We start from the raw sequence: 72089 nt of genomic DNA, 5'->3' as shown, positions 1-72089 counted from the left end.
TATCTTCAGGAAACACGACATCTACAGCTAAAGCAATCACAGTCTTGGTGCATGTGTTAACTATAGTGCTTCTGCTACATCGAAGGTCTATTTCTTTGGCATGGAGCAGAAGCAGAGTTGAAAGATGGCAAATGAGGAAACACGGCTCCATAATGCCCCTTGCCAAACTTTTTCTAAAGGTCTCACCCATTCTCTGCACACGCATGACAAAGGAGCACACACTTACTGACGGGTCAGCCTGTTGAAGGAGGTCCTGCTTGCATTACTGGATTGCTAGCACTGCCATGGAAAACATTTTAATGACCTAAATATAAACATTTTGGAATGCATTTCATGTTGATATAAGTGCAGAAACTTTAGATTATGTCTGACTTTTCCAATTTGAATCTTCAGAGTAAGAAACACCACCCACAGTCGCTGAACCAATTCAGACTCCAAATGGTTAACCTCTTCCAAAAAAAAAAAAAGCCCTTCTGGGCTTCCTCACTATAGCTGAAACTGAAAACAGAAGTGCCAGAGTACCACAATAAAGGCTGTTCTTACCGTATTTTTGAACTGACTAAAAGAGACAGGAAGATCAAGAAACCCTGTGAGAGATAATAAAAGACAAGCACTTGAAAACTGAATTGTGATGTGGCCACCAGAAATACCACTCTCAGAAGCAAAAATACTTGAAAGTTCATCCCCAGAGAATGGACTGCCAAGCCCTGGCTCAGCAGCTCTGCTCTTTTTTCAAACTAGATTATGCAAGAATTGTCTGCGAGCGTGTGGAAGGAAAGGAGAAAAGCAGCAGTGGCTTTTGTCAAGCATCAAACTATCATGAAAATCTAGGAATTACCATATTAGATTAGGCTGTGCCCCCTATCAAGTTCCTCTTAGCAGTCATTAGCACCAGATGCTCCAGAGGAAGCCAAGACAGCTCTAGTATATCATATCCCCCAGGAGACGTTTCCCCCTCCTTCTCATGGTCAGCATTTGGATAAAGCACTGCAGCACCAGAGGACTGCCTCCCTCTGCGCTCAGAAGAGTTTGGAGGAAATGCACAGAACTTGGCCCCTGACTGGTAGGTCTCTGGATCCTCTCAGAGCAATTCAGGGTTAGCTCTAGTCCAAAGAACATTTCAGTTGTGAATGTTTTCAATAAAGCAATGGAAACCACCCACACTCTGCTGGGACAGTACAGGTTTGTGTTTCTGAGCTTTTGAACCCTACATGTGAGGTGCTTCCCTTGCAAAAAGCTGCCACGCGCTGGCACCCTTTTACACGCCCTATCAGGCAGTAAGGGACATTTGCATGGGGAGCTAATAACTTTTGAATAAAAAACATGCATTAGCTTTTATTAAACTTTTTTTTTTTTTTTTTTTTTGCTACAAACACACACAACAGCAGCCCCAGCTCAAATGTTTCTGCAGGATGAGTACACAGCCCACTTTCTTCCCTATTACCTTTTGAGAGGCAGCCTCAGGCAGGCCTCTGTCTCCTTGGGAACGTCACTGGGGAGCTGTACCACTTCAGACTCCTTCAAAATAGGAAAACATTTCAAAACCAACCACACACTTTAATTACTGGCAATTAGAAATTCCTGGTTTTGTGCGTTTACAGCTCAAAAATGTTAATGTGTGCCAATTGTGTCAGAAAGTTTGATTAAGCTCTTTAAACTGATCTTGAAAAACTTAAAACGCAACCACTCCATGATCAGAGCATCTTGAGGGCCTTTCCAGAGCGGCTGGTGGAAGTCAGAGCCTCTTTAACGGTCTCCTCGCTGCTCCCAGGGGACCGCAGCATGCCTGGCAAAGACACACACCCAGCGTATTTGGCAGAAGACATTTCTATCTGTCAGTTTTACAAAGGCTGGGCAACAGCTTAATCACGCTAGAGTCGCTATCTGAATGGTAAACTGGAGTTACTGCCCAGGTTCGAATGAGTATACCTGGTGTGGAGGGAGGGATAAGCAGCTGTTAAATGACCTAAAGGTAGGCTGTACGGGTTAGTTTCTGGTTTTATTAATCTTAGAAAATTAACACTTGAAAGAAACGGCATCATTAAGAACTTGATGTTAGACTAAGTCCATAAGCGAAACACCAAGAGAACAAAAGGTGCATTTGCTGGCCTAACAGAGGTGGTGTTTCCATAGGTACGTAAGGCTGATGATGAATGCTTGCTAAAGAGCTCTCCAAGTGTCATAAAATATGAACAATAAAATACAGTCAAAGACTTGAAAAGACAAATGACAAGCCTCTGTGCATCATTAATGAATGATGAGGGTAGAAAGGCAGAAGATAACCTTCCATGCATATAATAGCGATGTCTTTGACTGGTGGTGCTTCTCCATGCTCGCACGTTTAATAAGATGTGTTAGAATTAAAAATTTAAAAATCAGGTTCATGTGCTCCATAAAATATGAGGGAAGAAGCAACGCCAGCCTCAGTTAAGATCTCAGCATTCCATATCTTGGTGAAGAGTGAGATGTGCTGATGTATGCAAGTGCTCCTAAGTGGAGCATGGCAGTATTCTCTGCTGGTAACACAAGTCACATCGGCAGTAACCTCACGTCTCGTTAAAGAAGAGTTTTGATACATAGCAAAGGGTTGGTAGTGCACAGGAAACTATCCATTACTTTACCTACTGACATTTTGCCAGTTGCTTTATACCTGAAGCCGCTACAGACACCAGGCTAACTAGCAGGGTACTCATTTTGTCCTGTCCATGCATTAGAGAGTTCCTGTTTTGCTTGTAACACTGACTGATCCTCAGACAGAAACCTCTCCAGTTGTAAAATGTTTGGGGACTCCTGAAAAGCAAGCCTTCAAATGGAGACACCAAAGAACTGGAGAAGCGACGGGCGGATCCCTCAGCTCTACCTCGAAAGGCAAGGAGACATCAGCCACAGGAGATGTACTTTGCTAGGAGGCAGAAGTACCTGCAGCTCTCTGCTGCTGGTGGCAGGGGACCCAGAAGACAGTCAGATTGGGCTGAGATTGTAGATCACAGCGTGGCTAAACAGGATGAAGCCCTGCCCGTTTGTCTGCATTTTGCCCAGCTCACCGAGGGAACAGCAGCATGAGGCTCAGAACCTATAAAGCTGTGGTCTTAAGGGGACAATTGCACCTCTGCAGTGTCCAGTGACAGTGATTACCAACCTCATGAGACCAGTCCCCATCCCACACCGCAGCACCAGAGCTGTTAGCTCCACCATTTACTGAGGGAGAGAAATGGCCTCTTACACCTCCAATAAGCTGCACAAGTACAGCAGGTATTTTATCAGCCTATTGGCTATGTATTTAGTTCTATCCCGAATATTGCCAGTTAGACCACACCGAACAGTACCTGGTGTTATCCTAATCACCCCCTGACCACGCCATGTTGTTTCTGATAATCCAGCACCACTGCATGTCATTTTTTTTCTGTTCTCATTATGGGTCAGTTCAAAAATGTTGGGTTTCACATTCTTGTCTGTCTGTCTTGTTCATCTCCACACAGCTGGAGACTTCTCCTAACCTTCCCATTGTGGCCTGTCATATTACTATCGTCCCTGCATCTTGTTCATTCAACTATTCAAAGTTCAGGAAGGAAGAGGCAGAAATCTCCAGTAAAAACTAATATTTCCTGTACTGTAGATATCGGGACAAATAAGGGTGTTGATATTGCTCTCTGGGACAGATTCCACCAGCCTTGGCTGCTCAGTCACCATAACCTCAGCTGAACTGGCTGACTAAATGGCACTGACAATTGTTTTGCATTACCAGGCAGGAGAACAAAAAAAAACAACAACTTGCCAGATCTAGCCCTGTGTATTTAAAGAGAAAAGACACAGCAGATACTTCCTGTCATGTGTACAGTGTGGGAATGGCTCAGCTCCCCTCAAAGTTCATTTGATGCTGTTTTCAGACTTCGGACAGGTATTCTGCAAAGCATGCAGCACGGCTGGGACCTCCCAGTAACACATACATTGGAGAAAGAAGATGGGGAGTTTTGGAAACGTCATATCTGAACAAAACAGTAAGTACAGGTTGTTTAGAAAACTGGGATGTAGCTGCGTTATGGAGTGGAAGGCCCCTGGCTCACCTTGACAACCCTTCAGCAAGTGCCTTTGACTCGACTCATCACCAACACCCCAGTGGCTGGGCCACAGCACCTCAGATGCATTACAGCTGGTGCAACCCATTCAGACCAAACTCTCAGAAACAACTGCTCTGAATTCTTCTGTACTGTGACCTTTGCAACAACAACAAAAACAACACATCATAAAACAGCTAACAGAGTAAGGGCATGATGGACTGTCCATCATGGTTTCTCTCATACCTTGACCTTTTTTTCCCCACAATCACCATTAGCAACTCTTTTTTTCTCCCCTCCAAACTCTGTTTGAACTTAAAAATGGAAATGTGCTTTAATGAACCATTAGTGTCTCTCGATGTCTTCCAGGCTAAGCCTACTCAATTTACAAAGCAAGCCATTTTCTTTTCTCATTTTTTTTCCTTCTTCATGCTGCCAGCTCCTCAAACGTAACCTGGAATCTGAAGTCCGATCCTAAGAGCTCAAGTATCATCACCAATAATAAAAATCTGGTAACTGAAATCTACCTGAGAGTGATGCTGTTGATGTGCCAGACAGAGCAGAAAACCAGCTCACTTTCCCACAACTCTATTGCCCCTTAATTGTTAGCAACAATAAAAGCTCATCCCCGTTAAGTAAGCAGATATGTCGGACATCTGGGGAGCAGGTCTGTGGGGGTGAGTGCTGCTGCTTTACAGCCAGTTCCCTCATGTTATAGCATTTCAGAAGAAGTTACTTGTGGCATGTGAATGAGAAGTGGGATATGCATGTGGACAGTGTGTCAGAGACAGCTGGACTAAGACAAGCATCTGGCTTCTATATAATGGAAATCTTAAACCTTAACACAATCGAAGTCTCTAAAGGAAGGGACCCTGTCCAGCTCCCCAGAGAAATGGATGGCCAACCTTCCGAGGCCTCCGAAAAGAAGAGTCCACCAACAGGGCTGCAAGGACCATAATTCTGTTCCACCACACTTGGAAAGTTCTTGGTCAAAACGTGAAGATCTGTGTTGTGAAGAACTCATAATGTTGGGGTTCTTAGTTATGCGTTTTTCCTTAGGAAATAAAAATTGCAGAGTTTACTACATAAGGAGAACAGAATTATTTTTAGTAGTATTTTCTACACAAAAAAAACTGTCAAAAATCCACCCCCAGACTTACAGAGGGGAGAGAGGAGCACCTTTAGCACCTTTAGACTTGGCAGCCAATATTATACAGCCATAAGAGGGGAATGGCTTTCCAAAGTCTTGCCTACTCGCACATTTCTTTTAGGAGGGTACTACCACTGGACAAGTTGACTTGAACAGTCCAAACTTAGTGCTCAGCCAAAGCAAAAACCAGAATGAACGCAATAAAAATTTAAATCCACTGCTTGGTGCTATGGGAGCGGAAAAGGCAAACTTCTTATTAAAACAAAACGAAACACTTGGAGAATGGTAAGAGCTGTACTGAAATCGTATTTTTAAAATATTTTTATCCACTGAATGACAGAGCTTGTCACTTCTATACAGTATAAATGACTGAAGAGATGGGATGAGCAGTAACACCATGGCAGATTGAGTCAAACCAAGATTTGATTCTTAGCTCTGCTACCAATTGATGCAGATAAATCATTCAAAGTCTTTGTACTTTGACTCTCCCATCCGAGAAAGGAGGTATTCAGCTTAGTTCATGGAAGTGTTGAAATGTTGATCATTTTTATGCATACAGCAATGTGAATTCATTGGGTGAAAGGTGCTTTGGAAGTATTAAATATTATTCTTGCCATTCCGCCTGCTTTGCTCTTCACACTGTTTATGAGCAGTGCTATTCTTTTGACTGAACTTCAGCCCATTAGAAGTTGACAGTAGAGAATTTGCATCCTTTGCGATGATAAATGCATTTAATTTTCTCCCAGCAAATACAATACAATCCAGCATTTAAATATATGACTGATCTCTTGTTTCACATGACTATTGAGTACAAACAAGCACCCAAGTGCTTTGTCAAATTGAGGCTGTAAGAATAAAGTGCCTTTGGTAGTCAGACCCTGTGATTTGCAAAGTTCCAAATCTTGAATAAACTGTTAATAATTTGGTTACCATCCCACAAGGATGGACATGGCATAGCAACTGGCAAATACAGGTTTAAAAAAAAAAAAAAAAAAGAAGATAAGAAAATAAATAACCAAATTTCCAATCCATCAAAGTCTTTATTCTTCCCCTAGAGTTGCAATATTCCCTGTTACAGCTTGCTAAAAAAGTTTGAGGGAAGAGACAGATTATTCCCTTCACCACCCTTACCAGAGCTGGGTTTTCTTTCACAGTTATATCTGTTGTGCTGCATTTCCTAGAACTAGGAGAATTAAATACACCAATGTATTTGGCCTTTTCTGCTGCCTGCGTGTAAGAAAAACAAGTATTACTGTTGTGTAAAACAATCAAAAAATGAACGAGGGTATAAGGAGGTTTGTGCAACCTACGAGGTGTAAACTCATCAATTCCTCTAGAGACATGCACTGAAATAAGCCATATCCATGCATATTTTGTTGATTCAGATCTGTATATTTGCATTAATAACAAAAGATTGCCATGAATCAGTTCTCATGATAACTGCAATAAAACTGAAAGCAGTGTAAACAAAGCTAAGACTTGTTTTCCTGAAACACTGTATTAAGTCAGAGATTCACTGTGATGAGGGCAGCATCTTGTAATCTGCAACATTACAGTTTATTAGAATTTCATCTGACTTCAATATAAATAGGTTTCCTTGATTAGAATTAAATCCAGAAGGCTGAGGATGATCTTCCATTTTTTTCCCCCATATCAGAACTCCGAAATCCTGAGACATGACAAGCCCCAGCTCCATACACAGTGCTGGGAAGCCTTAAAGAGCATCTTGCAACTATTTCATCAGCTTTACTGGAAACGCAAACTTGAGGAGCTTAAGTAAATCAAACAAAAATGGAAGTTTCTGTACTTACAAGCTATTGTATCTATGAAATAGCTTAGCACAAAGCACTATAGAAGTAAATCATAGTAAGTAACATAAATGCAACTGTTCCTTAAAAGAGTGAATTCTGGAAGGAAATCTGGGTCTGTTCTCTCTGGAGCAAAAAACTGGAAGAGCTCATGTGCAAAAATCTCCAATGGACACAGTGCAAAACCTAATAAGGCATTTGAGAAGCTGGGACAACTGAAGAGCCCTCCTTCCCCCAAACTCAGGTATCGTTAAGTTGAGCAAAAAATAAATTCTGTCTTCACAAAAGGCATTGGATCAGTTCTCTAAGAAATATATTCCAGATTACCTTATGCACGACCCCCAGCAGCAAATATGAGTGTCACCGTGCTCCAAAAGGGTTTGGGGAAAAGGGAGGACTGGGTCTCAGACCAATGGTGTAAACAAGCTTCTTGTCTTAATAGATGAGATATCTGTAGACCAAAATAAATAGTCTTATTTCATTCCCGAAAGAAGCCTAAATGTCCAACCTTCCCCCCTGAGAACACGAAGTTGTTTTTTTAAAGGTTACAGACTTCTGATCCGCAAATTACTTGACAGAGCTTTGCAGAGGGCAGGCACAAGCACCAGAGGAGCGGACAAAAGCTCAGTAAAGCAGCACCCAGAATGAAACCAGTATTGGCAGTAAAACATTGTGTCTCAGCCCAGGTGACCCGGGGACTGCCCTACCCAAAGCTCTTGAGGAGATAAGGAGTAGAAGAGAATTAACTCGGACTGCTGAGGCTGCAGAGCCTCCCACTGTGAAGAGCTGAAAGCGAGAGGACTTGCTAGATTTTGAAGCATATCCCTTCCTGGAACAGGAAGATGACTCCATCAATGATAGTAATACTAATTAAAAAATAATAAAAAATAAAGAAAACTTAGTAACACTGCCACACCAGCATAGAGGACAGCCTGCTTTCAGTAATACCTTTTAATCCATCATAGCACACAGAAGTTCCTACTGCTTATTTTACTTTCCTCGGAAAACACATATTGATTTACTTATGATCATAACTGCTGATACAAAGCCTTGTATATGACATCATGGCGGGGGGGGGGGGGGACCCAGAAGAAATAAAAACAAAGTAAATTTTCCATTTAGATCGCAGAGTAAAACCTTAAGCACTTTGCTCTTTCTAAACACAGAAAAATGTGATCCAGATTTTGTGTGGAGCAGTAGCAGCATTATTTAATATTACCTTAAAATAAGGAATAAAACACAGCATCAAACCTGTGCAATTGGCCCTAGGATCAGTCTCCCTGACAGGAAAATGTAGACATCCTCTATGGCCCATCAAGTTGCCTCTGGAAGTAGTTTAGCCATTTATTTGCCCTGTATTAATAATGGTCAAGCATGAAAGAAATTAACAGCCCATAAAAAGCATAGGAAGAGTAATAAAAACGTTAAAAGACAAAAAGTTGGAATTCAATCCCTTTGCAGCAACATTCCCGCTGCCCATTAAAATGCTGCCTTTATTCACTTCCCGCATTAAGGGGTATGCAGAAGGCTGAGGGACAGGCAGGTGGTGCCGCTGGTGCAGGCTGTCGCCTGATGGAGGTTTCCTTTGAACTCAATACCCTCCTTGTAAGCAGACAGGGCTGTTAGACTTCCCTCACTTCTCCCTTTTGGGATTTCCACTGGTCCCTTGTTTTTTCTCCTTTTTGGCGTCTCTGAGGTTGTGGTGCTGCTCCTGAGCGCTCTGTGATGGACCAATGACCTAGCAGTCTTGTTAAAGGAAAATAAGCTGACCTTGATGCCTAATAATACCAGAAAGTAAGTCACCAAATAAAATCCATGAGCCTTGGTTGGCTAAATAAAATCCGTGGTTTACTTACCAGCCTTTTCAGCCAGCCCCTGCAACATGTGCAGTGCCTGCAGCTGCCCAAACAGCCCTGGTATAGACACTGAGCACACTCCTGCATATCTCATCTGAAAGCAACCCAAAGCTTTTCTAACATGATGCCACGAAATGCTGCTCAATCAGTAAATAAGCTGCAGTTGGATTACATGTACTTTAACACAGCAAGCTGCCGATACAACCCAAAGAAAAACTCCAGATAAGTCTTTTCCCCCCAGTTGTGCCCAGGATTTAACAGTACACAACCTGCAGTTATAGCAGCAGGTTGAATTACTGTGTGAGAAGTCAGTAATATAAAACTGACCACATTTTTGCAACATTACCAGGAACAACCACTGAGGAAATCAGGTAACTTTGCCTTTCCAGGGAAGTTAGCTTGTAAGATTTATTTCTATTTTGGTATTTATAGCAGAAATTACTGCCGCTGTAAAGATGTCAACTGGAGATGTTTGAATTACGTTCAAAATATATTAAACGCAATTTTTTTTTATCAACTGTTGAAAAATTATTTGTGAATTGTAGTTTCCTACTGTTAAACCATTTCCATAGCCAGTAATTTCTGCATTTTCACCAGCTTGCAGTGACTAACTTATTCAAATGCTACCTTTTCCATTATTCATCTCTCAAGGCAATTTCTTCTGTGAAAGATCCTGATATGACTTATTGATCAATTTCCCTTAAATCTACTCAGCTGTGAATTCTGTTCAGCCTATTAGCTTTCGTATATATAACAGGTAGTTTAGGTTTCTTGTTTCTGAAGGTAAGATCATGGATTGGCCTCCATACACAGGATGGGGAAACTCAGCAACCCCAAAGGAAGGTCCACCCCTCAGTAGACCAGACAATAATCCTTAAAACACAATCCTACAACTATAAAATCAAAGCCACAAATGTCCTCTGAATTTTTACCCTAAGAAGGCGGAGAAAACAACAAGACAATCAAGTCCATTCAAAAAACTTCACTGCAGTAACGGGACAGCAGCGTATGTCCCCTAGATAAAACATACTTGATACGAAATTCAGGTGAATCACAGTACACAGTAAGACCAAACTGAAACAAATTAAATTGCCATAAGAAAACCACATTCCGCGGCACTACTTATGATCTAGTGGAATGTCTTCTGTTACATATTTGCCTAAGTTCAGCTAACATAACATAGGCCAGAAAAAAATATAATCAATCACTGCACTATGCTGAATTTTTCAAAAATACATTAATTTCCCCTTCACTCTGGCTGAAAATGGTGGTTCAGTTTCCCTTTATGTGCAATAAGAATTTGCTCGTTGCCTTCACAAGAGTCCTAGAGTGAGTACCTGATCCATACACAGCATTTTTACACGCCATCTGTATAAACAAGGAGAATGTAAGCATTATACAAATTTCTGTCCCTTTTTTTTTTTTCGACTAATACAGACATGTAAAATATATGAGGATTTTAGAAAGAGAAAAGGGGGGCAAGGAGGGGGAAATCAAATGACTACAGGCCCCTTGGCCTTACCATTTTCCAGAGTCTATAACAACAGGGACCTCTCTGTTTCAAAAAAAGCTCATTCTGTTCTCTGAGTGCTGTAATGAAATGGAATTTGCATTCAGCATACAGCGCTAGTGGTCAGAGGGAATCACTTTCTCCATCAAAGATTGTGCACTTTAAATCCTTTGCTAGTTCAACTGCTATATATTTGATTTTAATTAAAGTTCTGTCATGAATTATAAAAGACCAGATCTTCAAAGTCATTAATTAAGGCCCCTCGGTGTCTGAATCCTAGTGTTATAATGACAAGTGAGATGTACAGTGCCTATCAACAAGCGGCTGCTCGGCAGCAGCAGCAAAGCTAGCAGAACCGTTATTCTGACCTGCTCGGGGTTGTTCCAACAAAGATCTTGGCCATGAACACATGTACAGTGGGGAACAGCCCAGCTTTGGTGTGGCGCTGTTTGTAGGTAACGTGCACCTTCCTGGAACTTGGTAATTGGGTCACTCGGCGAGGTGCTCCTTGGGGGCTCTCTCTGAAATTCAAGCAGCAGGAATTATGTAGCTCTCTACCAACAACAAGCCAGCGTCAATATGGATGCCAGGACCCATCCCCAGTGCTACTTATGATCACACCAACTTAACCAAACTTAAGCAAATACTGCAGCATCAGGACTTCAGTCTTGATTCAAAGCTCACTAGATGTCCTTTCATCCCACCAGGTACTTGAAATAGAAGTAATTAAAACATGCCAGAAGTACATCAGGAAAACGTGCAGGGACAAGAGTGGAATTTACCCAAGGAGCTGGCATTTTAACCCTTCTCAAGGATAGCTGGCAGTGCTAAGTAGGCACATAGAAGTTTGTATGGGTGACACACATAGACTTGGGTTTTGACCAAAGTAGTTCAGCATGTTTCCACTGAACTAATCAACCCGACAGAAGCTTTGCAATGCCAGTTAACACCAGCTGAGGTCCCAAGCAGGAATTTCTGGTTCAGGCAGAAGCATAACGAACAAATGCAGTGAAAAATGCCTTGTCCTGAGGTAACGGATTTACTAAAAATTCATTTCTAATTTAGCAGCAAGCTAACAAACTAAATCCATGTGTCAAAGGAACTTCACGTCCTTAGGACCTAACTAGGAACGGAAGGGATGAGAGAAACAAAAGCAAAAATGTAATTGCTACCTTAAATGCTGAAAATCACATCTGGTACCAACTGCTGACCCTTTGTACGTTCTTCCGTGCTCCCCTGTCCGTGCACGCACACACACGCAGGCACCGATTTCCCAAGTTTAAAGACTCCCTCATGTGGTGGTCAGATACGGTGAATTGGATCACGGGTTGAGCCAGCCACTGAGCAGGCAGAAAGCACATCCAGATAATAAATGATGTGGATGTTTAAGGCTTATGCTCTGTTAGGATCAACTCTTCACCGTATGTGTCTTAGAGGAGCTCACTTGGCTGCAGTATAAATGAGTTCTTGCTGAAGTTACTAATCCCTTTAAACTCAAATGGACGCTGCTGTGACTAACCACTGCTTTCTGGAGACAACTTGACTAAAACAGACAAACTGCTAATATTATGTCTTTCTCTGTTCCTACACGGCCACTTGTCGCCATCAGCCAACTGCAGCTGGCACCCCCCCCACTTCTTTTCCAGGTGCAGAATGGCAGATGCTTGGAGCTCAGTGCCTTCCCTGTGCAAAACACCAGAAGAATGTATTCCCTTTGTATATTAACACCACCACCTGCATAGATGGTACGTCTTCAGCAGAGGTAGTGGTAGGAAATAGCAGCGAAAATGAAAAATGAAAATGAGCTGTGTGTGCCCCGGGTTCAGGCTGGGGGGCTTCACGCTGGCACCACCACGGGAACTTTGCAACTTTCTACTGCAGCACCCTACAAGTCAGACATGTGGCAAGAAGCAATTTAAAACATAAAAACCCACTATAAATAATGAAAAAGCCACTAAGAATAAATCCATCATCCTCCCATGGACTGTGCTCACTGACACTCTGCCTAATGTCTGCTCTGAAACCACCAGGAAATCATCAGCTTTTGATATAATTTTGGAATTAGTGACAGGAGGAATTGCTACAGTGTATTTCTGGAGGGTTGACTACTCTGTCAGCAAATTACCCAGGACACCATCTGAAGTCTAATCCTGAAACTGCTGAGTGCTCCTGAAACATTTAAAAAAATAATTTTCTGGAAACAGAAAAATCCTTTGATAAAAGCAGCATGTTAATGCATACTCATGTGTCTCTTATCACAGCCAGATCTACTAAGATATGTAGCTTATGGCTCAATAACACAAGACATCATGATTCCCTTTTTACTATTATTACTGAAGTATGTCCTCAAAAGAGGCATTTGACATCTCAGAATGTGTGGTTTCTGCCATACAGTTCCTATTAATGCATGAAAGTAGGTACTTAGAAAGCAAATCTGGCATCTTACTTATAAAGTAGATGGTTTTAAAACCTCGATATGGAGTGGTTCTGACCTGAAACAAACACAATAACTGGAGAGTGGCTCTCTATGACTCAGGAGAGATAAATTAATGTGTATATTGCATAAATGTCTTACCTAATGTGGAAGTTATATGCAACATTGAAATGATTTTTTCCAGAAACACATAAAGGTCGTAGATGTGCTTATAACTGTGTTCACTCTCTGTAGCTAATCCAGAGGTAACAACTCTGTGCATAGACAAAAGTATCTTGCAGATTGAGTATTAAGGCAAGAGATGACCCAGCTCTTCCATGAAGCAGGTAGAGGGCCTAATGTTACCTTCACAGGGGGTCTTATTATTCTGCCTCTTCATTGGCTTTTTATTGTTTTCCCCTTCGTTTTAACTTCCAGGAATCAGTTCACTAACTGCCAGCCAGCATAAGAGGAAATCTCTTCAGAGCTTGGAATGACAAGGAGCATTTATGAAGTAAACATTAACAGCAGTCAAACTGTACATCTGTAAATATCAGAATACATCAACTCAGGTGTTCCAGGGCCTCCCTCCCTGGTTTTGACCTTATCTGAGAACAGAAAACACACCATAGCATGCCATTTCAAATTCAGCAGACTGGTAGGACCATGGAGTAATTCAGGCTGTAAAGACCCTGGAAGTCATCCGGCCCGACTGCGGGCTCAAAACAAAGGCAGCCCTGAGGCCCGAGAGCAGCAGGAGCTCCCTGCTCCCAGGATTTAGCACCGCTGCAGTCCTCGCCTGAAAAAAACATCACCTCCATAGCCCTCTGAGAACAGGATGGTACTATGGAACTCAAAGAGAAGTGTAAGGAAACAAGAAACATTTTATCCTGAACTTAGTCATATAATGCTAGGACTTCTACTCTTGGCTAGGATCTCATAAATTGCTACTGATCTCATGTGATAATGGATGACACCACCTTTCAGGGAACAGTCAATATCTGGGTTCACCCCAGCGTCCATAAATCCAGTATTCCATCATGCATTATGCTTCCTAATTGCACATAACTCGCTTAACTGCTCGCCAGCTGAAGCCGTCCCAGGAAAGCAGGTTGCCAGCAAACCCCAATTGAAGGTGAGAAACAATGTTCCACAGCAGATCCATATCTGTTGCTGATTTTTTGAGAAAATGTGTTTAAAAGGTGCCCTACACCTACTGCCGGCAAAGATAAGAAACTAAATAAAGCGAGATTCTCAAGCTGCAGGGATCTCACAGCCCATTCACAAGTTTTCTCATCCATTTCTGATTCTTCACTCATCAGGACACGTGGAGAATGTCTGAGCATTCATGAGACTTCAGTGAGGCCTAGAAGCACAAGGGGAAAGTGCCAGGACACATTTGGCTTTAAATGGCTTTGCTGCAGTACCCTTCAAAGCGAAAGCTACTAAGCCATCTTAAAAGACGTGAAAATTCCTACAAAAATGACGAGGTTTGTATGCTTTAAGATTTACAGCAGCCCTCGACCTACTCCGCAGCAGAGATAACTGCAGAGCCTTGCAGCATAGCACGCAATATTTTTACTTGCTTCATTAAGGATAAGATAAGAGTAACTTGGCACATCTAGTGAGTCTTTCCTAGTTTTTGCTCTCTTGCAGTTTTGTGTAGCCAGACCCAAATAGGAGCTGTCATCACAAACAAGGCAGGAGAACTGTTCCCCACAACAAAAAGCAGGGCTGTGGAAAAACGTGATCACATTTTCAGAACTGCCATTTATTAAGGCAATGCTTAGAAAAGAAGAAGATGTAATTTCAAAGCTGAACCATTAGGGGAAAGTTGTTCACTGTAACTCAAGTACTTTTAGGATCATATGTGAAGGGTGGGAGAGCTACCTGCTTACAAAGAGAGCCCCAGTCATGTTCAAAGTTCCTGAAGCTCCTTCTTCTCCCTCGAGCGTTACGTGCTGCTTCCCACAGCTGGTTCAGCCAGTGGCTGTACGTACAACTGCAGTGCCTGCTTTTTACCAGAACTGCATGGGCAGCAAAAGCTCCTGGGAATGCTTCTCCCTGAACTGCCTGGCCCCCAGTTTGAAAATGATCATTTGGTTTGCAGGTGATGGGCTGCAGCTGGCAGAACAGCTTGGTATTAGTTAAGTCGAAGAACTGTCAATATCAAATCTCAAAGTATTACTAATACATAACCAAACACCAGCAAAATACTTCCTTTTCATTAAGAGCCCTACTTGGTAGAGATCGTCGTATCCAGATACATTTCGTTTAGCAACATTCAGGGGAAAGGTGCTGCAGCCTTGCTGACATAGGGCTCAGAGGAACCCTGGTGGCTTGACTTCCGTTTAATAGGAACTGTTCTGTGCCAGTTGGCTGGCCAGAACACAGTTTGCATTCATGCAGAATTGCCAGCCTCCCATCTTAAAAAGTCACGAGGAAAGCCCCTAGGATTGAGGATATTCAGCTAAAATAACATTTAGCTTGTAATAACACCTCCATTCTGGTGATATCGTGAAGGATGGAGTAAGAAGCTTAGCCATGACAATGGCAATACTTGCACCAACATTTCAGATGAAGGCAGCTGCACCAATGGGCCAAACTCACAGCACAAGCCCTGAATTTTGCACAATTCTCCCAACACCGACTGTTGAGCACAATTTCTAATTGCAGAAATTGCCTGATTCTCTCTTACCCCACAGAGAGTCAAAGGTTACCTGCCATGCACATGGTGGCAAAGCCTCGAGCTGTCTACAAACACTGCACCAATCCAGCCCCAAGAGTCTCACCCAGAGCTCAGCACCCACGTTCTGCACCGAGCAGGGAGGGAGTGATGCCAGTGCCCTGTGCCAGTGAGCCCCACGCACACAGACCTGGGGTTTATGCAGCAGGAGGGGAACGAGAAGCCTCGCACTGCTCCATGCAGGGGCTGCCTCGAAGTACATGATCCAAGTGGTTACTGAAGGGTAGGAGCGTAACCACATATATGGCTAAGGCAGGTTGTGATGTCTGTGGCAAGAAAATAGGCTAAAAATAATGCAAATACTTAGGCAGGAAAATAATGTTTAGTGTTGTTTTTTTTTTAAATTTAAGGTTTACATTGGACACTTCAACATGAAGTATGGTCTTGCCTTTTGCTGCTCTCTGGCATTACTAACTGCTCTCATACATGCAAATGAGGAAAAAATGTGCCTCTTTCAGGAGTAATAAGTATCTGCCTGTTGCTACCTTAAAATCACAGCAATCACATCTGGTAACTGCCTTTTCTCATGTTTCCACTAGTTTTCAGACTTCCTCTTGTGGTAGCTTGAGACTGCGCATCTGGATGTTTTAAACATACAAAGGAATTGCTAGAGCAAGCAAAAGAGAAAACGGTGCAGAGAGTTAAGATGTGCAGATAAGCAACTGGTGTACTGTGCAGCTAAAGTAACTGACAGCCAGTCGGGAAAAAAGCTTTTTCCAAAGAGGATAGCACAAGTTTAGGCAGAATGAAGACTCACATTGTCTTTGGCTTCGTTTTTAAAGTCCTATTAATCCAAGTGTATTTTTTTAACAAAACTTTAGCTGCACCGTCACCAATCATTAAGTTTCCGGGAGACAGCACTCCAAAAACAGACAAAGAACTAGCAGTGGTAAGTGTTGGTTTCATCTTTGCTTCAGATTTATATTGTTGTTTCATAAGCAGATGTTTCTTTCTTCTTTCAGCTGGGGCTAGGAAATGACTGCAGCATTCTCTCTCTAGAGTCTCTGGAAGCGCTTGCTAGCAAGCAAAGATATCAGCTTTCAGAAGGGAAAACTAGAGCCAAGTAATGTTTCCTCTCTTAAAAATTTTAAAGACAGCAAAGAAAGTCTTTTTTTTTTCCTTAAGTCTGAACGTAGAATGTACAAAATAACGTCATTAAATCATCACGGCTGTAATCAACAGATTCCAAGGGTAAGAGGGGAAAATAGAAAAGCAAATAGAAATGTCTGATTTTTGACTTAAATCAAACAGAACGGAGGGCTGTTGCGACTCACTTATGTAAACCTGGGCTTAATGCATGCATCACCCAGCTCTCAGGACTCTGCTTTCAGATTGTTTGCTGTGCATTGCATAAACAGCTTTAAGGGACAATTACAATTGAAAGCTGGCTCGAGTTTCAGAAGCCATCATGACTACTTCTGACTTCAAAAAACAAAAAAACTCAGACATTTAAAGAAATAGTCTTTTCCAAATTCAATCTGGAACAAAAAAAAAAAAAAAAAAAGGAGTTTGGATTTTTGAAGGTGACATTAGCAAATTATAGGTATAACTCTACAGCATTTTATTCTAACCTGATTTTAGCCCTGTGGACCTTCATAAAAGTGACATTATGGGAAAGTCCATTTAAGGGGAGATTGAGATGGATTAACCTTATTTTAGCATGTAAATTATAGATATCTCTCTTCTTCAGCAACAATTCAATATTAAGGAAGACTGAGATAAATTCTCCTTATTTTAGTATACAGAGGCTTGAACGTTGGTCACTTTTCTTGAGGAGCTGGTGTACATCCTGGGAAAGCTTGCCAGGTTAAAGAAGGTCTGGGGGAGGGTACAGAGACTTTCCAGATGGGGGCTGCCATGGAAAGTTTAGGAAAAACAGACAAAACAGCCCCAAAAAGGGCACTCCTGAGCCTTTAACTAAACACATTCACCCAGGCTTTTGTCTTGGCAGCATGGCAGCCGAGGATGGGGGGCAGCATGTGTGGTAGAGGAGAGTGCGGTCAGACATGTCTAATGGTAATTTAACCACCCTGAAATAATCTATTTTCTTAGACACAGTCAGGCTTTTATTCAATAACAGCAATCCACATCTCCCCTCATCTCTGTTTCTTTCAAACAACCTATTTATTATGTGTACTCAGAGGAAAATTACAAGCTGCTTTAACACTGCAGTTCTTCTTTGTCTTTCTGGTAGTGTCCCTGGGTAAAGCTCACTGGCTGCCTTTCTCTCACCCCCTCCACCCGCACAGCCCCAGCACTCAGCATCGGGACACAAATTGCTATGTTGCAGCTGGACCCCGTTTCATTAATGGGCTGGATCAAAATTCCTGATCACCACAGCTCCCTGCTGACTCTGGGGAAACTGAATTTTGCAGCCTAGGCCAAGATGTGGTTTACACAGACACTACATTTCCTTCAGGATTCTCTCCTCATAGAACAGCTGGTTATGTTCATTTCTCATCTTCACTAAAATCTCCATTTTAGGAAAAACTGAGAGGGGGTTAGCTTGTTATTTAGAATCCTACCAAATACAATTCTTTATCATGCCTCATTTTCTATTTTTTTCATTCTATACCATGCTTGCAAACCTAAAATGGCAAGAGCAGCATCCTGTTTCTTCAGTAAACTTCAGTTCTGATGTACAGTCTGTGCTATGTCATGGTACGTCATAGGCAGACAGCATAGTCTTAAGTATAAGACAAAAAACTATCAAAACTACGTTACAATCAGGATAGGAGCAGATGGTCTAAATGGGTCTGTTTGATCATGTTCTTGGTGCATTGCACATAAGGCCGCTAGGCCCCACTACCTCTGAGCAGACAGAGACTTACTGGCAGCAATGGTGAAACCATTACTTGCCAGTGCTGCAGCCCCCACTGGAGAAATACCACATCAGAAGACGTTGTTATAAAAATCATAAAGACTAAGCATAGTCTGTGCTTAGTCAGGAGGTGGCTAGAGGATGTCCTGAAGGAAATGGTGTAACATCTTGATTAAATCCTTTTTCTGAGTAAACTCTGAGCCATTTCCTAGGCAGGATAGAATGAGGTACTCCAGGACTTAACAAAAAGGTTGGTAAAATCCATGTCCTGGCCAACTGCAGTCATCAAATATCCTTTCCTATGTTTTGCTGATGTAGAGGTCTTACCCCCCCATCTTCTGGGTGAAATTCAGTCAATTAATTAACGACGTAAAGTAAGGATTCCCTTGGAAATAATTCACATCACAAGGATTCACATGTGCCATCATTCTGTCAAGCTTCTTGGATTTCTTGGTTAAAAATAATTCCCTATGATATTTCAGATAAATTTTTGGAAAATACACCTTTACCTTATCTATTTGGGTTTCTTTCCTGCCTTGGATTTGTAGTTAATATGTTGGGTATAGTACTTGAAGGATGCTTCTTCCTCTCCTATGAACAGTTTTACTGGCAACCTTTCTGTCTAGCAGCATCACCGGCCACAGCATCCCTGAGCTCTGTGCCTTGCTCAGCACCAGTGTGGGAGGCCCTCACACCAGTTTGGGAACACCTGCCATTGGACATGGCTGTAGCACTCCCTTTAGAGCTAGGCACAGAGTATAGCAACCCCAAACTGCAGCCTGCAATTCCTGAAATCTCTGTGCACATAGAAGAGAATGGGAAAGTTTACTCTGTTGGATAAAGCCTACAACGCCAGATTGTTAGTCAAGCTGTTTGGACTCTATGAATGAAAATTATTAGATGGTAGTAGGCAATTATCATTCGGGATGCTCCCAAACTAGCATCTTCACCTGAATCCATTTATCTACTCTTCAGTGAGGATGTGCATTCAACTATCTAAAGCTGTACCTATTCTGAACAATGTGACTGAGCTGGCCTTTCTAACAGTCCGAGCTAAGGCAGCAGCTTAAACTAGAGGTTTTCGCAAATTCAGTTTGGATCCCAACGCTGAATCCAACACCTCTAAGCAGCCAGCAGTCTGTTGTTCGGCCATATCTGTTATTCTCCAGTTAGGAATAGAGTTGATTAAGGATTTTACACAGTTGCTGGAGATATAAGTGGAAATTTTCTTGTTTGCTTCGTGTGAGGGGTCACGCTGTTACTTGGAATGGCAATGTTTTCATGGCAGCTTTCACCACGTGCTAGAGGCTGCCAGACATTCCTGCAGGGTTGGTCCCTGCCTGAAGAAGTTCAGTTATTCTGGCAGTCAACGCTGAATTTAAGGAGAAAAAACTACTAAACCCTAAATTGTTTGTGTGAGCTCACTTGTGTACTGCATGGAAGATGGGGAACACGTATGGATACTCAGGGCCACAGCTGCCTATCTCCAGTTTAGTTTAATGTAAATACATGGTTTATCAGCACATATTTGAAAAATAAGGCTGCTTAACTGTAACTGCTACCAGGGAACAGCCTGACCCCCCGCCCCTCTGGGATGGGGCAGCAGATCACAGGAGGCAGATTTAACACATATAAGTGGAACCACAGTGGTGTGTCTGCAAAGTGCATCCAGACGTTCAAAGGCATGAACTGATGCCTCACCTGCTCTTTGCGTCATTTCTTTTTTTCTTTTTTTTTTTTTTAACTGAGCTATATCTCCTAATTAGGTGACTAAATCAGGTGATTGCCAATCAAAATGGGAACTAGGGAAGACTTGGGTGGATGTTATTTTGGAGAAGAGATCAAAATAATGGACTTGTGCTGCCTTTTTGATGCTTTATGACTACCGTTTTCTAAGGAGAGAAAATGTTGTCATCTGTCATCACAGATGCACCAGATGCACAGAAGGCCCAGCCTAGCCATGATCTGCTGGAGCACTCGATGGTCTTTAAAGCACGCAGATATTGTTTGGCCACTGTGTCCAGGCAACTGAGATGTTACAAAAGCCTTTCTTCCTCAGGTCTTTGCAATGGCTGACTCAAAACCAAACATACACAACATTCAAATAGCTCTACATGGTTTGAATAAACAATGTTGTTTTTTTCCTTTTCAATTAATGTGCTCTCATTTGTGTGATTGCATTGATACCTTAATTTGACAAGTTTCTCAATAATCCACAGTCTTCCAGAAAAAAAAATACACCAAATCTAAAACTGTAAGCAGATTTATACATCATAAAGAAACCAAAAAAGATAAACTCATTTTTACTTTGTAGTTTTACATTAAAGCTCTATGCTGTACTTATTAATAAAGCAATTCATTAAGTAAAGGTGATAGCTAAAAGTGAAAATGATTGCTTAATTAGCAATGTTGTGTGATCAAGGATGGTTTGTGTCAAATAAGGTGATTCTGCTGGTCTCTCAGTTACTAATAGTAATTTTGAAAAGAAAACTTGCACATTACAGATGGAAAGCTAACATGGAATCACAGTATTTATTTGTAATGATTGCCTATCACTTTTATGAATCTTAAAGTCTTTGTTCTGTGCCAATTTTTTTCCCCTTCAAGCAATACCTGAATAAGTACTACGGATGCCCAAAAGACAACTGCAATTTATTTGTACTGAAAGATACCTTGAAGAAAATGCAGAAATTTTTTGGGCTGCCCGAAACAGGAGACTTGGATCAAAATACAATTGAGACAATGAAGAAACCCCGCTGTGGTAACCCAGATGTGGCCAATTACAACTTCTTTCCAAGAAAGCCAAAATGGGAAAAGAACCACATAACATACAGGTACTGCCTGACGATGCAGGGTGTTGCTCATACGTAACCAGAGCACTTTCAAGAAGCGATCGAACAAGGCACTTCAAACCGGGGAGTTGTTTAGCAGCCTACAGAGGATTCCTTGAATTATGATCTCCTTGTGTTTGGATAACTCCTAGATGCTTGAGCAAACACTGAAATTTCTAATTGTAAAGGTTCAGGAATAATCATCTAAAGCTCAGTTTTATGGTTCTGGTTGGGACTAAAGAGATTTTGGTTTTCTCTGCTCTGCTGCAAGCATCCTACGGGATCTAGAGCAGCAGTACCTTACCTGCCCATCTGCTCGGTGGGACCACAGGACTTACGGACTGCAGAGGATGTGGAGGAGGACAAAGTCCTCCGCATTCAGCAGCCATAAAAATTGAGATCATCAAATAAACTTTAAAATAAAACAGGCATTGTTTGTTGATCAGCTTACAGTAATAAACAATCACGAACCCAATGAAGTAAAATTCACCTTCAGTAGCCAGCCAATGAGAAAAAAGTAGGAGACAACAAAGAGAGAAAACATTGCTACCTAAATTTAAAATTAAGATCTTTTGTTATTAAACAGATGATCTAACAACATGAGGAACAGGAAAACTTAGGCAATATAGCACTAAAACTTATGCAACATAGTATTAAAATAGTGTGTCCACTATGTGCATTATTTCTAAGAGTTTAAAAATGCCCATTTATGAACACAGAAATTTCTAATTGCTAAGATGCAGGCAACTGCCACAGCCTGGCAAAGCACCACGCTTAATTAATCCGCTGTTTCCATACCTTGTACTATGGCAAATGCAAGGGATTTCAGCCCCAATGAAAGAAGGCTGTGCCATCACACAGTTGTTTGGGGACCTAAGCAGCCTCAAAATTGCCTCACGGACCAAGCACATAGATGTGAGCAGCAGTTAGAGGTCAGGTGAAATGATTTAAAGCAAACCTATTGCAATAGGTTCGGCATATTTTCATTTTTAACTCTTGTCGTAGAGGGTTATGGCCCAATATAGCTCTTACTGAAGTCCATAATAAAAAAATCCCATTGGCTCAAGTGGTCCAGGACAGAACCTTTGGCAGGAGAGAACGAACAGCAAATTTGTCTTAGGTGCGTGACCTGGTGTGCTGCTGCCTCACGAGTTACGACTCAACATATCCTGCATTCTGCGACCATCTAATGAATGCTTAAAAAAACCTGTGGCAGCTCTCACAGCTCTGTATGGCTGCTATGCTTCTTCTGATAATGTTATCCCTATGCATAAAGTAGTTTCATCCCTCACACGCAACAGCAGCAAAGGGTTAGAAACTTTTCTTTACACAGGTGTTAGCTGGCTGTAATACAAGGCACTAATAAGTCCAATCAGCACATATATATTAAAAAAAAAAAACATATTTATGAGTTTTCCCTTTTTTTAAGTCAGGTGTAGGGCTTTATCCCACATGCTTTAACCTCGTGCTTCCCCATATATCCTACCACCAGTGTAACCAACGCACTGGTGGAAACTTAATATTCACTTGGCATAAAACAATACATAGCTAGCTACAAAGGTGACGGAGAAGGGCTGCTTTTTTCTTGTTATTAGAGAAAAAACAATCCAGTCTTGAGACTTTCAGAATTATATTGAGGTTTTTTTCTGGCAGCTAAATCTTATGAATCAGCGATGCGCTGCTATGTTCAGGTCTAAAGTGAGAGCATGACCCGCGAGCTCATTAAGTAGGTCACAAAAATGTAAGTCTCACATCTAACCAAATGAAAGAACACGAGGTGTTGTCTTGCCAGCAACCCAGCACTGATGCAAAACCCTGAATATTTTGTGCACAGCCAATGCCACGCAACTTTCACAGCCTCTGGCTAAATAATTCATGGTGCTGTGTCGATTCCAAAGGAAAATAAATAGTAAGTGCCACATCTAAACACGCCTCTGAAGCAGCATGAAGTCCAGACCTCACATGGAGCAGTGTTACCTCTTAACCCGTTTCTAAGTCTGTTCAGCATTAAGATCAGTAAGCAACAAATACTGGGAGGAGGCTTATGTGTTTCTTAACTCTTCCTTTTACCTCAAAGGATTATAGGCTATACTCCGGATTTGGATCCTGAGACAGTAGATGATGCCTTTGCCCGAGCCTTTCAAGTCTGGAGTGATGTCACACCGCTGAGATTTAACCGAATACACGATGGAGAAGCAGACATTATGATTAATTTTGGCCGATGGGGTATATTTTTCTGTTTTTCCATATGTTTTTGGTTTTGTTCCTTTCATTAATCCTTAGTATTGGAATGACTTACCCTCAATAAGTAGTACCCATGAGCCTTTCTGGCAAACCTTGTCCTAGTTTGCACTTGGCTTACACAGGCTAGGATCTAATTTCACTTTTTTTCTTTCATATATGAGAGTCAGAGAAAAATATTTATACAATATCCTTATTCTATATTTATCTTTCCAAAAGAGAATTGCTAGGGGCAACATTTTATTTTTAAGTTTACAAATCAAAAATAGAAACGGGAAATATTGGTACAGATCTTCAGATGATGCGAGCTGGCATCCCGCCACAGAAGAGAATGAAATGCCATCGTAGCCTTCATTTGTAGCTCCACGCTCAGTTTTCCAGTAGTAGTGGCAGAGGTCCTAACGTATGGGACCTTAAAAATGGATTTGAGCCTTTCAATTTTAACTCCATAGCTGGTCTCTGTTCTTTAGCATAGCAAACTGAAGACTTTCAACAAATTCTTTGGTCTTGGAAAATATCAAAAGATGGATCTTAAGCTAAATTCTGGTTTTTGCTCAGCTGATGAGCAACTTGATTCATTTTAGTTGTACATGCCTTCTCAATTATTTTTGGTTTCCTCTGAAAGAGCATACATAACTGTTCAGTGTATACCTGAGGCATTTTAGCTTCTTACAGACAGTCATAGAATTTTTAATACTAATGAAGATACTTGTACAGCCGGTCACTTGGGAGGTAGACTTGGGAAGTGAAGTGAACAGTTCAAAGAATAAGTGAGCTCTTTGTAAAAGCCTCCATTTCAAGTTGGTTTTCTTTACTTTAGCTACTGATGAGTTGACCTCAAAAGCTTCAGAGATTCTGTACAGAACCCAAAACTTCAGATCCTCATCCAGGCTGGCTTGGTTCACAAGAAAGAAGTCTTACAAAAGCAGAAGTGTTCCTGCTGATTTCAGTACTTGCTGATTATACTCGGCTCAGAAATAGTGGGAGAATTTCTCCCACATTCATTCATTCTTATCACCTTACTGCCTACAGATTCACAGGAGTTGGGACATCCCCAGTGTTGTTCATTTTCAAGCAAAGCATGGGAGTGAAGTATCTAAATTCATGTCAAAATCTCACTCCCTGGACAACTGACACACTAGCCTACTGAAATGAATGAACTGAACTAGTATTAAGAGGCTGACAGCAGCATGAAATCAGTGTAACAGAGCAGAGAATCAGGCCTGTGTATTGAGGGCTTCTGCTAAATGGCAAGCCATCAGACCAAAAGGCCTGAAATGATGCAACTGGAGATGCTGGCAGCCAGCTTTGAAGCACAGGTCACTGCGGTGGGAAAGCTATGAATACCAGGGTTATGCCCTTGCCAGCCTGCCTTACCCACATGTGGTGTACTTCCAAGAAAAGCCTACAGTGCAATTACAGGAGAGCTACTTAAAATGCTGTTGCCCTGTGAGCAGCCCGAGTCTCGGAGTGGTTGATGTGGAAGAGGGATAGGCTCATTCAGAGGACGCAGGGCGCTGAATAAGAGCTAGCTTTCTAGACGCTCACTGCTGAGAAACATGCAGATGATTTGCTTTCCCACTTAAATAGTTGGTATCTTGTGCAAAGAAAAGAACACAGCAGTCTGAGGCGTAAGAGACAAAAGCAACCTGCAATAAGAGGTCTGCCTTTACTTTTAAGTCTGTGCTGGGGACCAAAACAAATCCTCCGAAAAATCTCTCTCTTTCACAACATTTATTTTACAGCTCCTACTAGTCTCCGTTGAGAAATAACAGTGTGCATGCAGTCATACATTCAATGTACTACATTTCACTGCTCTTCTCGGTCTTTGAGTCCCTTCCACAATACTTGTGATATATAAAACAACATGCTCTGACAATCACAGGATTGTCACTTAATGTTCTCTGTAAGAACTGGCTTCCTCTCTTCCGGTTCAGTCTTGCCAGCTCAGCCCATACCACTCACTAGAATATTCTATTGCTATCTTGGATGGGAAAGTTCATATGATAATCATCATTCGTGTATACACACTGACAGAGTTGAGGTCATTAGAAATTGCTTTTTTTTGTCTGCTTTCTCCTGCAGAACATGGCGATGGCTATCCGTTTGATGGCAAAGACGGTCTCCTGGCTCACGCCTTCGCACCAGGGCCAGGAATTGGAGGAGACTCCCATTTTGATGATGATGAACTGTGGACTCTTGGAGAAGGGCAAGGTACCAAACTTAAATGCTTCAGAATGTATGGTCTGCTGACTGCTCTGCTTTAGCGCTGCTTCAGGCACTGCACTAAAATGTTTTCACTGACGTGTCAATAAATGTTAGGGGAAAGTATTCCTACAAATGAAAATTAATTCATGCAATTTAAATTGTTCTGTACAAAATGCTTATGTAATTCCTGACTGTTTTGTAGGATTTCCCTTTCTGTTCCTTTCTGTTCCTCTACCATTACCCCTTGAAAAAACTGAATTAACAACAGGCCTGATGCTGCCTAACCTTAACGAAGGGTGGGAAAATTACAAAGCCAGGACTGTGATTTTGAGTGCTTCAGTGCACAAGCGGCAATACCTTGTTCACTTGTAAGAGGCAGACTATCCAGCACTTTTCTGCTGACCTCCCCTTTATGATGACTTAAACTGTGGCTCCATTCTTTAAAAACGGAACCATCTACCTGAATAAGAATGTATATACTCATGGTATTTGTCATAAACAAATGAAATATAAATCCCTCATGCAGAGTGGATTAAGAACAACTCTTAGAGTCCTTAGCAGGCAGCTGCCCATAGCCTCTTACAATGAAGCAACTGAAGTCCAGAGACCATCACCTGACCTAGACAAACAAGACCAAGCATTAGTAGTTTGGAACCTGTTTTATTCTGCCTAGACTTTACCACAATCATATATTAATAATTATAATTCTCTTAGTGTAAAATAAATTGGAAATCTTAGAATAAGAATGAAAATTCATGTTTACCTTTCATTTCAAAATCTAGTTTTCTCAGCTGTCCTCCCACTGAAAAAATAATTGAACTTTAATACCAAAATAGTCAAACTCCTCCTGTTTGGCTTTCTTTTAACTTTAGCAGAACCTCAACTGGTGTCTGTAGTAACTGGACTGGATTCCTGCCTCAGAACAACAACGAACAGGAGGAAACTGTTTTCTGTATCAGTGGATATACTGCTTAAGTAGTTACTGCTACTAGAAGTGCAACGGATAAGCAAGTTATTTGTACAGTAACGTATGCTAGAGCACCAGTACTGCAGTCTTAAGAAAAGTGCTTATGTGTGACAAATGAAAATAAAACCCGGGACCTGGGTGTGCCTGCATTACCACCATATCCCCCAGCGCAGCAGATCTCGTTCAAGTCAAATTGCAAATACCAAAGTGGTTTATGAGGCACAAGGCATAGTCAAGCTCATGCTCAACTGGAACCTTTCAAACTATACTGAACACTTTAGACCACATTACCAAAGAGACTAAATTACTAAATGTATTAACAGCATGTTTATAAGTTTGCATTGCCATAGTAACAACATATATATTTTTCTGGGCTGATTTTAAGGCCTGTTCATTCTAACACTTCACCATGAGTAATATCTATGTAATTCTCTCAAAATTACCAGTTATTTATTTCAGCTATGATCATGTTGCCAATAAAGAGACTGACAGCATATAGAATTTCAAAGCGGAAATCCACACTACATTTCTGTATCAGTGTTCTCCAGAAAAAAAAAATAATAAGGGAAAGAAAAACGGGTCCAGAGACTAATTTTGATATTGGTCGGTGACTAATTTCCCCATTGCATCTGTTCTCTTTGCAGTGGTTAGAGTGAAGTACGGAAACGCAGATGGTGAATACTGCAAGTTTCCCTTCTGGTTCAATGGTAAGGAATACAACAGCTGCACAGACGCAGGACGTAGCGACGGGTTCCTCTGGTGTTCCACAACAAAAGACTTTGATGCAGATGGCAAATATGGCTTTTGTCCCCATGAGTGTAAGTAGAAGTTTTTTTTTTTCAAATGTTTTGCTCCTTGATAGGTCAGTCCCTACTTTTTTTGTCTATCCGTTCTCTCTGTACTTTTCCCAGTTCCTTTCTGGTAGATTTAGATTTATTGGTCTTTAATATCTCCACTTTAACACTCCCTAAAGAATTCCTCAGCGTAAAAGAATTTGTAACTGACAATGACCCAAGGCCCACTCCTCTCCTTAAAAACAAGGACACACTGAAGACATGCCTGAAGCACACAGGCCCCCCTTATACATCAGGGATACAAAGGTTCAGTTTCACAACCCAGGAACAACCAACCACATTTTAGAATAAGGATAGGGCCAAATTCAGAGAGAAAGCACAGTAAAGGACTGAAATCTCTCCCCAGATCACAAGCCATTCCACTAACAATTGCAATGGCATCTCCTTCAAGAGCAGCAACTGATAAAGCCTGACAGTTCAGGAGGAACCCCATTAAGCCAAGTCTCTGTAACCTCATGTACCAAGTGACCAGTTTTAGCAACTGCTAGCCCAGGCCACCTGAGTCTGGGAGCCCTCTTTGTGCAACGTGACACCGTTAGTGTCACAACAACCCTTTAAACGTCCTTTGACTGCTTTTCAAAATGAAAATGATTGAATTGCAAGTGGATGTCAATGCTGGTAAGAAGTCATTAATAAATTGGTGCACTGCAAATTGCTAGCTAGGAGAGCACTCACGTTTTGAGTTTAGGGTTTTGTTTCAATGCCTGCCTTAGGACTCTTACCCATGAAGCAGCTCCAGTCGCTCACTTTAGGTACAGGAACACTGTATTTCAGAAATCCTACCTCTGTATCAGCATCTGTACAAAAGCGGTTCTAAGACTGCTAAAATCATACTGAATTTCTAGCTTTTTGAAATCTGAACAGAATCCTTGGCTTTACAAGCAATTTATTTTGTAATTGGACTTTTAGGAAACACTCATTTGCAGATTATACAATTTGTATAGTGCTGTCACGCAGACATAACTTTATATAAAATACACATAATATCATTATCTTTAAAATGAAATTATATGATAACGTGTTTCCTGCTAAGCATCAGGAGTGTATTCATACACTTGAAACTCTTGATGAACCTACTGGATGTAAGATTTCAGCTAATTCATTACTGTGCAAGCATTAATTTGATCTTCTGTATAGCACACGGCAGGGAAACTTTAGAGAAGCAATGAAGTATAACTGGCTGTAGCTGCAGTGCTGACTTATCAGAAGAGAGAAGAGCAGAGAAGTGAAGGGGCTTTTAACCATTTGTGCCATCTCCTGATTGCCAGCTCAAGTGCTGGCACCTGCATTGCTGTACACTCCCCATACTGCAGTTTCCCACATCCATTTTTGCCCTTTGTACACAACCAGTTGCTACCAGCTTTTGGCAGCAGACAGTGTTTCATCACTCCTGTTACCTGACGTCCTTAGCAATGGTCCCACAGCATCACTAGAACTCCTGCCTGCTACTGCTAGGGCATAGCAAGTAATAGCAGAGCTATGAAAGACATCAAAACAGAGAACAGTGGAACTTCTGTTAGACTCGTGATAATCCTGGTTGGAATAACAGCGCTAAACTTATTTATAATGTTATGGCTACATGAAGTAGGAGGAAAGAGAATGCAGATTGCTTAAAGACAGTTAGTGATGCTTAAAATGCAAAGATATCAAAATGAGACATGGTCAGGGTTTTGCCAGGGCAAGAATGCACAAGCACAGCCTGACACATCCCAGGAAGCCTCAGCAAATACTGTAGAAATACGTGTGTGTGTTAATATGCATGTGTCAGTTAAGTACACATTTTTTTTACAGATCACAAATATGCACGTGTAGAAAAAGTTCGCATACCCTGTCTTCAAAAGTTCTTTGCTATCTCTGGTTTAGTGTCGTAGCCAAACACTAAACAGATGGGGAATTTCTCAAGTTCAGTTTCAGGATTGTACGCTTTCCGATGTAAGTTTTTCTGTATTAGCATGGCAGCAGTTTGCAAAGAAAATCTGTTGTGGAATATAATCAGTCTTCTAGCCCTACTATGATTTTAAAAAAAAGTATTTTTTTTTAATTTCCAAAAACCTAATTGCTCATTATGTGTCACACCGTGGTAGATCCCAGCTCTAGATAACAGCTATTTATGACTATAGCAGGTAAACAAGCAGGGGTATGAACTTTTAACAGATTTCAGTTAATCAAAATATATATATATAATTAGCTACATCCCTTTCAGAACCAGCCTCCTTAGCCTAACATTTACTTGAGTAAACTGCATGCACGCACACAACCACAGAATCGTTCTTTCCTCAAACTTTGTCATCTCCTTTGTTCCCCACATTTCCTCAACTCTTCCCTCTCATAGTTAATCCTTCCAGCTGGAAAAGCGCAAAAGTGGGTTTATTCTTTTAAAACACATGAAATTGTATCTTCATTCCTCAGATATTGTAGGAATGAAGCCCAGATTATAGGTAGCTGGACAAACAGACATTCACATGCCATGACTGATACCTTTGTAAAATCCTAGAACCGTATGAGACAGAAAATGTGAGCAGTGAAGCACTCTCAGTAAGAGTTGGTTCAAGAAATTGGTGTTCCTGGAAATGCTTGTGTCAAGGTTTCTGAAACGGAACAGAAGGGTTTCAGCCTTTTGTTTCTGATGTAATTGTTTTGCAAGATCCTTGAGCAGTTAGTTATGCACAGATGTTTCTTATTAAATTCAGAGCAGCATTGTTCACTCATTATTCCAAGACTCCATTTGCTAACCCCTGCTAATAAATTCAGATAGGGAAGGATTTACATCATATAGCCTAAGTTGGGGGCAACATTCCTAGTTGTCGGTGTTTGTTCCTCCGCCTGTTAATTCACCAAAGTCAGTTTCAGTTCTTCCCAATACGCCACACTGCGCATTCGGAAACATTTTCCTTAGGGCTGTGGTACTGCACCAGGCAGTCCTCCGACACCTACCATCGCTGCTAACTGCCTAACTCCACGACATCCACCATCAAGGAAAGACGCCCACCCTAACCAGCTGGTCACACATCACAGAGAGGTGGCTGGGGTTTAACCCAGCTTGGTTTTCCCTGTTCTGCCATCTTTCACACCAAGATCTTGATTCAAGGCAGTAGGCTGTGTCAGACCAACTCAGAAACCCAGGCAGTGTCCTGAATAGGAGCAACAGAAAAAGATGTTTCCTCTGCAAGCCCTGTAGCCCAAATACCTCCCTTGCACTGGACACCGATCTCGCAGGCTGGCACTGCTGCTTGCCTGCTCTCCCAGGCAGAGCCCTCACCTCACAGAGCTGCAGCTACCTCCACCTTGGGTCTGTGCCACGGGGTTTTGAGCAGCCTTCCAGCCTGAGGTTTCCTTGCATCACAGGAGGCTGATTTTTCTGGGAAGAACCACCAGTGCAGCTCATGGATTAGCAGTGTCCAGTCTGAATCTGCTGTCACGGCTGTAGAACTTTACTAATTCTTAAATAGTTGAACTTGGCATGATGCAGAACAAGAGTCAGGCCCTTTTAAGATCTTACACGTCACTAAACCTTTTGTAATGTTTTGGGGGAAACTGATCTCATCTCCTTAATTTTCGTTTACATTAAAGCAAAGCCTCTTCCAGTTAATCGGGGAGCAGGGGGGTGTCTTTGCAATCTTAAACCACTGAGGTTACCATCACATGACGTTACCTCAAGCATAATTAAAAGTTGTCTTCTGACTGTGACTCAGAAGGACTCCTTGCAAAGCAGTACAAGACTGACTTTCTATATGGTCTCTGCAACTGAGCCATGTTTAAACCAGTTCTAAAAAAAAATAAGCCATTAAAATACAGAGCATGCCAGGTCTCGAGCTGGAAGCAGCTCATGTGGTAAATGAGTCATCTAAACAACTCAGCTTAATTTTGCTTTCCAAATCTATCATTTAAAAAAAAATGCATTTTTCCAATCAGTATAAACACAATCCTAGTTAGTATGTTCCCTAACTTGTAACAGAATATAAGAAAAATACAAACATTTGCAGCTTGTTCTTTGGGAAAGACACAGTGTGTGTTGCAGTTACATCGATAGCACCTTTTGCCTAGAGACAGGACCTCTGTGGCTGCTTCCACGTGAAGGATGCAGGATACAGAGCTTGGCAGGATCAGAATTGCAAACTCACCCGTATGAGCCAGGCCTGCAGGGTCCAAGTCCTCTCCGTACTGGGACTGGAACTTATTTCAGTAACCTACTGGTTCATGCCCCTGATGCAGTGGCCAATTACTGATTTAAGTGGAAAAGGCAAAATGAATCAATCACTCATGTCACAATATCCCATCATCAGAACCATTCTCAGTTGCCCTTCAGCCAGGAAAGGTCTTGACTTTTTATTTATCCCTACTCTAAAAAGTGAAGCATGTTCATAAACAATGTCTCTTCCAAGCAGTGCATCAGACTAAGCAAAGACAAAAACGCTCAAAACCTACACAAAGGCACTGGGGCTACAAGAGCTTTTTGGTCATCAGAAATGATAACAGCAAAGTTATAAATAAATTAGCAAGCCTTCCTGCATATGTGTTTGGGTTTTAGCTTTGGATTTAAACTGGGGGAATGAGAGAGGTGACCCCCTGGGCATCTTAAAAAGGACACGTTATGTGCTCTTTATACTGGGAATTCACACAGAGTTGTTTCTTTTCAGGGTGCTGTTCTTAAATCTCAAGGAGAATTAGCATATGGCTGTATGGAGGATTTTTTTTGGTCTCAGTTCAGTGCAGGGCCTGACCCATTTTGTTGCCCTGAGGGCTTCCTCCCACCAGCATGTGGCACTCACAGACACTGAGGATTCCTGCAGAAGTGGCCAGGAGAAGAGACAGGCAGATTCCAAAGACGTCAGATGCTCTGGGACATCTGCATTTTCACATAATTCCATTTGGACTTCCTTTTCTTTTTTATAAAAAAAAAAATACAAGATTATATCTGTCTTCCACTGGATATTCCAGAGAATTTACTAAAATCCCAAAACAGGTCCCAGAACTCTTAGCTCAGTCTAACCTATCCTTCTTCACCCGCATGAGAGAATTGTGATTCTCAAGGGTGAGCCCTCTGGACCTGTCTGGGTATGCGCACAAACAATAAACAGCCCCTAGAAGACCTATGGCTGCTTCAGCTACACTGGGGACCCCTGACAAAGCAAAAGGCAGGAGGAGCCCCCAGCGTTCAGCTTGGTCACAGGACTCCTGTTCTTCCTGTCTTGCTTATCTAGGGAGCGCCTGAGCCCAGCTGCACAGACTCTGGAAGTGAGAAGGAAAGCCTACGGGAAATGCCTCCAGGATATATCATCTGGCTAACTCTGCCATAAGCCAGCATCTTAAAGAAGCAGAAAACTTAAGCACATGACAATTAGGAAAACCAGTCTAGCCTGTCCACGGTTCTGTACGATGTTTACTATCCTAGCTAACATGCCAGCAGCTTAGATTTTCTTCATTCCCAGTTCACTTATAGCGAGGCGTTCCTTTGTGCTCTTCATTCCCCTACTTGAGAGACTGCACAGCCCTTGTCTTCTTGTCAAAGCATTTCCTTTTTGGTGTAAAATACAGGTTTTAAGTGAAAAGCACTGCACACAACGCATAACTAATCACTGTCAAGACCTTCACACGTCACCACTAGCGCATTATGATTCCCTGTGGATATCAAGCATTGGGCATTGACGTTTTCCCCTTTTGGTTTCCCAACAGCACTTTTTACGATGGGTGGCAACGGCGATGGACAACCGTGCAAATTTCCCTTTAAATTTCAAGGCCAGTCCTATGACCAGTGTACAACAGAAGGCAGGACAGATGGATACCGATGGTGTGGAACCACTGAAGACTATGATAGAGATAAGAAATATGGGTTCTGTCCAGAGACTGGTAAGGGGAACGTTGTTTGTGTAACAGTCTCATTTGTCATTGGTTTAAGTAATGAAAATTGAAGTGTTTTTTTTGTTTTGTGTTTTTTTTTTTTTTTTTTTTTACACATACACCACAGCATGTAAAGGTCAATGAGTAAAGCACAGTTTCCCCATTGGTGGCCAAGGAAGTAACTAAGACAAGCAATCTATTTAAAGGATACTGCATGTAGCATACAGTACTACACCAGACTTACAAGGGATACACGGAAGTCCTTGAACCATAGGGATAAATGTTAATTGAGTAGTCTACAATTTGTTAGTGGCCCTGGAAGAGAAGTCTCACGTGACAGAAGAAAGCATGACTGATATTTTAGCTTATACCTGTCAATAACTAACACTTCACATTTACACTGGAAAAAAAGGTAATCCTGTTTAGTATGGTAAGCTCCAGCTAATAGATCTTCTTAGCAGCTCAGTAAAACTAAGGGAAATGGTTTACCCAGGAAAATAAATATCTGCTTTCTTCACAATTTTTGATATTTTGAAACTTGAATTTTATTACATAGAAGAACAAAAATAATTTATAGCTTGGCAGGTGTTCGATTTAGGATATAGGCTATAGTCATAGCTATTTAGCTGCTGCAGTTCTAAAATCTCAGCCTTTTACCAGAGGCAAGGCACAGCTACGTTCATGCATGACAGACCATAAACTTCAGCCCACCGCTGGCACAAAGGCCAGCTGAGAGCACACAGATGCACCCTGTATTTCAAGTCTTTTGAAAATAGCCTAGCCATTTCAAATGTGGATTTGTATCAGTGTTTGGTTTTCTGTTAGTCCTGACATCCAGGTTTAACCCTTTAATTTTACCTTACAGATGATTTAAAAAATAGAAATATAAAGGATCAAATTCAATATAACTTGCTACGTAGTTAGGAAGGTAGAAATCTAAAGAATGGTCCAACAAGCAGAAGAACCAATATATCTGGAATCAATACAGCAGAACTCCTAGATAATAGAGTCTCTATTACTGGAACAATAAAATGGTTTAAGTTTTTTTTCCCCCAGTATCAAAGATTATTGCTTAAGGCAGCTGTGCTCATTATTTTCTGATTTATTAATTAATAATTATCAATAAGTAATAATAAATAATCGGGGAGACAACCAGCTTTATCTTTGTGCTGCTCTTCTGTACCTTCTAAGAAGACAGACCATAATTTGAAAGGAATTGTAATTCCTAAGTAATTCCTATGTAATTGTAATTTCTAGGTAGTATTCCTATTTAATTAATTAATTGAATTTGATATTCTTTTCATATTTTTTGTGATACCTACCTGAACATGTAATTTTTGGTTTAGTTTTAAGCTCTTCCCTCTAGAAAATATTTGTATGTGCACATACACAAGTGTTTTTTCCTATATATTACTGCCATATACTATACAGCTGAGAAAGCAGTTGCGGGAAAGTCTTGCAACTTTTTGCATTAGTATTGTCAAAAGAAAAGAAAAAAAGCCACCCCCATTTTATAACTATTCCATGAGAGAACGTTTGAAATCATATGCTTTCAAACTGCACCCTGCTGTCAACATAAAGCAGTTCCTCAGTTTATTAGGAATTTATGACATTTTGACTACTCTTCAGAACACTTTTTTCCCTGAAAGCTTGTACTTCAAGTGGGACAGAATCACAGAATCATCTAGGTTGGAAGAGACCTCCAAGATCACCCAGTCCAACCTCTGACCTAACACTAACAAGACCTCCACTAAACCATATCACTAAGCTCTACATCTAAACGTCTCTTAAAGACCTCCAGGGATGGTGACTCAACCACTTCCCTGGGCAGCCCATTCCAATGCCTAACAACCCTTTCAGTAAAGAAGTTCTTCCTAATATCCAACCTAAACCTCCCCTGGTGCAACTTTAGCTCATTCCCCCTTGTCCTGTCACCAGACACGTGGGAGAATAGACCAACCCTCACCTCACTACAGCCTCCTTTAAGGCACCTGTAGAGAGCGATAAAGTCGCCCCTGAGCCTTCTCTTCTCCAGGCTGAACAACCCCAGCTCCCTCAGCCACTCCTTGTAAGACTTGTTCTCCAGACCCCTCACCAGCTTCGTTGCCCTTCTCTGGACTCACTCGAGCACCTCAATGTCCTTCTTGTAGCGAGGGGCCCAAAACTGAACACAATACTCGAGGTGCGGCCTCACCAGAGCCGAGTACAGGGGGACAATCACTTCCCTAGCCCTGCTGGCCACACTATTTCTTATACAAGCCAGGATGCCGTTGGCCTTCTTGGCCACCTGAGCACACTGCTGGCTCATATTCAGCCAACTACCAACCAATACTCCCAGGTCCCTTGACAACTACCAACCAGTTGATACTCAGTAGCCCTTTAACCTTCGTGACACTAAACCTACCACAGACCTTCCTGAAACACTTTAAAGCATCATGAGGAAAGGCATTACCAAAGTGACCCCACAGAAGTACTCACTGTGCAATTCTCTTCCACAAAACACCACTAACTGCTTCTTTCTCTAAGCTATGCACCCGGGTCCAGGGCTTGTTCTCTTTGCCACCAAAACTAAAGGCAAGTTCATTGCAATAGCCATAGCTAGCTCTCTTTTCTGTGTCAAAGGATTTTGTTCTTCAATATTAGTTTTAATCATACTCGTTAGTTAACAAGATTGCAAATTTTCTCTCTTTTTCACGTGTAGCTTAGGAGAAGGTGCATCAGCTTAATCCTACAAAAGGGATTCCCTTCTCAATGTGTTTTACTATCATTTTCCACAGCCATGTCAACAGTTGGTGGAAATTCAGAGGGAGCCCCTTGTGTATTCCCCTTCATCTTCCTTGGGAACAAGTACGACTCCTGTACCAGCGCAGGTCGCAACGATGGCAAGCTGTGGTGTGCTTCTACCAGCAGCTACGACGACGACCGCAAGTGGGGCTTCTGTCCCGATCAAGGTAACTCCACTTGTCAGAGCCATGCAATGGAAACAGCCCACTGATGGCACCATACTCCTGACAATGTTATTCTCATACCTATCACTCCTTTCTGTTTATGGTACTTCTCCCCCACCCAGTATCTGAGTGAAACTCCTACATTCAAATGGGAGGAAAACCTTAACAAGTCATCCCAAGGCTCATCTGCCTGAAACATTAAGTTTCCCTAAAACTGCAGTGGAAGTATATTTCCAAAATATAGCCAAACCCATTTTTTTTAAATAATTGTAAAAGTGTTTCTTTCATGACCAATTTTTCCCTCCAAATCCAAACTCCACAAGGACTATAGTACTTCTCTAGTTATGCAAGAACGAGAATGACATTGGACAAACTAGGAACAAATGCTAAATGTAAAAAATGAACACACTTGTGACAGATATTGCTAGAGATGAAGAAAAATGTTTAAAAAAGAGAAAAAAGGAGGGAGCTTTATGTTATGTCTGTATGGTGAATACCAGTATTTAAAGTTATTTTCATTAATATTTGCCTTTATTTGTAACATGGATAAACTTAAATAAAGCAAAAGGCATTTTATACATCTACAAAAAAGTGCTAGGTTCAGGCTTCTGAATATTTTCCCTTTCTCTTTAGGAGGAAAATAAATGCCACATTTCAGAGACTGTTTGGACATAATTGATTAAAAGCCATCCTATGATAAAAGATTTTTTTAACTTAGCATTTGGTACAACAGTGCTGATTCAGGCTTTGTTCAGAGACAGAGGTATACAGATCTGTTAAACATTTCAGTACCATTTCAGGATAGAAAAAGATTTGAGATCTAGATTGCAAGTTTAATTCTTCTGTGCTTAAAGAAAAATCTATGATTTGATACACTTCCTTTGTTCACAGTACTAAGACAAAGTCACAAGTGAGGCTGTAGCGAACATCAGCTACAGCAGAGGTTTTAGACTCTCCACTGGAATATTTCTCAATGTATCTATGACATACATAATTAGAGGCTGTAATTACTAATTACTGTGTTTATGATTAGGAGATTTTCCTGGCTAGCAAGGAAAATAAGACCATGACTAACCTGTGCGGTACATTTTTGACACACAGCAGCTGATACTAACTCACTATGTTACTCAGGATACAGCCTCTTCTTGGTCGCTGCACATGAATTTGGCCATGCTATGGGACTGGAGCACTCTGAGGACCCAGGAGCTCTCATGGCCCCCATCTACACCTACACCAAGAACTTCCGACTTTCTCAGGACGACATTAAGGGGATCCAGGAGCTATACGGTAAGGCCTTCCTCATCAGCAGAATTCAGCAGAAGAGCATGCAGCGCAGGTTGAGTTTGGGGACTCAGAACTTGCAGGGGATTTCATACTGCCCAGTATCACGAATGCCACGGACATCCTGTTGTTTCACGTTATTACCAGGCCTCCTACTCCAAGCAAGTATCACAGTTTAAGGATAACGAGTCACCAAATTTACTGAACTAGCCTCAAAGCTCCCCTGATAAATACACCCAACTTGTAGATTCCAGTTCCTCTTGCCTCTACTAGGACAATGAAATATTGTGCTTTTCTCTAGCCTGAAATACCCGATGGGGGTGGTTTTGTCTACATCACCCTGAGCTTCCCAGATTGCAACTGTCTGTAGGAGGGGAAGGGGTTTGCTTCCCGTCCCAGCTGGAAAAGAGTTCCCATGGACTTCCCACTATTCAGGTTGTACAGGCACGATAACATTTGCAGATAATGTGTGGAAGATGATAGCTGTATATAAACGCATTTGGCAAGCTCCTGGAGAAGAAAGTGTTTTTATGCTAGTACATCTTTAAAATTCATTACTTTCTCCACAGACACGCTTAGTAAAATGCAAAGGAATAATTATGATTAAAGTCCCTTCCATTTATATATTTTCCACCTTCTGAAGGCAAAAATACACTAGTCAATTAAGCAGCCTAGGAAAATCCATACCATTTCTCTTTCTGTACTTCACCCTTTTCTACTGAGATATCTTCCTAATTGTGACTACATCCTACAGTATTTAAGACTTTAGAAATGATAAGAATACACCAAAATGATTACCACAAGAGACCTTTTTATCAAAAATCAGATATAAATCTTTTTTTTTCCCCTCTTGTTCTTAGGTGCTTTAATTAAGACTGGGAATTGAGACGTGGGCAAGGTTAAGTGAATTTCCTAAGCTTGCACACCATATCACTGAGAGAGTTCAGAATTTAACCCGATTTTCTCAAGTCACACCTCAAAAACCAAGACAAAACTATCTTTCATGCTTCTTTGTAACTGAAATAACCCTTACACAAATGGCTTTCTATATGATACAATTGTTTGGAAAAAAAAAAAACTTTGTTTTCTTCCATTCCTATCATCTCAAACCCCCTATATGCACATTGTGTTTAGTGAAGCAAATCAGCCTGATGTCTAAGAAAAAGTCAAATGCCTCTTCACAGCCAAAAAAATAGAAAAAAAATAAAATAAACCTGATGGCAAAGAGCACGTTCTAAAGAACACATTTTGATTAGTGATAAAGACACAGAGGCCACGTACAAATTGTTCTACATTCATCTTCATAACCTGCAACCACCCTTCTTTTATTAGACTTTTAATATTAGAAGTTTTTTCCCCCTTTGAGCACCACCTCAGAATCATTCCCCTTCTAGAAATTATGTGACTTCATGTGTTACCCACCCAGCGCTGCCTTTCAGTGTAACAGGCTATCTCTGTTCACCATTACAGAAGTATCCACCGATGTCGAACCCGGACCAGGGCCAGGGCCAGGGCCAGGACCACGTCCTACCCTTGGACCTGTCACTCCAGAGCTGTGCAAGCATGACATTGTGTTTGATGGAGTCGCACAAATTAGAGGAGAAACATTTTTCTTCAAAGACAGGTAAGTGAGATACATTGTTTACTGATGCACCTCAAGTGGAGGAATCTGTCAAACCTATTTGGCAAAATCTAGAAAGTTATCATCAGGCACAACCTCTGCCTTTTCTTCTGTATGCTCAGGGATAGCAACATGTCCTAATCAGCTCCTAGGGGAAAGAAACGGCAAATTGTGGTGGTTTCTGATTTCTGGCTTCTGCCTACCCTGGGATTGCTCATGCCAACATGCTATGACAGCAACTGGGCTGGTAGTAGTTATAGCCAAGATCAGAACAAAATGCCAGTAGCCTCACAAAGAAGCCTGTTCTCATGGTATCTTCAGCCCAATTTTACAGATTAGAGAGCCAAAATTAACCTTGGTGTCACACTCTGCTGGCTTCTGTGGAATCACGCAATGGTTGCAACCAGCTCAAAAGGGTCAAGTAGCTGGGAAAAGCATCCAAACTTCTAAACGCTTATGCAAACCACATCTGACCCCTCCCTCCCCCCAGATCCTTAGAGATTTACGCATCTGTAATATTAATCACAAAACTAGCAATGGAAGAGATGCATTAGTCAGTCTATTGCCTGCCAAACAAGGATTCACTCCCTATAAAATATTTCCGGATGCTGACTGTAGCAAGAACTACAAGGATTGTAACTCAGCACTGGAAACCCCATTACTTTTGGTGAAGTAGAGCTCTGGAGGTGCTATCCTTCCTGATTTCATTCCACATAGTCTGCAATACGGAGGAAAGTTTCAAGTCTGACTGCAGGAAAACTTCTAATCTGAACTTCTAAAAACACACCCCAAAAGAAGCACACCACCCAGAGCTAGCGGCAATAACCTCTAATGCCTCCCCCACCAGAGACTGTTTTAGCAAAACTTCAGTGTAGGTATTACGATGGCCCGGCCTGAAGAGGGCCTGTCCTTTCCCTGTGTTCCTAAAGACACAATTATGGAAATCTGTCAGCAAATCTTGTCTTTGAATGGTTTAATACAGGCCGAGTCCAAAATTCATTAATAACAGCATTATGTAACTCAGGGCTGCTGTAACGACACATCAGAGACGCTGATGATCAGGATAGGCAGCAGGAGGGCAAAGGCCCCAACGCAGAAGACACAAGAGGCTTTTCTTGTGCAAGAGCAGAGGTGTTCCTGATAGGACAAGGTGGCTGCACAACTGCAGCTCCTTTGCCAGGGCCCTGTTATTGCCCAGCTGCTCAGCACTGAACAGCTTCTCCTAAAGACTATGAGACTTGGCAGCACCATGCCCAAGAGACACAAAAGCTCTTTCTTCCCTGCCATAAATCAATGTCCAACTTTAAATCATTTACCCTCAGTTGCTCTGAACATTCTCCCAAAGCAACTGAAGAACTGGGCCCATGTATATTCAATGCATGTGCCCAAATAAAACATCTCCTAGCATATACAAGCATAGGCAAGCATCTGAAGCTGATGGACGTATTAAAATTCACCTTCTCATTGCTCCTAGACAGATTGGTTTGGATTTGAGGGTTTACAATCTGTATTGCATTCTTTGTATTTCAGCAATGCAGAAACTGGGATTATATTCTTCTAACTGGGAATTTTTAACGTTACCCATTTCTATTACAACTGCTATGCGCGAAAAGGATTCATTCAACACATCCATGGGGACACCTGGGATACCTTCTGCACTATTCCTCTGGGCCCCATCAGCAGCAGACCCAGATTCCTTACAACCCAGAGATTCTGGATCCCTAGTAATGGCTAGCAATAGCCCCCTCTTGGTCCAGAAAGGGCCCCACTGTACCAGCAGATCAGCCTCGCAAGAAACCAGTGCTGGGCCCCTCCAGTAAGCAGTGCAGAGCTGGCCCCACCACCCTGGCTTAACAAGTTTGCCAAAAACAGTGCAAAAACTTCTGCTAGCATAGTCAGAGAGCTAAATTATTTACCTCATCTCAGTGCTTTCAAAAGGAAAAACACATTCTTATAGTGATAAAAAAAACCTTGCAAGTTCCACAGTGTTCACAGCATCCTGATGTCCTTTTGCTCACTCGTGGGCCTTGATTTTCAGCCAGACCTCCACCTTGCTTTTGCTTTGGTAAAGCGGTAACCACATACAGCTTGATTCAGCAAGGAACCATTTGAAATCCGTCCCTAAATCAGCAGAGCAACTCAGTGTTCCTTGTAATCAGAACAAAATAGAGGTATTTCACATTCAGCTACAGTTGGTCGAAGAACTACACAAATACTAAACCAATCTGTTCAAACTGGCTCATTCTCTACCCAACGTTCAGCAAAAGCAGACAATTGTTTAATTGTTTTCCTCTGGAACGGATTTGCCTGTTAGTCTTGCAGCATTCAAAATACCAGGCAAGGAACATTATGACTCACTTTTGGAATCCAAAAAGCAAAATGTCTATCATGTCGTGTGACTTCTATGATTCACTGAAATGACCCTAGCATCCAACTGTCACATTACACAGCCATAAGGAGCAAGTAGCAAAAAGGAGGTCAGATAGATGAATTCTTTTAAAAAAAAAGTTTTTCTCTTCCCCACAAACCACATCTCAAACCAAAGAAATCAAAGGGAATATACACCCAACAGTTGAGCCTTTCCACTGGGCACAGGATTCTCCAAGCAACCAGTGTCTAAATACGACCCACTGATTTGGTCCCTTTACATAGCTGCACATAATCATAATAAATAATAATAATGACATTGATTATGTTAAAATATAATATAAAAAGCACGAATTCTGTCTACAAACCTAATATTAAAATATAACCTGAACGACTTAAAACATTTTAACGTTTTCAAAGTGAAATGAGAAAGCGAAATTAATTTCACCATTTCCTCAATGACAAGAGTAGAAATAAAAATACCTCTTACCCAATTCAGAAACAAAAGAAAATTAAACTTTGACAAAGCTTCCCTTCCCACAGAAAACCTCACCATATTAACAAGTCCCTTGAAATGTGGGCTTTAATAAAAAAAAAAAAAAAACCCACACCCTGTGTTCAAGTCTCCATTGACTCCAGGAAGTTTTGAATTCATGCAGATAGCAATTATTAGTGCTGGCTCAGCCATGAATCAGGTCCAAACTTGACTGAGAATCCTGTAACCTGGCTTTTCAAAGGAGCTTTTTTTTTCCTTCTTCCTTTAAGGAGATACTGTTATGAATGAAGTGTTGGGAAAATTTGTTACACAGATTTCTATTTCATATCATATTAGATATGCTTTTCTGTCTAAGATGAGATGCACAAAATATATTTTATCATTACCTTTTACAGTGTTTCGTGTTTGCCGAAAAACTATCACAAATAAGAGTAATTAGCTAACTGCCCTATTCTTTGCCTCTTTTTTAAATGAAAATGATAGGATATGCTCAGAAATTTTTTTTACATGTTAAAAATAGATTTAAAAATGAGAGTAAGTTTATCTACTGTCTTAATTATTAGTACCATATGTCAGGTTAAATTAATATGTATTTTTAATTAAGAGAAAAAAAGACGCACTTTGCCAGTTGCACTCTTCTTCATATCAAACACTACAGATGATCATAATTCAGTATGCAGCAGCTAATTACACTTGCAAATGCATTTCAAAATGTTTTATTTGTCCTAGCTAATGTTGTTTGTTTCAAGTCAAATTTCTATTGATAAAAACACAGCAATTTATTGTATAAATTTAGGACTAATGCTCCAAGTTTTAGGCAAAAGCAAAATTCAATTTCAGCTCCTGGGTTTCTCTAGCATTTGCTTATTCTGGGTAGGAACGAGTAACGACTATTTGCAGTCTCCAAAAACTAAGGTGCCAGTAGCATCTCGATCCTCAGCAACATAATAATGGTGAAAGCTGTTTGACCTTATAAATTAATAGCTACAGCTTGGCGGTATCACTATACTTAGTGGTATCACTAGCCTGCTGAGTTTCATTTATGACAACAGCACAACTTTTGTTCTTCTGAGGGAAAAAAGTTGTTTGTTCTATGGAGGAAGAAACTGCAGACCTATTTTTAATACCAAAAGCCCTCAGTACAAAGCTCTGCCACTTAAAGATAATTACAGCTTTTTAAAGCTTAAATCAAATGATGATCCTACTTACCCATAAAGTAGCCAATAAATCACCCTTTGCATTTCTCTAATGAACATTTTTAGAGCTGGCAGTTCCTTTTACAGCCCAGCTCACTTCCAAGCAGTTTGATATACTGTTATTAAATCTGAACTTTTAGTCACTACAATAGCAATTGCAAGAGCAATTCATGGAATACAGATCTCTGCTTTTGTCAAACACTCATCCATCTGCTCCATACACAACAGCGGGAGAGCTTTAATAGTTTAAACGCCCTGTAAATGAGTTTATTTGTATAATCAAAGCACAGACTGCATTTTGCTCTGATGGAAAAAGCAACATGAACTCCAAAGCAATCAGTGTAAGCTATTTCATCTGCAGTCCAGCATGCAGCTCATCGTGCAACTGTTTCAGCAACACACTTCTAAGTGAACGGTTTGGCTTTCCAGTTGCTGTAGGAAAACAGTTATAAGTGTGTGTTGCTGCTGATGTGGGAGCACACACATGCGTGCACGCGCACGTGGCCTTTGCCAGGAATGATGAGAAACATATGTGCTGGTGAATTAGTTCATTGTAAATCTCATACAATTTTGTGTTCTGCTCAGATTCATGTGGAGGACTGTAAACCCTCGAGGAAAACCCACGGGTCCTCTTCTTGTTGCTACATTCTGGCCAGATCTACCAGAGAAAATTGATGCTGTCTACGAGGCCCCTCAGGATGAAAAGGCTGTATTTTTTTCAGGTACTGGTTTTTAGCTTTAAAATGTAAGTAGTCATTTGCATAAGTGTTGTGTTCGGCTTGGTTTCCTCTGACTTGTAACTGGGCCAGGGCACGGCCTGCCTGGGAGCCAGTACAGCCGCTGGTAGGGGTGGCAGATCTCAAACACCCCATGCCAGCAAAGGCTGGGTCTAAAGGCTCTGACCAGCATTCAGCTCCATTACAGCTACAGCACTGGGGAGCCACAGGCCCCTCGAAGGATACATTCACCAACAAGCAGAACTAAACAGGGATTAGTACTTCAAACACAAAGCAACCCAACAGCAACAGTGGGAGCTCTGTTTCACCCTGCGTTTCTTCCTTTTCCTCTCATTTTAAGCTATTGTCTGTCCGGGTTGCTTGAGAAGACTGCATCCTTTTTTCCCATGCCTTCCCCAGCCTTCTCCTCCTTTGCCAGAGGCTGACTTCTGCTCTGGCTCCCCAGGACCTGCCTTGGTGGCTCACCAGCAAGGACAGAGGCGGTCATGCTTGTCGCCTCCGCAGGAGGGGAGGAGCAGGGGAAGGGCTGCCCTGGCCACCCTAAAGCACACACATGGGTCAGCTGTGCTGGCTGAGTTAGCAGAGCTGGGAGGCTGCTTTCAACATGACAGACTGAGCCAGCAAAAACTGGGCTGCAGTATCTCCTAAAAACATGACTAAACATCTCCAATCATGTAAAAACCATATGGCCGATGCTGCTGTACATTTTCTGTACAGGATGGAAAAGAGTAATGATAATCTATTCCACATGTCTCAAAGGCTATTTGCTTTAGTTTACATGGGGGAAAGAAACACTTTAAAATGTTTTCTTTCAGCCAAGTCAAAACACTTTCAATATTGCATATACTATACATAATCCTATTACATCTGCATCTCTCTCCCTCTCTCTCACCTATGTCAGTCCCCTTGTTATGTTTTCCAGAAAAATATAACTAACCTGCTTTAAGTAAATAAGAACTATCAAGCCATCAAAGATTGGTTTGAAAGTCACCTGAAACTCAGCTGTCTGAAAATACTTGCTGGCGAGAGCCACCCTTTGCTCCTGAATGGTGAAATGGCAATTTCACTTTTTTTTTTAAAGTATTTCTCAAATACTGCCCTTTACACCTGTCTCATTAAATATTTGACTTTCCTTCCCACTAACTGTATCACAGGATCCAAGAGACATCCCTTCATGAACAAAACTTCCCATGGTGTTAAGTGAATCCAGCTGGGGTGTTTACTAAGTAAATTACAATTTCACATAAAGAATGCAAAATCAGACCATCTTCCACCAGCACATATTTGGAAAGACATTAGAAAATGTCATATGACAAAAGACAACAGAAACAGAAACTCTGGGCAAAAACTTCCTGGTAATTGCTCAATAAAATCACTGAATAAAACAAGCCAAGGAGACAAATGGCTGAATAAAACAAATGAGTAGTTAATTTCTGCATTTAACCTTCAGGTGCCCATGTCTAGTTTCAGCCCATCTTCACCATACAAAAAGTTACCAATATTAACAATTTATTTTTACAATATGCCAACTGTTGTATGTTTTGTTTTTTTAAAAAAAGGTAAAGAGCTGTACATTAGGAAGTCTTTCCCTAAGAGTTCAAAAAAATGAGACAGACAAGAAGAAAGAGGAAGAAAAAGCACACTGAGGTGATATTTTACTAAGATCAAGCTACAATTTAGAGGCAAAAGCAGAAACCGTGATCACAGTACAACTGCACTCTAGTGTTTCATAGATGGAAAAATATTAGAGAGTCTAGTATTACAATTAGTACAACAAAAATTCCCATATCACAGTACAAAAGAAGAAATATTCCTCTGTATTTGATCAATAATCAGAGTTTGTTTCTTCCCTTTCTTAGGAAATGAGTACTGGGTTTATACAGCCAGCAACTTGGATAGGGGCTATCCAAAGAAACTCACCAGCCTGGGACTACCACCTGACGTGCAACACGTCGATGCAGCTTTTAACTGGGGCAGAAACAAGAAGACGTATATTTTTGCTGGAGACAGATACTGGAAGTAAGAGGCATAGAAGTGGTGGTGGTGGGACGTTGTTAGCTTGTATCTCTAGGGCTGAATGCACACTCACGTGCAGGAGGAAGCAGTCAGACTCAGGGGTTTCATCCTCTGGAAAAAAAAAAAAAAGAGGGCTGCTGAGACAGCACTGACAGTGGTGGTGAGCGAGGATGCTGAGGCAGGGGTATGGTTGGAGAGCACTCCAATACAGTAGTGGGAATCTAGCATGTATTTGAGATAACAGCTTGCTAGGGAAGAGGAGATCTGGTGTCTCTGCCAGGCTGCTCACCACTAACAACCCATCCCTCGAGCCCTGCGTCCCAGCAACTGTCCCACGTCAGTCCCAGGCTCTTACAACGGGCAAGTTGTTCTTATCACCAGCTCACAACTAGGAGAAAGGTCTGAAAGGACTTCCAAAAAAAAAATGCTGATCATCAGTCACTTGAAGCCAGATTGCCTTTGAAATTCTTTCACGAAGCCATCAGGTCTGAAGGTGCTGTATGCAAAAGAAACACCAACCTGCGGCTAGCAAAGCTCACTGGGGATGTGGGGATGACTGTAATCCTCTCGGCAGCTGATGTATCAGTCACTCACACGTTTGCTTTACTCACAGAGTTGGCACTGAGGAGATCTGAACAAACTGCAAGAAGTCTGTTAGTACTTCGGGAAAAAAATCGCAACTTCAATGCATTTTGACAGTCTCTGCAATTCTTTTCATGTTTCCATTGCGCGATCAGGGAAGTTTTGTTGCAAAGAAGTCCACAAATACCCACAAATGCCTGTGAATGTGTACTTGCACTAGGGTTCCTGTTCAAAAGACTGTTTGAGAAGCAAAATATGATGCAACATAAGCAACTAAACTCGCACCTTTTTATTAAAACAATTATCATATTGTGATGGGGCCGAGACACCCTAACCAGCATGGGATCTGTGTTAGTATAATCACCACCCAATAATTCCACATAAGGCTTTATGTTTTAGAGAGACAAAGCATAAAAAAGGAAGACACATGGACTTGACTAAGGTTATACAGCAATCTGTGATAGAGCTGGGCACTGAGCTATATTTCTAAGTAAATTTCAAGGTATCTAAACTGCAATCAAGGTGCAGGTGACCTGCTACAAGAACACGCTCTGTCCAGGAAAGGTATCAGACTCAGAGATGAAGAAGGAATGTCTTGAAAATGCCCCAAGACTACTGCAGCATTAGAAATAAATATCCTGCATTGCACCTGATGAAGAGTGTACTAAGCTTATTTAATGGAATTTTACCGTCTTAGCTGGCAGGAAGACTTGGCACAAAAGATGATCTTACAAAGCAGACGTGCCTTGGTGCTTTGATGAACTGGGTGAATTACCTCTGTGCTGCCTATCAGAACGGTGCAAGACCAGAACGGAGACACTAAGTGCTTTCACCATCCGAGGTCTCTTCCAGGAACAGGACTGTACTCCAGGAATGCCACCATTAAGCAACAGGCTGAAAATTGAACCACTCATTAACTGACAATTTAGAGGAAAGCTAAAAAGTAGAAACAGCAAGAGAAATCTAAAAGATTCTCCAAGCTATGAAGGTCCCTTCTGAGAGATGATCTATATAAAATATCAAAGGAAGTATCAGTGAAATTGAGTCCATTTTATATGAACATTAATTTCATGTTATTATCAAATTGGATGAGTGTCTTTTTTATATCCTAATGGCTGTGGAGTCCTGTAAGTAAATAAAATACCCTTTTACAAGTGCCACTTAATCATAACTTTCTTTCAATTACTTTGAAGACTCTACTCTCCTCTATAATTTAAAGGAAAAAAAGAACTTAAAAGCTAAAGAACATTATTCATCTTTTAATGTCACACAGACCATTTTGTTAAATTATTTAAAGTAGTTTTAATACAGCCATTTGCAATACTTCTGATTCCTATCAGAGCCTACAGACTATGAGGTAGCAAAACTGCTGGGCTCCTCTGTACCAACCACTGTTGCGATTAACTGCACTCCAGGGCTTCCACGTAATTCATCACTAATCTCAGACCGTACTCCTATGCATTCCAGAATGCATAATTTATTGTTAAGAAATCAAAATAAGCTTAAGTAATTTCTATATGTTTAAAGAAGAAAGCAAGCTGTTGACAAATATTTGAGGAAAAAAATGCATCCCCAACAGATGCAGTAACATTTAAGAATGTGCTTGTTTCATTTCATTAAAGGACTTTGCTACATAGAATCAGAATAGTTTCATACCATAATCCTTTTTTTGCTATTATCACACTTGCTTTTAATAGATTTTTGGAAGCCTCCTCCTCTCCCTTCATCCAGCCCCGAGCTATTTTAGCGTTATTATAACGAGATTGTTGAACAAAGTGAAGTTATGTGAGGGAGAAGAAGCGGAGCTGGCTCAGATTCCACAGCTCAAATTTTAAAGCTGCGCAAGAAGACACTAAGATTTTCTTTAGATATCCAAAGAAAATACAGGAAGTCATTTAAACTCATTATATAAATTGATTTTAACCAACCTACTGCTCCGTTGTACCAGTGTACCTTTGGATAAAATCCAAGTAGTTTCACAGTGCAGCAAGGAAAAAGTGACCCAAGGTACCTACAGATGTGGAGAAGCAGAACACACGACCATAACACTTCCCTCCTGCCAGCGCTGGTCCCAGAAGAGCTGTCTGAGAGCTGCCCTTTTTGAAGAGGTGGTGGTGGAGGGACTGACGTCTCACGCATTGGAAGCCTGCTTCAAGGCATGTCCTGTGTCACTGCTCCTCAGGACATCTCCCCTGCTCCAGCCCAGCAATGACTGCAATCTATACGTCAGGAAAAAGGGGAAACCAGGCTGCTGTCTTGCTACTTTCCTCTGAACAGTTAAGGACCTTGCATCTCTAGGACATTTATTCCCTGTGTATGGAGATGGAGATTCTGGATTACTTGGGGGCGTGCAGAAACAACTCCACACCGATCTACCTTCACCTTGTACAGTGGGAAGCAGAGACAATGAAACAACTGATCATCTGCCAGCGTGGATGCACGCAGGTCCACTCACTTTTGAAGGATACTGAAAACTAAACCCTAATTCCTCGGAGTTGTGCAGATTAGCATCAGATGAGGCTTTCTCTTCAAAGCAGTGCACCAAAGCCATCATGCTTTTCAAATAAATGCAGGCATTTTAACATGGCATTTACCTCTTGAACATCACAAAGAGAAAAAGGACTGTGAGAAAACAATAGAGTTTTTTAACAAAAATTTAAAGGGAAGAATTAGGGTGGAATTTGTAATTTAATAGCGATCCATCAATTACACGGACTACAAGCTTAACTTGTTAATGAGATTATTTTTTTTTAATATATTAATTTCTCATTAAAATCTGATATCTCCATATGTCAGTTGCTGCCTGAAAACAGTCACCTTTCCTAGAATTATGTTTGGAATTTTAAAGCTCTATTTCTAGAAAATGTTTTGCTTAGCAAAATTTCAACGTAGCACAAATTACAGTTCCAGAAGGAAGGATTTCACAGGGTTTTAAAGGAATTAGGAATAATAATAATTAAATGTAAACAATGTTACAGTCTTGGTTATCTTTTCTGTTTGATTGTTTTATATGGTCACATGAGGACTCCCTGAAAAATTATGCTAAACGTCTACATTAAATACAGATATGTAATGCAGACATACAATTTGCTTCAGGTACAATGAAGAAAAGAAAAAAATGGAGCTTGCATCCCCTAAATTCATTGCGGATTCCTGGAATGGAGTTCCAGATAACCTAGATGCTGTCCTGGGTCTCGGTGACAGTGGTAAGCTATAATCTGATTTAAGTCTCTAACAAGGTCTCTTATTTGTCTCCTGTGACACTTATTGGATACTTCAATTCCTTGTGGTCCGTAAGTAAGAGCCACTGCTGCTCAGATCTGCAAACTACTAGATCAAACTAACTTTCTGGACTCTCTCTTTTTCCATTGAACATCAGTTGACAAATACCCTATTAATCACAGCTCAAACTATTTTAGATGAAACTTTTACAAAACATAACCTCTCCTGGAATACTTTTATACAAATAAATAATAATAGCTTTGCTAACATCCCTTTTCACAAAGCTCATTGAATTTCAACCTGCTACTCTTCTTTATCGTTTACTTCCTTGATGCTGAACATTTTGCAAAAACTTAACAAGGCAAAAATCAGTGTTCAGTTGGATTTTTCCCCTTTTCTTCCTTGCTGTTTTCTTAAAAATAGTAAAAGCAATAATAACGCTATGCATGTCTTGTCAAAGTGTCTTGAAGCATCTTAGTGCTTTCCATTGCTTTGTTGTACTGGCCTGGAAGCCCACTACACAACCGTCAGGCTGTTATATAAATGGAGAAGAGCTACCGATGACGCAGTCACTTTGATCTCCACACGTCACAGCCTCAGATCTGGGTTTACTTTAGTTTTCTGATATGGACATGGATATGGGCATGATAGGGGCGTGGAAATCAGCCTCCTGGCAAATTTTTTATTTAGCATAGTTTAAGACAGTGACTAAAGCATCTCCAGCCACCCCACACCTGAGGCGCAAGATGTCCAGCACCAAAGGCTATGACCAGGCCAGTCCCTGGTGCTTGAAAATTTCTGCCTCTTGACTGTTCTGTAGGCTGTTCAGGATTAGCACACAGCCACAGCACTATTTCAGCATCCTCCTGCTCTAGCATAGCAGGAACTAGAGTATGATGTTCACCTTGATCACAAATGGGTGGTGTTTTGCTCTTCTTTTTTAATAATAATAATTTAAAAAAAAAAAAAAAAGCACTCCTAGCAACTTCAGCTGAGGGTCTGGCCCATGGCATGGCCTCATATTTTGCACAGATATGTGTAGAAGTTTGGAAACATCGCTAATATCACGAGTCCCAACTTGATTACAGTTTCAACAGCAATTTTGCCAGCAAATATTTCTGCCCAGAAAATTCTGGCTCACAAAATGGTAGAGTGATTTCAGGTTCTATTTAGGACAAGACCTTTGTTCTCCAGAATGGGAATTTCTATTTATTTTTTAAATAAAACTTTTTTTAATGTGTGCAAATGCTTCAGGAATAAGCTCTTACAGTTCATTAAGCTCTGTGAAATCAAACAAAGAAGCTTTGATCAAGAGTTCTGCGCTCCGTAATCTAAGCATACTGTTTTATTTACCTTCACAGGGTACACCTACTTTTTCAAAGACCAGTATTATCTACAAATGGAAGACAAGAGTTTGAAGATTGTTAAAATTGGCAAGATAAATTCTGACTGGTTGGGTTGCTGAACTGTATGAGATATTAATAACCAAATATTTACTTTTTTGTTATATGCCTTATCTGTAATTAGAAATAGATCTGAATGCTAATTACTGGACCAGTCTGGTACTGGCACCAAAACATTAAGTACCAGTACTGTACACATCAGATAATTTAAAAGTGTTTGCCTCCTCAGTATACAAGAGATGTTTACGTATATATTCTGGTACAAGTTTTCAGTTTTTCATGCTAGTAATAGTAATGCTAGTAACAGAACACCCGTTGTTCTTTATTCCCCTGGTGCTTAAAGAAAGCATTGAAACAATTGGAGACTGGATCAGGCCCTTGTTATCTTACACACATCCCAAATAGCCTCAAATGAGATGTACCAGCAGTGCACTTTGATATATATATTTTTTAATACAACTCTTTTATAAATAGTTGGTTTGTCCTGATGTTTTTCACCCTCTTGAGAGTTTGATCATTACTTCCATTTATTTACATAATACAGAAAGACTGTCAAAGGCACAGGTTGCCTCGGGATTTGATTTGTGTTGATGCATGATGGAATCATGGCAAGAAACTGTATTAAAGTATTGTTTTAAAGTACTTTTTATTTTAATACCGTAGTTAAGTTTAGCAATTTGCTTCATGCACTTTGTTACTACTCTATAACTTGTTTATATGGACAGAAGACTCAGATTTTTGAAGTCAATGCATTATACATAAAAGCGAAGTATTATTGTTTAACTTGTTTTATTTTTCCATTCTTTCTAATATTGGGTTTTTGTTTGGTTAGGTTTTCTGCTTATGCATTTGGCAACAGAAAGTGTTCTCTTCCCATTTGATGGAATGTTTCTCATTTAAAAACAAAACAAGCGTCCCACACATGAAGTGCCAATGATACAAATAAAATCAAATTACACTGTCAACATTTCTCATGGCCATGCTTTCTCATATCATTTGGAATCAGAAATTCAGTAGCATGTTACAGTGGATACCTCAAAGGAAGGGCAATATTACCCCAGTATATAACTCTATACTGGACTTATTTAGAAACCTGGGTTAATTTTTCTGTTTGTTCTAAGATGAAACGGCAGCAGCTTGCATTAAAGAGCTGATATGGCCCCACATATCAGAAGGTTGGAAAAGACCTCCAAGATCATCTGGTCCAACCATCCCCCTACCACCAATATCACCCACTAGAGAATTGTCACCTGGATGAATCACTACTACTGCCAAAAGAAAAGATTGATATCTCTCTTCTGAGCATCCTTGTTCCCTCCAGCCACCATTAACTGCCTTCCTAACTAGTTCTGCACCACAGTTAACAAGGTAAGGCATAAATCAGAGTAATTGTAACTGAAAAATGCTAGAATTTCAGTTTTTGCAGACACCTGGCAACCTTCTCAGGACCACAGGATCTGACAACACATTGCAGGGATGTATGGTCTGCCACAGACATCTTACACTAGTGGTGCAAATACTCTGTTGTGTTCGGGACTGCCAGGAATTCCTCCTGAGTATTGCAGTAACTTCAACCCAGGGAATTTAAGCACTTACTGCTTTAAGCATCCTCAAATAATCACTCCTTCAAGACTTCTGGGTTCTGTGTCAAGACTGCCCCAAACTGCATGCTCTAACATCTGTATTTAATACAAAGGTTTCCAAACATTTATATACCAGAAGAACACTTGCAATGGGTCTTTCCAGCTCTGAGCTTGCTAAATCACATTTCTACTGATGACTGCAAGAGTTTCCTGTTCGTCTCCAACTTACGTGTATGTTGTGCAACACTGGCCAATCCACCAGCATACCTTCTGTAACAGTAAGACCGTAAACCTACAAAACTCTGCACATCTGGTGGGTTTTAAAGAGTTCTGCACAACTTCTTGTTTTGTTCTTGCCCATGTAAATCCATTCCCCAATGACTACATCACTGTCAGAAAAACAGAAACAATTTTTTTTATCCTTAAACCTACTTACTCTTCTTCCAATTCAGTTTCAGACTGGCAACCTTAAACTTATCATAGGTCATTTGTAAACACATCTGTTTCTGTTCATGAACTGTTACATACGCAGGTGACAACCTGGCAAGTATCACACAAGCTGGAGGAATATACTCACCCTTCCCATTAACATTTTATAATTGATCACTGAAATGCCAAAAGTCACAAAACATCCTGAAAAAGTCCCTGGGTTTCATTTCACTTGTGAACAGCCACTTTTAAAACTCACTGTTGGAACCCAGATACAACCTGCTCCGCCTCGCAGATCTCACCTAGTCATAATCATGGAGAAGCAGCTCTAAACTTACTTCAAAGCATTTTCCAGTTAGGGATGCTATTTTTTTTTCCTACAGCCAAAACTCAAGAAATCATACGTTTCCTCCCTGATTTTGTAGCTCTTTGTAGTGAGTAAGCCATGAGATGGAAAGTCCTTCCCCAAGCAGCTCCGCCCATGTCCCACACCAACCCATCCAGATCACTTCCCTGGTGGGCCTTGGAGCTGCCCCATCCCTGTAGGCTTTTCTGGAGGTCCCTGAGCTCCTGCATGAAGCTTATTACCCTCACCTGCTCTCTTCACCTTGCTAGGGCACTGCAGGACTGCACCCTTGGCAGCAAGACCACTGCCCCTGCCTGCCCTGCTGCCACACCACCCCTTAGGGAGCAGCCTATTCTTCCTGCCCTCTACACTTCTCCTAAGACACTGTCAGAACTGAATCAGCATTCTCACCCCCCCCCCCCTTTTTTTTTTTTTTTTTTTTAACAGAGGAAGAAGCTAAAGATATTATATTTATTTTTTTTAAATCAAAGTCCTGTAAACCCCCAGCACAAAACTCTACGAGCCCCTTACCTAACTTGCTCTGCTTCCACATTCCTATTAAATGGAAGTCAGGCTCACTTCAGACTCCTGGTGTCAGGGCAGGCTACACACATGCTGCACAGGGGCTCGCTGCAGCATGGACGGAGCTGAGGCACTCCTGCTCCTTCAGCTGAAGGAAGTTTTCTACCAGCTGTTTGCAAGGCAGGCTCCATGCCCTCAGCAGGGCAATTCCAGCCCAGTGGAGTAAAGGGCAGCAGTTTGGTGACTGCTCTGTCACAATACATACAAGGCAGCCAAGGCTCTAGCGAAACACCACAGTCTGAACACTGAATAGAAACCCCAGCCTGAAACCGTGAGTCATGCTCAACAGCTTATACCTCACTAACCCTCTGGTTTTGTTAAAAATGCATTTTCTTCATGCTGTTTTACCGCGACTTTACAAAGCAGTAGTTACCCATAAATTTAAGCAATTGACAACACTGTGCTGTTCTTTGAATCAGGAGGAAGTACGTCCTTCAGGCCTGTTTTAGACAAAGCATTTCTACTGACAAACACAGATGTGCATGCTTTTAGCAGCAAGGACAGGGTGAATGAACATTCAGCTGCTTTTGGAAGTGACTAAGCCAACACATGACTAGGCACCAGGCTCTGGGGGATCTCTGCAAGTGCAGAGATTTATGCCTGTAGGGGAAGCTGTCTGCTCCACACTGGTTATGTGGAAACTCCTCAGTGCTAAGGTATTTCAAGGTAGTGAATTGTAGTAAGGGCAAAAACACAGAATGGGAACATACTCCCCAAAATAACAAAACCCAACAACTCAGAGACTGACAGAAAAATAAGGCAGGGGCAGGCAGGCCTGGAGGTGTCTCAAAGCTGCCAACAGGGTTTCTGCACACCAGGCCTGTCAGAGCCACGTGCCATTACTTGTAACCCATCTCCCTCTGGCACTGCCTTTTAAAATAGAACTGAGAGCAAAAATGGCATCTTCGGGTAAATTATGAGATGTACATTTGCACATGATGGCTAGGATTTCAGGCACAGCTGGCAGGGAAGCTGGCTGCCACCCCCCCTCCCAGTTTAACAGCAAGCCCCTACTTGCAAAGACATGGGCTTGGCTTTCCCAGCTGTATGACATTCAGTATAAACCAGACAATTCAACAGCATTCATTCATTCTCATCATTACATGAAAAATGTCTGGGGTTTTTAGTAACATCTTCCATTAGTCTTCTCTTAATGGAAAGAAATATCCAGAAACTCATTGTCTCACAACTTCTTAATCTAATGGAGAAAGATATGACCAGAATCTGAACAAACAACAAAAAAGCACATTAGAGCTAAGAATAACAAAGAAGAATGACAAACCTGAGTACCGGGCTACCAAGAGAAGTCTTTTTTTTATTATTTTTATTTTTTTTAATGTCTTTAAATCAAGACATTACTTTTTGGAGAGAATCTTTCATTTAAACATAGTATTTCTAGCATTAATCCAGCATAACTTGGAAAAAACACCTGACCTCAACAGTTTGGAGACTGAATTTAGTGAACCAATGGTCTCTCCTAACTTTGGACTGTCTTCGGATATAAAACTAATTTATATATACATCTTTAAGTTTCAAAATTATGTATTAAATATATGCCTGCATGTATACATGCATATACATGCACAAAAATCATTTTTTGCTATACTACAATGTTTTATTTTATATTAATAGGATAGCATGAATACTTTGATTAACTGCAGGCTAATCAACCTTAATGACCTGCTCAGCACATAGCACTGGTTATTCTCTCCTCCACAGAACAGACCACATGCTGTGTGAAGGCCAACAAACACATTGATACGGCCACAAGTACTGGCTCTGCACTGAAGGTGTTCCTTCTTGGTGGCACTGGTACAGGTAACAGTTGACAGCTTCAGGCTTCAAGACTCAGTAGTTAATTTGCCCATAGATACACTAGCTCAATGTGTAACAACAACTTCTGTGGCAGCCTAACAAGCCCTGGGAAGGCTTTACCCACATTACCAGCTGATACAACCTCAGGACCATCCTTTCACCTTTTTCTAAGTCCCCAAATTCCTGTTACACTTCTAAAGCCGTGCTTTAGCCAACCTCATCACTCCCACGCTCAGACTCTAGGAGGCAACCAACAAGCCACTCTGAAAGGATAGAGAGGAATAAAAGGCAGCACGTCACTCCAGTTCTGCGTGTCCCTTGCAAGTCCTGCTGCAGACTCTGCCTGCACAATGAACTGGAGGGTGACAAAAGAGAAATCTGTTGAGCTTTCAGCTTTCTGTTATTGCCCAGCACTTTCCTCTGGGACTCCTCAGAACTGCTCCTGAGTGACTAACCCACTTTGCAGTTAAGAATTTCCTACCATTGCCAAAATAAACGTAAAGTTTTAAGAGGATAATTGTTTTAATTTGTATTAGCCTGGAGCTTGGCAGCCTGTCCCTGGAGTCATTTGGAGGTGGTCTCCCCTTCTAAAAGACAGGAATTCACAATATTAATCTATCCAAGTGGGCTTGTTTTGGGGGTTTGTAACCACTGCTTCAACCTTAGACAGCTTCACAGCTTTATTCTGCCTTCCCTATGCCCCTTACAACAACCATAATGCCGCTGCCAGAAGGGCTGAAGCTGGAAAGCAGCTTTGCACTTTGTAGTTGGAGGCCAGTCAACAATGAAGACCCAGCACCCCCGCAACAGCAAGCTGCTAATCACCACGAGCCAAGGAATTAGGAAATTCAACCACAGGTCTCCCATCCAGCGTCACATCACACACACAGTTCAGCCACAAAGCCATGATTTCTCCTCTTGCATTTATAATAGATGATTCTGGCCACTGCCTCTCTCCATTGCTCCCTTTTTCAAGTCCCTTAATCCAACTTACCCTGCAGCAGAGTTCACTGCCCCAGGCAGCAGCTGACCATAGTATTGGACAAGCTGAGCTGAAGCAATTCACCAAGAGGCAAGGCTTGCCTGCAAAGGGAGGCAAGTCAGTCTGCTTTCTGGCTGGGGTCAATGTTCTAAGTGTTGAGCCAAGTCTTCTAAAGAAAGGGAGTGATTTCTCACTGTTTGAGGACTAGGCAACTCTCATTACATTCTCCTATCTTGCATTTCCATGGTTTTCTTTTCCATTAAGAAACTGTGCCTTTTCAAGGCCACTGGCAGTTCTCTTCAACAGCTCAGAAGTATGAAGTAGGATGACTTACCCCCAAAATCTTTTTTCCATTGTTTCCCATGCAAAGAAGTTTGTATTCATGCCCTTTTAAAAATCCTCACCACCACTTTGTAGCACTCTGTTCTTCCTGAATAATGCCTTTCATCCATCCTTACATTTAGATGCCCTTCTAGGGAGCACTGTGCGGCATTCTCAGTCCTCTGTCTCCTCTATCACTGATTACAGATGTCTAATTATGGCTTGATTCTATGCTCAAATAAGTGAATTCCAGTTCTGCTCACTTTCGCACAGCATTTTGAATCTAGGAACATCCTGAAGCTAAAGGAAGTTATTTAACCCAAAGGTAGGACACTAACACAACAGATCTTCAGCTTCCAGGTTTTGCTTTGACTCTTGCTTCAAGCAAGTCCTTTGAGAAAATGCATAATATATCAAAGCACTTGCGGCCTTTACAGATTTTGTTTTGGTTTCACTGCACTTTCATCTCCTCTTTACTCTTTTGTTCTTTTACCTTTCTTTCTAATGTAAAGAACTGGACACTGGGAACAAAACCAGAAGCTGGCAGGGAGGAATTAGCCATTACCTGTAAATTCTGAGTTCAGACCTGCTCTAGGAAACAAGGCATGTCACTCTTGGAGATAGATGAGAGAAGTCACCTTCAAATATTTTTGTCTGCAGACACTATTTTTGCATGTAAATTCTGCATTGCAGACAGAATAACTGAGAAATTCGGGGCAGAAATTGCAAGAAAGGTAGATTCTGTGCTAGATGTGCTGTATTTTTATTTTTAGTGAACTCATGATGTCATTAAATAGAGCTTTTTTTTTTATTTAAATCTCAGTATTCCCTCAGCTGTCGATAAGTCTACAACATACTCTTTTACTTTTCAGTGAGAGCTCAGAATAAGGGAGTTTTACCTATATGTATTAAAGCCTGAAAGGCCATGTAATAGTTTTAATTACAACTTTTTATTATATATATATATAAATGAATATGTGATGGTATTTATGTATATTTCCATAAAACATTATATAACAGCATGAAACAGAAATTCACAGTTGTAAGTGGACACTTGTTATGCAATGCATGGTAAACAGACAGAAGAAATGTCTATATGCCAGAAATCCTGACGCCTAAAATAATCAAGAGAAGTAGCATTGCAGGAACAGGAGAAATTAGGTAGTGTAGGCCTTAGATGTTTATTCTATCTAGATCTCACAGAAAATCTGCTACAGGCATCGGAAATCAATAGCACATCATGGTTTAGATCACATATTCTGAAATATTTAGGAGCCAAAAAACTGCAGATTAGCCTAAGCAAGACCAGGCAATCACCTCCTGCTTAACCCCCTAAAGCATTTTTTAAAGGCCTGGCAGGTGTCTACCCACGTCATTTTGCCATGGTATTTTGGGGTTTTATACAAAAATCACACACACTGATGTGGTTGCATTAAACTGAAGACTTCAAAATAGTGTTCTTTTACATCCTTTTGAAAACTATTTACTCTTCAGCACAAACTGATGCTTTTTGCAACAAGGTCATGCCCCCAGCAGGTACTCTGCACTTTATCTACTATAAACACAGCACATCTTACAAACAATTTGGCGGCAAGCATGCTTTTCTGAAAGACAACCAGGCATTTAATTAAAAAATTCAAACAAATTTAAAGCCTGAAATATATAAAATTGTCACATGAAAATCACAAATAAATCACCACAGAAATGACAACTCCAGAGCTTCAGATATCCTATTCAGGGTCTGAATCTGTACTTCTTCACGTTACAACCCCCAGTGACTTTCAGGGGTGAGAACATAGTAAGGAGCCAGATTGACCATTCCCAGGGGTTTGCACCTGAAGAGGTGTGGACACTTCCAAACAAAGATGACAACATTAGATACAAGCAGATTTTAGCAGGGAAGTAAAGAGTAAAATCTCTTTGCTCATAAATTAGCTCAAAGTTAGAGCACTGTGAACATTTCAGTATAAATCTTTTATTCTGTACCTCTGCACCTGTAGATATAACCATGCACTTGTGTACCAGCTCCATCTGAAAGACACTTGCAGATGGCATTCTTATCAGGTTACCTTCAGTACAATAAATACAATTGATTTTTCCACTGTGTTAGCAGTTCTTCACTTTACATTATTGAAAGCCACACTCAGCAATACATCCAGAAAGCTATTAAACACGGATTGGTTATAATACTATCAGATCTTTATTCACCCACAAAATGAACACTGCAGTGGATTTTAACCTGTTGAAGGCTTTCAGGGCTAATAACCAAACCCTGCAAAAGCACTCAATCTGTTTTCACATGAGATTAAAATGGGAAGCAGCTAGACAGGCAGGGTAAAACTCTGCAGGCAAACTCTTGTCCAAAGTGGGAATCTCACCTGGCAGTACTGCCAGTGCTAAATAAAACTATTTGCACTCACCAAATGACTTCAGAGAACTTACTTGCACTAATTGACAGAATACATGACTCCAGTGTTTAAGCCTGGTTTCAATTAGGGGGAAAATCCCATAACTCGATTCAGGAATGTGAAAAGTTCCTGCAAACACAGGAAAGAATACTCCTAAAATTGAAAGGTTTGTGGATTTTGCAACCTCACAGGGCCTCTGTGTGTGAAAAATGAAAATATTTCTTTTTAAATAATTCTAGTGCTTGAAAAGTTCTTCTCCATAAATTCTAGCCATGCAAAACTGGATGTGGTCTCTGGAAATTAGAACTATCATTATAATAAATACTGCTAAAATATATTATTTTTCTGGGGCACACTGGCAGCTTTTAGTGTTTCAGAGAAAACTGTGTCTCTGTTCAAGGGTTGCTGCACACAGGCAGCGAAGTCCTGAATTCAGGGGGAATTTTTCTTTTATGAAGTTGAAGTGGTTGAGAGTCAAGGAAACACATTTTTTCTCACCTTTTTAAACCTTACAAGTAAACACTAAGACTAATTCACCTTCCTCATCTCTCTTTGGAGTATTTCATTCCTCCTCATTAGTATTTTAATCACTGCTGGCAAAGGCAATGCTCTGTGGAACCCGAAGGGCTTAAGAACAGACATGTTACAACATCCTTTTAGGTGCTCAGTTTTGAAATTAACTTCAGCTTTTTTTCAGGTGTTGAACTGGCCCTAGTTTCTCTACTTCAAAAATTAAAGATCATGATTAATACCTTGTAAGTTCATCATGAATCCTACCTAAACTCTTTGCTACCTATATGCAGAGATCTCTCAAAGCAGTAAAAGAACCCGGACTCCCAACTCCACATCCCTTCCTCAGCACAACACAACCCCATAGGAGAAGCACCTTCCCATGTTTCCTAATCAAAGTCTTATGAGAAAAGAGGCCCTCCTGAGTTTCACACTCTTTGTGGGAATACACTGCAGTATTACAAAAGGGAAAAAGCACCCCAAACAGACCAACAAGAAATACACTTGTTTTCAGGTACATCTGGAATGCGAGATACGCTATCTGTAATTAGCAAACTCCTCAGAATTTCTGCTTAATTTTCTTTTTGAGAAAATACACCAGTAAAACTAACTGCAGCAGGCAAAGAAGTAGTTCCCAGAAACAACCACTGTTCTAATACCTGTATCTTTAGAGAAAATGTAGCTCCCTTTCTCGCCAAATCTAAAATTGTTATGAATCCTATTTAATTAACAGAATATGACCTGAGTAACTGTGGCATGAGCTGAGCTACTATAGCCACCACATGGCCCACTGTGAAAATGCCACAGGAACTTCTGCAGAAATTACAGTGGAACCACTATAACTGAAGTTCATGCGACTTACACAGCCCTGCTTTCTCCCACGTTTGGTAACAGGCAGCATCCTCCTGAACCCCTACATACAATCCCAAGATATCCAGCTCATTCAGAAGGGTATTTATGAAATGTGGAAGTAAACTAGACGTGTTCCTGAAGTTCAAGGTGAGAAAAGCTTTTGCAGTGCAGAGAAGCGACTTTACAATAATTGACGGGTTTTAGAGCAAGCCGAGGGAGAGTTATTGCAGTTGACACAGCATCGCTTCTAGCTTGGTTTTATTTCCAGAGTCAGCAAACAGGCTGTCATATACAAACATTTGGAAAGAGAGAACAATGCTGAAGCATTTCAGTTTATGTAAGGTTTTCAGATAAACCAGGCTGCCGAGTCCAGTAACCGGACAAACAATGCCACTTGCAGGCTAAAATGAATCACTGCACCCTACAGAGTGCTCAGAGAGCAGTAAGGAAAAGCACCTTCTCCAAGGCCAAAGCCACACTCCCCCACAGCAAACCCACGGCCCCAGAACAAGCCTGGTGACCAAAGGCAGCCCAGAAAGTAGCTGCATCCCTCCAAGCCCTCATGCAGAAGGAGAGACTGCCAAGGAGGAGGCTTACAGGACTTTGTTCTCTTTATGTCACTTACTTTGGGGTAATACAAGCTATTCAGAAAAATAACGGGTATTTAAAACAAGCAGAAAACATATTTTGGGGGAGGAGTAAGTGTGAAAATGCATTTACAAACGCATCTCTTTAAAGAGAGGAAGTCACACTATCTTCCATGACTCTGTCATATACCCACCATTTATACTCCATACCTACGTAGAACAAGCTGCTTCCCTGAGTTTGTCCCTCTCTCCTCCCGGTTTCCCTCAGGCTCTGCATTTTAGCGACCAGCCCTTCCAGCAAAGCAGGAATGTCATCCAAAGCCACACAGCCCTCAGCCGGGAGAGAGGGGAGAGCGATTGAGGCTGGTTCAAGGCATTTCCTTGTTGCAGGAGGTGAGTCACCCACAGTAATTCCTGCCAGTCTGAAGAGCAAAAATCATCTTTATAGCAGCACAGTGTGCTGCCAGTAAACCACTGCTCTGGCCCACATCTCAGCAGTGTCTCAGCCATGCACTATTTATACAGATAATAGGTTGGAATATTTGTTCTTCCAGCCACGCACATTGTTAGACTTTATTTTTTTTGAACGGGCACCACCTGAATGCAAGTTTAAGTGGTCATCTTACTGTGATTCGCTATGATAATTCAACACATTAAACTGTTTATTTAACTCCATAATTCTGTTTCCAAAGTTGTTAGGGTTTGATTTTGTATTTCCGGGGGGTGTGTGTTTTGATTTTATTTTTTTTAAGTAGATTTTGGCATGTGACTAGCATGACAAATTCTCAGCCAGGAGAACAGGGAATTAAGCAGGCCATGCCTCTACAAATAAAAACCATGGCACAGCTATGACACCACGGTGAAAATGTAGCCTGAAATACTTTTGTGGCCTTGGGAATGGAGTCGGTACAGCAGTGTGATGATTGCTGCACACTCACAGCCCTACACGTATCTTGGGGAATGACACTGGAGGAAAGGCAGTGCCAACCCATCTCAGGTTAACAACAAAACCACAGTGCTGCAGGCCAACCACTTCTCAGGAGTGACCAATAGGTATCGAGGCCTTCAGTGAGGATGACAAGTAAATGGGTGTCCAAGAGAAGCTCCTGTATCTCCTTAGAGATTACAGCTCTGTTGCATCTTTAGGAAGCCAGCACTGGTCTTGTGTCCCCAGTCATCCCACCCTATGCATTGCCCAGCACTCACCATCGGGTCCTGTGGGGCACCAGCATAGAGTTACACTTGGAGCCCAAAAATTCTTCCTCTGAAACCAAACATTACCATCATTAGAGAGGCATAACAAAGGTAATTTTTCTGCTATTATTTGCAAGAAGAAAAAGACAAATGATCAGAAAAGGAATAATCATAGACCAGGTAAGAGATAAATTACTACTATAACAGAACTACTGAATTCCATTCCAACACTCGGGTGTGTCTCACAATGCTGTGGAAAGTTATCAGGACAAAACATCAATTCAAAACATAGACCATGCTCCTGGCAGGCTCTTTACTGCAGCAGATGTTTGTCAAGAAACAGAAATTTAACTGTACCTCCATGGCATTTTGTTATCTAGAGCTGAAGAATACCACTACATATTTCACTTCTATCTAGATTCATCTATTCTGCCTTAGTTTCTAATATCCATCATGATCTAGTCTATATCAGCAAGACTGCTCCATTTCCCTGATGGGATAGGTGCATTCTATTAACATGAACAAGTTTTATCTATATCGCAGTCCTGGTGGCTATTTGCAAACAGACTTTCAGTTTACCAAAATGCAAGACTCTTATTTATTATGAGAAAAACCACTGATCTAGAATTAAACACAAGAGCCTTACATTACAGATAAAGATGGGATGTTCTTTTCTTCCTTTCCACTTGCACAGCACTTTAAAACCCCTCCGTCTTCATGCTGACTTTGGGGAAGGGAGGGTTAAAGCGAAGTCCCCCTCCGCACCCCATATGGTTTCAAACAGTACATACCCTTTTCAACATAAGTGTGCTCCATAAAATCCTGACTGTGCTTATGCTCAGTATTGGTTTTGTAGCTTTTATTCCTGAAGGAACGTTGTGATAATTTAGCCTGAACTCCTTCAGTCTCCCCTCAAATTTCAGCCACTGATTACTACAGTGCTGTCACTTTTAGATAAGCAACAACTCTTGATTTAAAAGGCTACAAAATATGGAGAATTTACCACATCCCATGACTGTCTTTTTAAGTAGCTCTGTTTCCACAATGCCATGAATGACAGCTTATTTTTTTATCCAACATAAAGGATATGAGGAAACCACAGGACATGACTGGGTTCCAAATCGTACTGTTTACGAGCTACGTGCAAACATACAAACCCTGGTAGCTGAGTGTCTATCCAAAGTCCTGTATCAGACCTCAAGAGGTATGCTGTTTATACAGAATTTCATCCCCAGTATAGACTTTCAATGCATTTCTCTATAACACTCTTTACCCTTCAAGATAATTGACTGCAGATGTGCCTCAAAACATGCTTCACATTAGTTGATTGATGGCAACTTCATTTTATAATATTGACTAACTCAGGCTTCCACTGGTGCCTTAAGCAGAAGCCAGAACTACTTGATCTTCCTAGAACCAGGAGATTCGACAGCATTAACTTCACATTGTCAGCTGGGCAGGAGAAAACTGAACCCTATTCCTACAAATTACCACCTGACAGAAATTCCTGTGCTACCATTTAAACTCAGATCCTGCAAGCTTGCACACAAAGATCCCCTCCCTTGCAAGAGGAAGTATTTCCCCAGCACTTCCCAAACTACATCATTTCTTCATCCTCTTTGCAGCTTGACTTACGGCAGCCGATCTGTGCTCTCAAACCACAGAGGTAGTTGCATTTTGGCACGCTATCCCTCTACCTTTGTGTGTTAGACTATGACATACTGTTATGCTTTAGGACATCATGTCACCTGTTATTCAAGTTCAGTGAGAATAAATTAAATAATACAACTATTTCTATTTAAAAAGGAAGAAAAAATGTGCTTCCACAATGCTACTGTGTTCACCTTTTCAGGCAAAGACATGTATAAGGCCTGGACCAGCCTTCAGAGACTCAGACTCAGGAAAATGAGTCCTCATTAGAGGAAGAAATAAAAAGAAGCTCCACTTTCAGCAATATTCAGTGTTGCATGTGACCAACAGATAAAGTAAATAATTTCAAACCAGATGGACTGTCAAATGCTCTATGTTAATCCCTGTTCCTTTTATCATTTCCATCAGTGTCTACAGCAAAGCCTACTTCTCACCTCTCCAAGGCTCCTGCTTCAAAGCAACACAATGAATCAGAAACAACACAGATTACATACAAATTCATTTTCACTTTTTTCTTGTTACTTGGGGAGTCAGTAGCATTTTCTTTCCAGAGTATCAACACCAGATTTACTCAAATAAACGAATAAAGGCTGTTTTCATTAAATGCATTATAGTTAAGCAACAGGGACAAATAATTTCCTGAAGAACTGAGCACAAATACAAATACAGTCCACAGACATGGGTTTCATCAGTCCAAATATTTTCAGTCAAAGCAGCTCTGTATGCAATTAAAAATAAAATTAGAATAAATCCCAGCATTTTAACACCAAGTAATGCCCATTCAAAAAAAAAAAAGAGAGAGAAAAGAGCACATGTACGTAAGAGTCAACTGGATGGCAACAGGAAACTGAAGAAAAGCTCACAGGAATTCAGGTAATTCAGTAACACTCATACATTTCTCAGCATAAGGTTTTTCGTAACTAAAACCTGTTTGTGTTGCATCTCTATACCAAGGAGCTTTGGGTAATAACACATCCTACTTCAAGGAACATTATAAACATGAACTAATTAATCCACAAGGCATGTCTGGGAGTTTGCTGGGGAGATGAGTGTGAAGCATCTGCTAATCCCCCCCTTGCATGGCAAGCCATGGGCAGGGCATGGTGGAAGGGGCCACAACTCTCATAAACACGGAGCTTCTTAATTTTGGTGCTATTAGGGGTGGCTGGTGGTAGACTACTAGTGCTAGCCCAGAAGACAGCAGCTTTCTGATCCAGCAGCAGCAGCAAACTAGCTGGTGTCATGACTCTGCCTTTGGAGAACATGTATGACAACATGTATGACAAAGAAAACAGTCTCCTTTTCAGAAAGGCACAGTCGGGGTACCGCCAGGTACCTGAGAGTTATTGACAGAAATTGTACAATTTCTTATTGGACTTCTCTCCAGAAAACTTGATAGGAACTTCTGCACCTGTGGCAGCACGTCCTAATTTATTAAACAACACACTCCCACATGGATGACAATCAATCCAGCATGCAACAACACAGCCCAGAATAGCAGTTACCTTCTTCGTTATGTCAGTAAGAGTTCCACCCATGCTGCACCATGGATATGCTCAGTGGCATTCAATAAGACTGCTGTGTGACATCAGCAATTCTTCACATTGCTTTTTTTTTTTAAAAAAAAAAAAAAAGAAGCACAACAAGCTAGAATGCTGTTGTATGACTGCATGCTAAAATCCCTGATTCTTCATCTAAAAGTTCCTTAAACACGATTATTCTTCCCACTGCGGCACAGCAGCCAAACTTGGCCAGAAGCTCTGTGCTCAGCCATGCTATGGCAAAGGAACCTCTTTATGCTCAGGAGAACCTATTCATTCCAGGCTATGCAAGCATTTTTAGAGGTTTTGACATAAAATTCAACGTATATACACAAAGAACGTTTAGTTTAAGATAGAGAGCAGAAAGCCAAAATCTCAAGAATAATCTAAGATTTCTCCAATGCTTCCAGACCTCCTTCATTGAGCTACTTTCTTCTGTGATTATCTCCAAGGGAGATGCCTTAGGTCTGTGTAAAACAGTGTAAAATTTTATTTAAAGTGCATTTGTAAAACTTAGGTCTGTGTAAAACAAGTGACTTTGCTTTCATTGATAAGCAGTGCCACTGCCAGTTTTAGCCCCAGTGAAACAGATTTCCTAAACCAGCTTGGGAACCAATCCAACCTCACAGAAAAAAACACCAGCAGATTTAAAAACACGACAACTCTCCAGGCTTTTTTCCTTTTTTTTAGTCTCTGCATAATTAAACAATCCACACAGCACTGAATATAATACAGGTAGTAATACTATTATTATCATCATCCTACTCCCTTACAGTGTTCTCTCTGGGAAGAATAAGGAGGGAAAAAGAGCGCTCTGCATGACAGGTAACGGTTGTCTTACCTGAAAAATTCCATCAAACCTCTCAGAAACTATGCAGAGGAGGGCAGTACAAAAGCATAAAGAGAATATAAAACTGAAGTGGAGGCTACGCCCTTCATTCTGAAAATGTTATTCGAGTGATATTTCTGCAAAGGATGGAGTCACAAATTGGCTTTGTTATACTGTTCTTTTTACTTGACTTGGTTCCTAAACTGACCCTCAAGAGATCTAAGTGAAGCATGTTGAAATGGCTACCAAGGAAAACCAGGCATATTTGCAAACATTTGTCAAACAGTTGCAGATGTATTTTCAAAGTTCCAAGGCTGTAAGCCTGATTTCTGGGGAAACTAAAAGCAGTGACTGCAGAAGTTCAGTAGTTACCAAGGGAGATTTCAGACAAGGACAATGCTGGCCTTGCATTTAAGAAAGGAAATCCTTTGCCACCAGAGAGCTAGCACTGAAACACAGCTGGCAGCAAAGCAGTAACACCTCCGGCATCCAACTCGAATGCACTAATGGTTACACTTACCCTCGCCAACCTCTGAGCAGCGTTCTAAGTGATACTTCGCGTACAGTAAGTGGATAAAAATGCTATCAAGGAGAAGGTGAATAGAAAGCATTCTGATGGAAAAACTTAAATGCCTCCTACTAAGTCGTAATAAGCACTCAGAAATAAATCTTGTGCCATACAAGATCTGCTAAGAGAAGTAATAAAATCTGGAGTAAGACATAAAACAAGGAGGAGGCAAAATTAGCTTATTACTGCCCCTTTGAAGGTTTTGGCTTCCTCCCTTCTCTCATTTTCAAAGCTTGAAGGTACGTAAAAACATCGCGAAGATCAATTCTCTATGGCATTTTTGCTCTACAGCCATGAATGACAATCCTACAAGCACAGAGAGGTTTTGGAGATTTTATTCCATACCTCATGGCCTCAACTGTGTTTTAGTCTGCTTGTAGGATTTACCACTGTGGTGAGAATACATTTTTTTAAAGAAAAGGCAAACACTGCTATTTACATAGAAAACACATTTCCCTGCCTACTGAAACATAAGCTCTTAAGAAAAGTGTTTACTGAAATTTCAATATAATAAGGCAGCGGTTCAGTAGATTTCAGATATTCATTGCAGCACATTTTCCTTGAGAGGTTCTTTGTTTTGCTTTATCATTCTTGACATTTCATATAGCACGTTATGAGCTTTTGCAGAGGAACACCACTTCTACCAGAGCAGCACAAATTGCAGGGGTGGGGGAGGTCCATGCTAAACATTATTAAAAGATCTTCCTTTTCCAAAATCAGAAATGAATGCAAAGGCATAAAGCTGTCTGGAAGCACAAATCCTTTTAAAAGCATCAGAAATGAGGGATACTCTCATTTTTATTACGAAAGTCACCTGCACACCTGTCCTAGTTCTACTTATTATACAGGTCTTCAATGGTCAGATGAGCACTGCACCCTGATATAAGGAGGAAGTACACAGAATTTAGAAAAACTTTCTAGATTTCTGACAAAAGAATCCAGATGACATGGTTAGAGCACAGCTTTGCAAGACCAATTCCAAGGAGTTCAGCCCCACACTGAAATCAAAATCAGATTTTATTTTAAAAATATACATTAATATTCACTTCTGTAGCAACACTGAGATTAACATTACTTTTAAATCATGATAATGGCAGCTTCTGGAAGTGATTTGTTGCTTTGCCTCTCCAGCCCATTTGGTGACTGCTTTGATAAATAAATTGTTAGCAGATCTACATACTCTGAAATTCTTCAGAGCAAAAGCCATGCTTCTTGTTTGACTTAATAACTGTCAGAAACATCTCCCAAATATCAATACATATTAAACTACACTTATGTTGGGATAAATCTCCACAAGTTTTTTCCCCCCCACGCTCCCCCTTTCTTTCTGTTGGGTTTCTCCCCATCTACCATCATTTTTCAATCAGTGGTGCACAATATTTGTAACTTCTTTCATGGATCATATGATACATTTTAATGGCACATCCTTTGTTCCATTAACTTACTTTATTTTATGTTCACTTACTGCCAAAATCCCTAGGCTGTTCAAGCGTTCACTTTTTTTTTCTCCTGTAGATAGCACTAAGTTAGCAGTTTCCTTAAAATTTTGAGTTAATAAATCCCTAAGTAATTAACTGACATATCAAGCTGTACTACACCATTGGACTACTGGGGTGAGGACTGGCACTGCATAATTTAGCCTTTCAGAAGTCCCAGATCCCTAGTTTTGGAAACTCCTTTATTTCCCTAAAGCTTCCTGACAAAATGGCATGATCCTCTTCAAACTGAAAGCAGTGACAGAATTGCCACTGACCTCACTGAGGTCAAGGTTCCACCACCAACCCAAGGCTTTATGATTTCAGATTGTTTCTGTACAAGTCACAGGCATTAAGAAATGCGTCTCCACCTCAGAACTAAATTACAGAATCACAGAATGGTATGGGTTGGAAGGGACATTAAAGATCACCCAGTTCCAGCCCCCTGCCAGGGGCAGGGACACCTCCCACCACACCAGGTTGCCCAAACCCCAACCAGCCTGGCCCTGATCACTGCCAGGGATGAGGCATCCACAGCTTCTCTGAGCAGCCTGTGCCAATACTTCGCCACCCTCAGAGTAAGCAATTTCTTCCCAATATCTGATCTAAATCTACCCTATTTGAGTTTAAAATCACTCCTTGGCCTGTCACTGCATCCCCTGTCAAAGAGCCCCTCCCCAGCTTCCCCTTTCAGTACTGGGAGCCTTTGGGTGTGCAGCAGTAGATAAAACCACTTGGCACTGAGATAGCACTTTTTATTGCAGTGCATTTTACAATTGATTATGCCTTTCAATCCCTCATGCAACACAGCCAAACCATACTACACACTGGAAAACCAGCCCAGAGGTGCTGTCATTTACCCAGGGAAGCATTGGTGAAATTCTAGCACCCAGCCCCTGTGGCTCCATGCTCCTCCACTGCTGGGAAGAAGCTCACAGGTCTCTCCATAACTAATCACCGCTTCTCTTTCTAACAACTGAGCTACAGCTCCATAATCCTTTGTTAACATCCACGTTTGTGATCTGATTCTACTGGAGAAAAAGAGGTTGTTAAACTGTTCAAGACACAATCCCAGTCTGTTGAACCTGCCTCAGTGTCCCAAAGCTCTTCCAAGCCATCTGGACAGAGTTTAGGCAGTATTTCTAGTCCTAAAGCACATTTTCGGGCTGAAATCTCTGAGATGAGAAGCTCCAATACAAAGCACCTGCAGCCAGTTGCAGAAATTTACCTGTCACATGCACGCTCTTCCCCAGAGCTTCCTCTGCCTTTTAGCAGGCCACCAACTTTGGCTACAGGCAATAACAACAAAAAAAGCCAAAGATTTACTCTTAATGCCTGACTAGCAACAGGTCCCGGCAAAACACCAAGTTTCCTACCAAGCCTTTTCCTTACTCTTCGCTCCTACTTTCTTGTAGGACTGTCATTATTTCCAACCTTCATGCTGTTTCCCTCAGAAAAAAATAAAAATATAAAAATAACAATTAAATCCAAAAAATTTTAACCTGTACCCCACTGTTAACAGTACCTCTCTGTTATGTACCTCATAGCAAAATTCTATCCTGATCCCTGTGTCATATCAGCCTAATCTATGAGTACCTGTGTAGAAAAGATACTACTTTAGTCCTCAGAGCTGCTGGGATCCCAACTGGCAAACAGCACCAGCAGCTGACCTTGCTTTAAATTACCCAGCTTTATGACCATCAGCACCACATTTGCAGCACTTGAGAAGTCAGGGTGTGCTTCAGGGCAGATTACATTACCGTTATTTGAGCTCACCCACCTGAATCTTACTGCTGCTCTTGTAATCTTGCAGCCACACCTGTCTTACTGATGGCATTGTGATAGCCTCACTGTTAGCACTTTAAAAGGTATCCAGCAGAAGTTCTCAAATTTTTTTTTCTGGACCATTGTAAGAAGCCCCCAGACTTTAACCAAATTGCCTAAAGCTGGAGGACATCTTCCTAGAGTTGCTAGAAAAAAAATACGTATTGCATGTCTTCCTTTCCCCCTTAATCATAGTTTTAATATCTTACTTTCCTAGATGCCTCAAGCTGAGTTGCAGATAGTGAGCTGGTTGGAAATGCTGCTTCTTGATTTTTCCCTCTCAGCTGCTCTTGATATATAAAAAGAGCTGATCCATCTGCATACTTGATCTCCTACTATTGTGGTGCACTTAGAACTTTAAATATGACACAAATAGGACTTGGGTATCTTTCTGACATACGAATGAAGTTCTGGAGGGCACACAGTCATGGTAAGAATCACGGTAAAAAACACAATCACGTGGTTTTGGTATCTAATTTTGGTCTTAACTGAAACAGCCAAAATACCCAACTGTACTGAGAGAACCTCCGTGAAGGATCTCGTGTTTAGAGTTCCGAACCCAGGAACTCCTGACTGTGACCAGACAGCCATCAAAACCCCTTTGGCTTTGGAGTTGAGAAAACACAGTGAGTGAAGAGGTCATAGACCTTGTCTGGTGATTAAGAAAGGAATGGAGGAGACTAATTTAATTTAACCAGAGCGGGTGAGATTGGGGTTTCCACCCTAAAATTCCTCTTTGCTTCTCTTCCAAGCTCTGCTCGCTGCCCAGTCACATTGGTGCTTGCATTTCAGTAGCCAGCAGCACAGACTTGGTGCTATGCTCGAGGACGGCTCTGCCCTTACCCTGCAGAAACCAGAGGTGAGGACAGGTCACCGTCAGCTGGGAAAGTTGCTCTGGGCAGGACGATACAAAAGAAATGAGCTGAGGATAGCCCTGCTTGCTAACAGATCCATCCTACCACGGGCCTGAGATAATGAGACACTGAGCAAGGGGCCAGACAAGCCTCTGGATTCCTGCAACCAAAGGCTGCTTAAAGTTGTTGAAAGACAATATAAAGGTGGTTTTGTTTCAGCCACTTGAGACAGCCCCAGAACTCCATCTGGATTGTAGAAAGAGCCTCAAGAGTCTTAGATTTGTCTCCTTATTTAAAGGATATATTGGAAGTCACATCATTTGAGACATTGAAACTCAGCTGGGTATTGTACTAACACCTCAAGCAAGCGCCTCAGTGTGTTGCTAGAGACTTTGGACATTATTTATTTTTCATATTAAGACACAGACTGAGAATATTCTTCAGAGGCCATACTATATCATAAATAATTAAGAATTTGTTCTAATACCGACAGCTTAAAAGTTGCATGGGCTGGGTCATTGGAACTTGAGAGCTGGAAGGAATCCAGCCCCTCCAAATAAAGGAGCTGGAAG

The 72089-nt window shown here is 41.2% G+C and overlaps 1 protein-coding gene and 1 long non-coding RNA gene across 2 annotated transcripts; both read left to right on the top strand.

The window, feature by feature from the left end:
- The first annotated feature begins 15962 nt into the window (after window positions 1-15962).
- Window positions 15963-52132, top strand: MMP2 (matrix metallopeptidase 2). The gene is made up of 13 exons (XM_040571075.1): window positions 15963-16427; window positions 20967-21193; window positions 23268-23416; window positions 25517-25645; window positions 27251-27424; window positions 33134-33307; window positions 36076-36249; window positions 37378-37533; window positions 38998-39151; window positions 43793-43929; window positions 45804-45963; window positions 49639-49748; window positions 51126-52132. Exons 1-13 carry the CDS (start codon window positions 16284-16286, stop codon window positions 51227-51229), a joined length of 1992 nt encoding a protein of 663 aa, XP_040427009.1. The 5' UTR covers window positions 15963-16283; the 3' UTR covers window positions 51230-52132.
- A 3530-nt stretch (window positions 52133-55662) lies between these two features.
- LOC121076612 lies at window positions 55663-64779 on the top strand. Its single transcript, XR_005823622.1, has 4 exons — window positions 55663-55925; window positions 61851-61975; window positions 63861-63980; window positions 64629-64779. It is a non-coding gene; the product is annotated as an uncharacterized LOC121076612 (long non-coding RNA).
- Window positions 64780-72089: the final 7310 nt, after the last annotated feature.

This window comes from Cygnus olor, chromosome 12 (assembly GCF_009769625.2).
Source record: "Cygnus olor isolate bCygOlo1 chromosome 12, bCygOlo1.pri.v2, whole genome shotgun sequence".
NCBI classification, from domain to species: Eukaryota; Metazoa; Chordata; class Aves; order Anseriformes; family Anatidae; genus Cygnus; species Cygnus olor.
This window is presented reverse-complemented; position numbering and strand designations above follow the sequence as displayed.

What these genes read in the sequence shown, in the direction of transcription:
- MMP2 (XM_040571075.1), top strand. Translation starts at nt 16,284, where the DNA reads ATGAAGACTCACATTGTCTTTGGCTTCGTTTTTAAAGTCCTATTAATC. An exon ending in ACATTTTTCTTCAAAGACAG is followed by an intron (nt 39,152 to 43,792) that starts GTAAGTGAGATA and finishes TGTTCTGCTCAG; the next exon opens with ATTCATGTGGAGGACTGTAA. An exon ending in GCTGGAGACAGATACTGGAA is followed by an intron (nt 45,964 to 49,638) that starts GTAAGAGGCATA and finishes AATTTGCTTCAG; the next exon opens with GTACAATGAAGAAAAGAAAA.